Source organism: Myotis myotis, unplaced genomic scaffold (assembly GCF_014108235.1).
Source record: "Myotis myotis isolate mMyoMyo1 unplaced genomic scaffold, mMyoMyo1.p scaffold_m19_p_2, whole genome shotgun sequence".
In the NCBI taxonomy this organism is placed as follows: domain Eukaryota; kingdom Metazoa; phylum Chordata; class Mammalia; order Chiroptera; family Vespertilionidae; genus Myotis; species Myotis myotis.
This window is the reverse complement of record NW_023416324.1, coordinates 150,450,530-150,522,235: the sequence shown is the minus strand read 5'-3', so window position 1 is coordinate 150,522,235 and position 71,706 is coordinate 150,450,530. Positions and strand designations below refer to the sequence as shown.

At 41.8% G+C, this 71,706-nt stretch overlaps 2 protein-coding genes across 5 annotated transcripts; one reads left to right on the top strand and one right to left on the bottom strand.

Moving 5' to 3' along the window:
* Positions 1 to 22,884: 22,884 nt before the first annotated feature.
* On the top strand, positions 22,885 to 38,379 carry NEPRO (nucleolus and neural progenitor protein). 3 transcript variants are annotated; one of them, XM_036349817.1, is made up of 9 exons: positions 22,885 to 23,033; positions 24,899 to 25,053; positions 28,240 to 28,319; positions 28,757 to 28,888; positions 29,334 to 29,411; positions 31,425 to 31,786; positions 32,091 to 32,152; positions 34,576 to 34,835; positions 37,279 to 38,379. In XM_036349817.1, exons 1-9 carry the CDS (start codon positions 22,931 to 22,933, stop codon positions 37,739 to 37,741), a joined length of 1,695 nt encoding a protein of 564 aa, XP_036205710.1. In that variant the 5' UTR covers positions 22,885 to 22,930; the 3' UTR covers positions 37,742 to 38,379. The 3 variants fall into 3 exon arrangements, with proteins under 3 accessions (XP_036205710.1, XP_036205711.1, XP_036205712.1); XM_036349818.1 differs by lacking the exon at positions 22,885 to 23,033 and adding an exon at positions 25,204 to 25,302 and having other exon boundaries at positions 24,916 to 25,053; XM_036349819.1 differs by lacking the exons at positions 22,885 to 23,033; positions 24,899 to 25,053; positions 28,240 to 28,319; positions 28,757 to 28,888 and having other exon boundaries at positions 29,355 to 29,415.
* A 3,841-nt stretch (positions 38,380 to 42,220) lies between these two features.
* On the bottom strand, positions 42,221 to 61,984 carry GTPBP8 (GTP binding protein 8 (putative)). Of its 2 annotated transcripts, XM_036349820.1 has the most exons (6): positions 61,610 to 61,983; positions 56,444 to 56,542; positions 53,321 to 53,451; positions 52,360 to 52,459; positions 50,282 to 50,400; positions 42,221 to 42,852 (listed from the first exon to the last, which is right to left on the bottom strand). In XM_036349820.1, the coding sequence occupies exons 1-6, from the start codon at positions 61,946 to 61,948 to the stop codon at positions 42,777 to 42,779; spliced, it is 864 nt and encodes a 287-aa protein (XP_036205713.1). In that variant the 5' UTR covers positions 61,949 to 61,983; the 3' UTR covers positions 42,221 to 42,776. The 2 variants fall into 2 exon arrangements, with proteins under 2 accessions (XP_036205713.1, XP_036205714.1); XM_036349821.1 differs by lacking the exon at positions 56,444 to 56,542 and having other exon boundaries at positions 61,610 to 61,984.
* Positions 61,985 to 71,706: the final 9,722 nt, after the last annotated feature.

The following is a 71,706-nucleotide window of genomic DNA, read 5'->3' as shown; positions in this document are numbered from 1 at the left end:
CTCTCTCTCTCTCTCTCTCTCTCTCTCCATGTTCTCTGGTGCAGATTAAGAAATAAAATAGCCCAGCTAGTGTGGCTCAGTGGTTGAGCATTGACCTATGAACCAAGAGGACATGGTTTGATTCCTGCTCAGGGTACATGCCCAAGTTGTGGGCTCAGTCCCCCTTAGGAGGCATGCAGGAGGCAGCTGGTCAATGATTCTCTCTCATCATTGATGTTTTTATCTCTCCCTCCCTTTCCCTTCATCTCTGAAATCAATTTAAAAATATTTTTAAAACTAAAATACAAAATAAAATTTTAATCCATTTCCCTCCCTCTTCACTATCCTCCAAAGAATCAGGGCAGTGGGAGGAAGGGGTGTTTGGATGGTGGGAGGCAGCCTGATGGCTGAGGAATAAAGTGAGGAAGATGCGGAGGCGATAGATGAAGGAGGCAGGTTTGGGATGGGTTAGGGTTAGGATCCACATTTCTCACCCTCTGAGACAAGATTTTCAAACATAAAAATAGGGAAGCTAGAAAGATCCTGATGTGTTGGATTGAAACTAGAAGTACTGGTATGAATTTATAAGTTTTAAATACATGTACATAGATACAGAGGTAGTTATAGATACATGTAGCAATAAACACAACAAGTGCGCAGATCTTGGCTTTTAAATATCTCCTCCATTAAAAGGAGCCAAGTCTTCTTAGAGGAATGGCTAGTTGTAGGGCTAGGTCAAGGAAAGAATAACATGACCCCGAATCTTGTTGTAACAGAAAATAAATACTCAAAGAATGATAGGGACATGTCAATGGAGCACATAAGTCAGTTCAAAGGAGCTCTTACTGGCCATGTTCAGGAAAACTTAAGAATCAAAATATTAATAAGAAAATTGGCCGAAACCGGTTTGGCTCAGTGGATAGAGCGTCGGCCTGCAGACTGAAAGGTCCCAGGTTCGATTCCGGTCAAGGGCATGTACCTGGGTTGCGGGCACATCCCCAGTGGGGGGTGTGCAGGAGGCAGCTGATCGATGTTTCTCTCTCATCGATGTTTCTAACTTTCTATCTCTCTCCCTTTCTCTCTGTAAAAAATCAATAAAATATATATTTAAAAAAAAAGAAAATTGGATGGAAACTCAATGAATATAAGAATCCATGAGTTCACACTGATATAAATAAATGTATAAATAAACAAATGAAGGCGAAGAGGATGACAACTCTTACAAGAGGATGACACCTGAGTGTGGAGGTTTGATGAAGGATAATACATTGGTTTAATATTAGAATATCTCCCCACAAAATACTAATCAAATACAAGAGGGAAATGGTGACCTCATAGTGGACACCACCAATAGTGAACAGGTTAGTATAATATAGCCTCCTAATATGATGCATTGGGAAGAGAACAGCAACATTTCTACAGATGTTCTGCCAAGAATGCAAGGAAACATGTTTCATCCAAGTCAAGTGTCTTCCTGATGAATGAGAGTCTGTGTTCTTTAAGGCTGGCAAGAACACAGAGTCAGAAAAAGAGAGGGAACTGCTTCAGAATGAAGGCAAACAACAAAGCAATGGGTGTTCCTGGAGAAGAATGAGGAAAAGAACATTGTTGGGACAGTTGGAGAAATTTGAATGTCAGTGGATTGGTGCTGTGTTGAGGTTGACTTTCAGACTGGGAAAGTGGTGTCATAGTACCACAGAATAGTGTTCTTGTTTTGTGGAAGTAGACATGTAGTATTTAGTTGTCATGGGTCAGGATGTCAAAAAAACAATGCTCTCTCTCTCTCTCTCTCTCTCTCTCTCTCTCAAATTAATTCATTTCTACAAATTAATTGATATATACAAAGTAGAGGCCCATTGCAGGAAGATTCCTGCAAGAATAGGGCTTCCTACGGCTGGAGTGAAGCAGAGAAGGGAGTGAAACCCGCTAAGGTGGGCTTCACTCCCGTCTCCGCCGCCCAGCTTGTTTCGCCCCCGCCTCCCTCCACCCCCTGGCCCAGCTTGTTTCACCCCATCCTCCCTCCACCGCCCGGCTTGCTCCCACCTCCGCCACCCGGCTTGTTTTGGGCCACCTGGCTTGCCATATTTGTTGGCGGTTAATTTGCATATCGTGCTGATTAGCCAATGGGAGGCGTAGCAAAGGTATGGTCAATTACCATGTTTGGCTATTATTAGATAGGATATGTGTGCATATATGTGTGCATGTATGTGTGCCAGAGTTACTAGAATTAGGCTAAGTATATAGAGCCCTAGGAGAGTGATCCAAGAAGTAAAATAGTAACTTCTAATATTATCCCCATCTTTACTCATCATTATTTGGATCAAACACACACAGACATCATGGACCCATTCTACTCCCTCAGAGTCCCCTAAATACCCCTCTTTGGTTGTCATGTTAAAATGTAAGTCCATGACCCTACACTATTGTTCATTTATACTGATATATATCTTTTGTTGTTGTTGTTTTGTTTTTTTAAAAAAATATTTTATTGATTTTTACAGAGAGGGAGAGGAATAGAGAATTAGAAACATCGATGAGAGAGAAACATTGATCAGCTGCCTCATGCACACCTCCCACTGGGGATGTGCCCGCAACCAAGGTACATGCCCTTGACCAGAATCAAACCTGAGACCCTTGAGTCCACAGGCTGATGCTCTGTCCACTGAGCCAAACCGGTCAGGGCCTGATATATATCTTAAAGATCCTTCAAAGCCACAAGTAGCATTCATCCACCCAGCAAGTGTTTAATGAGCACCTACTAGGTGCCAGACCCTGCTCAGGTTCTTGGGACACATCAGTGAACAAGAGGTAAGATCCCCTGCCCAGTGGTGCTCTACGTCAAGGTGATGATTTACGTGCATCATCCATGATATTCACCACCTAGTTGTGACCACGTCACAGCAGTGTTGATATATAGTTTTTGTTCTGACTCAAAAAAAGGAAACTCTTCATATTGTGCCTGCAGGCAGAACCTTTCCACAACACCAGGAACCTGGAGAGGCTCTTTAATGACAACCAAGTTTCCTTCATGATCCACATGTACTGTAATTCTTCTCCTTTGGGCTCTGGGGGACACATGTGGCCTTCAAAACGGTCAAACCCGTCTGAATGAACAGAGCTACATACTCTGGGGTATCTGGTCTGGAAGTCATAATGCTACGTCTTCATTATTGCAGCTGCTAAGTATGAGGGCACGGAGGAGGTGCACACAAACCCTTACAAATACTTGGTTACTTCTGTCGTTACCTGAGTGTGACTCTGACAGGCCCTGCTAATGGGGCTTAACATGCTGTCGATTTAGGAGAGGCGGGACTTCGACACCTTGGCAGTGCCGAGATGCTCCCTCTTCTCTGGGTCAGCTTAGGTAGGACCCCCAGCCTTGGCCTTGTGCCTGGCCTAACCCCTGGTTGCCCTGGCATGACCCCAGCCTGACTCTGGCTGAGCCAGCCTCTCCTATGTAAGAAATGCATGTTAAGGTGGTTGGGGCAGGGAAGAGGGGTGTTAGGTGAGAGACTGAGCTACAGGTTTCTCTTACCACAGTGTAGACATTGTGGTTTTGTTGGAATCACATTCAGGTTTATGGGCATTGGTTTTTATGAAAAACCCAGGGCCATTTGCCCAGGAGTGAAATGAGTTGACCCAGCTCAGCCACAAATGATACTTTGGCTAGAGATAAGCTCCTGTAGGGAAGGGGGAACCCCTCCCTCCTCGAACTGGATTTTTGTTTATTTATTTTTTAATTGATTCTTAGAGAGAGAGGAAGGGAGAGGAAGAAGGAGAGACACATCATTGTGAGACATTGATCAGCTGCCTTCTGCACACCTCCTACTGGGGATCGAACCTGGAACCTGGGCATGTGCCCCGACTGGGAATCAAACTGGTGAGCTTCTGAGGCACAAGACGACGCCCAACCAACGGAGCCACACTGGCCAGGGCTCCCTTTTCTAACTCTAAAGATGGTGTGATAAGGGAGGAAGAACACTGGAAACCTGGGTTCTGCTGCTGCTCTGCCAATTAGCTGTGTGACCGAAGCTCTGTGTCTGTTTCCTCATCTCTAAATGGGTGGGGTGGGGCAGCTGACCTCTCAAAGTCCTCCAACATTCCCCAATTCCATGCAGGCCTGTCTACATAATTTGTGGGGTTGGGTAGGAATGAAAATGCAGGGCCCCTTGTTAAAAATTCTTAAGAATTTCAAGACAGCCACAGCCGAACATTGAACCAAACATAGGGTCCTTCTAAGCACAAGCCCTACGCACCTTCCCAGGGAGTGTGCCCATGAAGCCGGCCTCAACTCTATGCATGTCCCATCACCACCCTTTGCTCATTACACCCAGTGGGAATCTGTTAATGCAGTGGGAAGACATGGGCTTGCAGTCAGAAAGCCTTGCCCTTTAATCTTAGTCCTGTGCCCTGGTGTGTGATCTTGGGTCACTCGCTTACTGCTCCTTGCCTCAGTTTCCTTGTGTGTGGGAAGCAGGGACAGTCACACCCACCTGGCTGAGCCCCACAGCGTTACATTAAACCGGGCTCTTTCTGAAAGCGGGTTTCATGGAGCCGTTGCTTTTTAAGGCAATGTTGTGTGCTGCTGGAGAGATGGACTCAAAACAGACTTTCTTTCTGCCAAAAAATGTCACGAGTGGTTTTTTACGGCAACAGCATCTGCGGTGCTCTGCTCTCTGGACCACACACTCTACGATTTAGGAAGTCATTCCGTTCCCAACTGTAATTTATCTCTTGGGCCTGTTACTTTTTTCACTCCATTCCCTATCCTCCCACCCTTCCCCCTGCTATTCAGGACTGCATATGGGTTTTGAGAAAAACCATTTGCGTTTCACATTTATTTCACGGCTATCATTGGTCTTGTTTATTTTTAGTTCACGTGGATCCACATGGGCAGCTTCCCCTGCTCTGGTGCAGCCAGAGAAGACCTGGGTCTCTCTCGACTCTAGTAAATATGTTGGTGGAGGCCAGTCATTCCTATACAGGTTGGGGCAAAGGTAGATGCACAGTTGTTCATGTAATACAGTAATTAATAGATAATAATACAAATAACGTCTTTCGTGTACTCACAACTGTACACCCATTTTTGTCCCACCCTGTATTCCTTCCTTCCTTCACTCACTCATCATTTTTTGAGCACTTACTATGTGCCGGCCATGTTGCAGGCACTGGGAATATAGAGATGAATCATGACCTTTGAGAAGTTCAAGATTAAGTGGGAGAGACAAATGAGTGGACTTAAAAAGCTTAAAATACAACATGGTAAATATTTTTATAAGGACTGTAGGGTGTGGGGTGTGGGAAAAGTGACTCCTGTGAGTTCAGTTTCCACCTGGGTGAGCCAGAGAAGGGAACATTTGAGCTGGGTCTTGAAGAGTGAGTAGGAGTTTTCATGAAAAGACAGGGCCATCTGAAGGGAATCCTGGCACCTCACTGCTGCTGTGTCAGCCTTCATATTGTTTCTTGTCACTTCCCCGAAACGTGTGTCTCGGGACCATCCTCATGTTTTGCCAGCTTCACACACTGGGCAGGCGGCGGCACACCATCTACCCCTTGTTCTAGCAGATGAGAACATCTGCGGGTGAGGTCCTTTCACTCTCCTCTGTGCCTGGGTTAGGTGATTCTTCACTCCTCCCCCTTTCCTTTCTTCTCTCTCAGAGGAGCAGGTCCTTTCTCCTTCCAAAGCCATCCCACCTCCTCTAAGACTTGCTTATATAGTTTTGTCTCTCATAGCTTCAAAATCTCCCACTTTCCAGTTCCTTTCCCTCTGTCAACAAACAAGATCCAGTCTCTCTCAGCCTAAAAAAAACAAAACTTCTGGGAGTCCTGCAATGCCCTTGAGCTGTGGGTGCTGACCACCTTCCCGGGCACTGGCACAGGTGCTGAGGAAATGGGCTTCCAGGCATGCCATGTTCACTGCTCCTTCACTCCTAACATTCCAGCAGTCAACCTCCTCTTTCCTTCCGACACATTAAATCTTATCTCTCAAAAGTCAACAGACCTGCAAATGAAGGAATCCACAGGCCCATCTCCAGCCACTTCCTCATTCTCACCCACTTCCGCATCATTAAAATCCTTGGAGCCGAAACCGGTTTGGCTCAGTGGATAGAGCGTCGGCCTGCGGACTGAAAGGTCCCGGGTTCGATTCCGGTCAAGGGCATGTACCTGGGTTGCGGGCACATCCCCAGTAGGAGATGTGCAGGAGGTAGCTAATCGATGTTTCTCTCTCATCGATATTTCTAACTCTCTATCTCTCTCCCTTCCTCTCTGTAAAAAATCAATAAAATATATTTAAAAAAAAAAATAAATAAAAAAAAAAAATAAAAATAAAATCCTTGGAATGTCATTCTCTCTTGGCATTGTGCTTCCCACACCTTCCCTCATTCCCTGGTTGCCTCCTTGCCTTCCCACCAGCCCTTCTTCTCTTCCCTTGTCCCAGATCCCACCCCTCAGTATCTACACTGCCCCCTGGCATCAGGTATATAACCAACTCCCATACCCCATGTTTGGGTTCTTCTGCTTCTCTAAGCCTCATTCATGAATGTCCAATGGTCTCTGTGAGATATATATATATTTAATTTTGTTTTATTTCTTAAAGTATTACAAAGAGTATTACACATGTCTCCTTCCCACCCCCCCTTGACATTCCCCCAGCCTCCTTTACCCCCCAGTGTCTTGTGTTCATTGGTTATTCTTATATGCATGCATACAAGTCCTTCAGTTGATCTCTTACTCCCCCAACCCTCCCCAAGCTTCCCACTGTAGTTTGACAGTCTGTTCAATGCTGTCTGCCTTTGTATCTATTTTTGTTCATAAGTTTATAATGGTCTTTATTATCCATAAATGAGTGAGATCATGTGGTATTTTTCTTGGCTTCCCAGAGGCCGTCTCAGCCTCACAGGGGCTGTCGCAGCCTCACAGGGGCCGTCTCAGCCTCACAGGGGCCGTCCCAATCTTACAGGGGCCATCCCAACCTCACCAGGGCCGTCCCAACCTCACCAGGGCTGTCTCAACCTCACAGGGGCCGTCTCAACCTCAGAGGGGTTGTCTCAACCTCACTGGGGCCGTCTCAGCCTCACCGGGGCCGTCTCAGCCTCATGGGGGCTGTCCCAGCCTCACGGGGGCCGTTTTAACCTCACAGGGGTCATCTCAACCTCACTGTGGCCGTTTCAACCTCACCAGGGTCTTTTAAACCTCACCAGGGCTGTTTCAACCTCACTGCGGCTGTCACAGCCTCACTGGGGTTGTCTCAGCCTCACAGGGGCTGTCCCAGCCTCGCAGGGGCTGTCCCAACCTCACAGGGGCCATCTCAACCTCACTGTGACCGTCTCAACCTCACCGGGGCCATCTCAGCATCACGGGGGCCGGCTCAGCCTCACAGGGGCCGGCTAAGCCTCACAGGAGCTGTCTCAGCAACACGAAGTTTGGCATTCTGTCTTTTGTTGGGTGGCTTCTTGCTGGACAAAATCTCCAGGCATTCTTGCTGGCTGAATTTCTGGTATGCTTGCTTGGATTTTGTTTTCTACTAAGTGCACAGACTGCTTGTCTGCCGTCTCCCAGCATCCCATGTGAGACTGGATCTGGTGGACCTGTTTGTGTATTTGCTGGTACAGCTGCTCCATGTTGCCGGCCCAGCCAGGTCCGGTTTTGGCTTCCTCCGAACCTGATTCTGCTTCTTGGGTGTGTCCCTTATGGGTGGGAGGAGTTGAAATCTGCAGTTTGTTGGGTTAAGCTGCATGTGGTTCCTTTTGTGCCACTGGCACAGCTTGGGTGGTGATGTAAATTGAGTAGGGTGGGGTCTCAGGGAAGGCCGTCCCACCCCTCCCTGTAGGGGTCTGGGACCTCAGAATGCTGCCTCAAACAAGCTCAGTGGATTTGAGAGTTTGTAACCCCTTCTGATTGAAAAACAACAACCGCTTCTTGAGTGTGTCCCTTATGGATGCGAGGAGTTGAAATCTGCAGTTTGTTGGGTTATGCTGTAAAAGCGCTGGTGGTTCCTTTTGTGCCTCTGGCACAGCTTAGGCAGATATGTAAATCGAGTAGGGCGGGGTCTCAGGGAGTCACCAGGGCGGAGCAAACAGCAATGGCATCTCCGAGACTCCTCACCTCTCCGCGACTCCAAGTCTCCACGTCCCTGAGTGCCGGAGGCGAGCAGCTCCGCGAGAAAGCCACTCTTGCTTTCTGACCCACTGCAAAGCCATCCCGCCTCTCCCCGTAGGGGTCTGGGACCTCAGAATCCCGCCCCAAACAAGCTCATTGGATTCGAGAGTTTGTAACCCCTTTCGATGGAAAAAAACCGCGCATCCAGTTGCAGCCCGCCTGGCGTGTGACTCTGTACCTCTGTTCTTGGAGCCTCTGCATATCCTACTCAGTCTCAATGCTCTTCTTTCTTTCCTTCCAGTTGTAGAATTTCCACTGGGCTAGCTTTCCCACGGTTCTGAATGATAGCTGTTTTGTCTTATAGTTGGTATTTTCAATGTTGTTGTGGGAGGCAGCATGCACAGGTCTGTGACTGATTTATATCTTATGTGGGATCATCTGTGATATTTTTATTGGTGTGGTTTGATGACACCTCACCTGCTGAGCTCATTACCTTCTTCCCCACATCTTGATGGTTTGGGGGGTGATACTGTCATCATCCCAGTTCCCAGAATCAGGATCTGAAAGACATTATTTATTCCTACTCCTCTCTGTCCCTCAGCCCATTTCCAGTCAGGTACCAAGTTCTGTATGATGTCATTTGGAAATGATTCCTGCTATCTTTGCTGTTATCAGAGCAATGGTTTCACCTTGCTGTTGAGCTATTGTGGTTGCCTGATAATGCGCCTCCATTCTTTTCCAACCTGGATAGGTTAATCTTTCTAAAGCTTCACTCTGATGGTGTCACAACCCTCTTCCATCCCGAATATAAATTCCCATTTGTCTCTGGATATTAACTAACTGTTTTTAAATCAACCTCTGATTTTTCTATTCAATTCAACAAATTCTTGTTTGAGGTCTAGTATGTGCCAGCCACTTGATGAGGAGCTGCTGAAGTAAAAAGAGGAGTGTTTGCCTTTAAGGAGTGAAGTCCAACTTGAAGACAAGACCATTGGGATAAGACGGATTATGAGGAGATCTAGAATGCAGAAGAAAAGCAATAACACTCACAGAAGGAAGAAATCACAGCAAGTGTGTGTTGCATGTGTGTGCACGTGTGTGCATGTGTGTGTGTGTGTGTGTGTGGTCTAGGGTTGTGAGTATTAGAGGTGGTGTTTGTGAAAGATTTTGACAGGAAGAAATGAAAATTGAATTTTCCAAGTGAAGACAACAATTTCAGCAACAGTGTAAAGATGGGAAAATCCTATGCACATTTGGGAAATAATGAGTAAGCCAGGTTTGCTAAAGCATAGAAGTCTAGTGGGGCCTAGTCTAGTTTACACTACTTGCTAAGCACAAAAATCCACATCTTCCTTTAGGAGATAGATATTAATTGATATAACCTAGCACTTTGTGGCCTATCCTTCAATAAAAACATTTATTTGAGTGCTGTGTATATTTGTTGGGACACATACACACACACACACACGAGACCATGCTGAGCTGGCGAATGTGGATACACAGACCTTGCTCTTGAGGAACTCAGTCTATTGGGAGTAGGGAATAGCTGCAACTTCGTGTGGTGAACACTATTACTACAAGTGAAGATGTGTGCGGTGCCTCTGGCAGCCGGGGGAGGGAAAGGAAATCGATTTGGCAGGGATTGTAAGGAGAACTACATAGATAGGTAGCATTGGATTTAGGCTTTTAAGAACAAGTATGAGAGAACCAAGATGGCGGCATGGGTTAGCGCTGGAGTTTGCTGCTTTGAACAGCTGCTTCAAGGGTGAAACCAGGAAGCGGAAGGGACATCACCCAGAACCACAGGAGCGCTGGCTGAGTGGAAGTCCTACAACTGGGAGGAGGGAGAAACGCATACGGACACTCAGAGGAGGCGCAGTGCTGAAGTCAAATTCTGAGGTGCAGAGTGCGGGGAGCGGGCTGGCGGCGGAGGGCGCGGTTGGCGTTTTCAATCGGGAGGGAGTCGCAGAATCTGAGCTCCAGATCCGGGTGAGTCTTTGGGGACCCAGACTCAAACGGGAGAGGCCAGACTGTCTGGCTTCGGTCGGAGCGAGTGCAGCTTTCTCTCTGAGCTTTGCAGCGGGTGCTGGGACTCAGAGAGGCAGAGCCCCTGGGGACGGGACTGAGAGCCGCCATAACTGCTTGCTCTCTCCGGCCCACCCTGTTGATCCTGTTCGACCCGCCCCGCCCAAGCCCTGCACAGAGGCATTTGCCGGATAGCCTCAGGCAAAGGCTAGATTAGCACCTCCCTAGAGGACAGAAGTTCTCTCACTGCTGACACAGCTGATTCTCATAGCCACTTGGCCTGGAGGTCAAACCCTCCCTGGAATTAGCTACAACGATCAAGATTTAACTATAAGACTGCGAACAAAGACCACTAGGGGGTGCACCAAGGAAGCATAACAAAATGCGGAGACAAAGAAACAGGACAAAATTGTCAATGGAAGATATAGAGTTCAGAACCACACTTTTAAGGTCTCTCAAGAACTGTTTAGAAGCCGCAGATAAACTTAATGAGATCTACAAGAAAACTAATGAGACCCTCGATCTTATATTGGGGAACCAACTAGAAATTAAGCATACACGGACTGAAATAACGAATATTATACAGACTCCTGACAGCAGACCAGAGGAGCGCAAGAATCAAGTCAATGATTTGAAATGCGAGGAAGCAAAAAACACCCAACCGGAAAAGCAAAATGAAAAAAGAATCCAAAAATGTGAGGATAGTGTAAGGAGCCTCTGGGACAGCTTCAAGCGTACCAACATCAGAATTATAGGGGTGCCAGAAGATGAGAGAGAGCAAGATATTGAAAACCTATTTGAAGAAATAATGACAGAAAACTTCCCCCACCTGGTGAAAGAAATGGACTTACAGGTCCAAGAAGCGCGGAGAACCCCAAACAAAAGGAATCCAAAGAGGACCACACCAAGACACATCATAATTAAAATGCCAAGAGCAAAAGATAAAGAGAGACTCTTAAAAACAGCAAGAGAAAGAAACTCAGTTACCTACAAGGGAATACCCATACAACTGTCAGCTGATTTCTCAACAGAAACTTTGCAGGCCAGAAGGGAGTGGCAAGAAATATTCAAAGTGATGAATACCAAGAACCTACAACCAAGATTACTTTATCCAGCAAAGCTATCATTCAGAATTGAAGGTCAGATAAAGAGCTTCACAGATAAGGAAAAGCTAAAGGAGTTCATCACCACCAAACCAGGATTATATGAAATGCTGAAAGGTATCCTTTAAGAAGAGGAAGAGGAAGAAAAAGGTAAAGATACAAATTATGAACAACAAATATGCATCTATCAACAAGTGAATCTAAGAATCAAGTGAATAAATAATCTGATGAACAGAATGAACTGGTGATTATAATAGAATCAGGGACATAGAAAGGGAATGGACTGACTATTCCTGGGGGGGAAAGGGGTGTGGGAGATGCGGGAAGAGACTGGACAAAAATCGTGCACCTATGGATGAGGACAGTGGGTGGGGAGTGAGGGCGGAGGGTGGGGCGGGAACTGGGAGGAGGGGAGTTATGGGGGGAAAAAAAGAGGAACAAATGTAATAATCTGAACAATAAAGATTTAATTAAAAAAAAAAAAAGAACAAGTATGAGTCTGCCAATGAACAGGGGGAAAGTAGGGTGTTTTAGGTAAAGAAACAGGGAGAAAGGTGTGTGTGTGTGTGTGTGTGTGTGTGTGTGTGTGTGTGTGTGTGTGTAAGAAAATGTGTTCATAGGAAGGCAACTTGTCTCTTGGGCTGGAGCACTGCTTCTCAATTGGAGGTTATACTCTGGTGGTTCTTATTGGGGGTGATTTTGTCTCCCAGGGGACATTTGATAATGTCTCTAGACATTTTTTTATTGTCATGACCTGGGGAGCTCAACTAGTGGGTAGAAGCCAGGTGTGCTGCTAAATATTCTACACAGGACAGCCTCTTACAACAAAGAATTATTCCATTCAAAATGTCAATAGTGCTGAGGTTTAAAAACCCTGGGGTAGGTTATGGCAGTTCTGGAAAGAAGTGGCAGGAGATGAGGTTGGAAAGATTGATTGGTGTTAATTTGTGAGAGGTCTTAAAGGATATGTAATATAATGCATCATTCTAGAAAGGTATGAGTTTTATTTTTATCCATTTAATTGGTTTCCATTTAATAATAGAAATGGTACTCACTTATATTATAGTTTAATATAAAGTGATAATGCTCACAAATGATAAAAAAGCATTTTTTTTTTTTTATAAAACTCTATAACTAAAGCTTTGAGGTTATTTGAACCAAGATTTTCTTATGGAAAGGTATCCATTTGCATCCCCTCCCTGGTTACTAGCTAGATTCCTCTGTCCCCGCCATTCTTCCCATCCGCCCCCTCCCCCCCCCCCCCCCAAGGCACTCAGGGTTAGTCCCTGTGCCCGCTGGCTAAGCTGACCCAGGAAGTGCAAGGGTTGAGCTCTGGGTAGAGATGGACTGGTCCGTCTGAGACTGGAACCAGGAACTGGTCACTTGTCCAGAACTACAGCTAGGCACGGGTTCTCAGGGAAGGCTGGCTCTTGTCTAGGACGAACGTTGCATGTTTGTGAACAGAAGGCAGGGTTCACTTTTATTAGGCTACATTCATGTTGGAAAAGCTGAATTCATGTTATCGTCACCTACACTCCTGCATGATGAATCTCTGGCCTATCCCTAGAACTTGGTGTTAGATCCATGATGCTTAGGAGGTAGATAATTGCTTGGAAGTTACTTACAAACACAGGACCTCCTAAGTCTACTTTCAACCTTCCAAACAAAGGTATCTGCCCAGAAATCATTTCCAACACACAGGGAATGAAGAAGGTTATACAGCAGACCCTTCATTCTGATCAATGAAGACTATTACCAGACTACGAGTGGTTTTCAAAACCTGGAGTTCAGGGAACACTTCCAAATACTGGAACTTTTGATAGCACACCTAAAGGGATTAGTAGAATTCATCACCATACTGTGATGGTATTCATACATTCATTGAAGTTAAAAGAATATAACCTATGGGTCCAAAGAGAAAGGTCACAATTTAATTTGGACAATTTTCTCAGCCTCTTACTGAGAAACGTATATGCTGAAGATTAGGATTGCTAGATAAAATACAGGATGCCTGGTTAATTTCTAATTTCAGAAAAATATTGAATTCTTTAGATAGAAGTATGTCCTATGCTAAATTCATTTATTTGAAATTCAAATTAAACTGAGCACCTGTATTTTTTAATATATTATATTGCTAAATTTATTTCAGAGAGGAAGAGAGAGGGAGAGAGAGATAGAAACATCAATGATGAGAAAGAATCATTGATTGGCTGCCTCCTGCATGTCCCACACTGGGGATTGAGCCCGCAACCTGGGCATGTGCCTCAATGGGAATCGAACAGTGACCTCCTGGTTCATAGGTCTATGCTCAACTACTGAGCCACGCTGGCTGGGTGAGCACCTGTATTTTTCTTTGCTAAATCTGGCAGGCCTACCCCGAGAGAGTGCGAGGTGGGAATCTTCCATTTACTCAGTCATTATCTTTCCCCCTGCTCATCTGGGATGAGCAGCTTGCCTCTCTGGACATGACTGTTGTTAAGGACGCACCCAACATGGCCCTCGGCCCAAGACAACTACTTCAGCTAGTGCTCAGCTGAAGAAGTCGTGATCTGCTTTAGTGCTGGAGGGGGGAAGAGATGGTCTGAAGTGGACTTGCTAATAGATATTGATCTCTGATGTGGTACATTTTTAAAGTATTTTCTCCATTTGATACATATTCAACTGAACCTCTGAACTGTCCTAGGCACTTAGGATAGAATGAGGAACAAAATAGTTTCTTGTTAGGACAAGGAACTAAACACTCCTTTTCTCACGGTGCCTTGGTGCTTATGGGGGAAGCTTATGAATGCTAATGGGATTGACTTGAGTTAGATGTGACTCCATGTGTTGGCTTTGCTGCACTTGAGTACCTCGTAGCTATGTGAATACATCTGCTTACTGCCCTGATCGTGTTTTCTTATACACTCCTGAGGCAAAATTATTGCTATGCCAGCATCTGCCTTAGTAGATTTTACGAGAACAGACAACAATAAATACTGGTGTGAAAAAGAAAGCTTTTAGGAGCCCGATTCTCGGGAGAACGTTTTGCTTTTTTGGCATGTGCCCATGTATGTTTTTGTGAGTGGATCTGGGGGCACAGATGATGGGTCTCTTGAAAATGTTGGATGTACAGAGACCACCTCCTTTCTGAGTGAACCCTAATTTTTTTATAAAGATATATATTTTTTTTCTTGACCAGTTTAGTTGCAAAATCAAACACTTAAAAGATTCTAGTAAAAACTTTTGGGCAGAAAAGATGGCCGCTGCTCGGGGCTTGGTTCAGCAGCAGACACTGAAATGTGGCTTGGCTCCATCCCTTGGCATAGTACTATGGTGTTATGTTCCACTAGAGGCCTTGGTACCTTTCAGGAACTCGCCAAATCAGGCACAGACTTGCTGGCAGCCGCAGTAGAGGGATCTTACTGATCCATGCCCAGCTCTCAGGAGGTAACTGGCAAGAGAAAAGAAAGCAAAACAAGCAACCAAATCCCTATACACCTTATAAATTTGACTTGGAAATTTTGCCTCAAGGCTGTCAAAGAGTAGAAATAACTATTCAATTTTTTCCAAGGCCAGTTTTCTACATTTGGTCTTCAATGTAGAAAAAATACTGTACATCCGATTACCTGAGTATCAACTTTATTTTATTTTATTTTTTAAAGTCTAGCCATTCCCAGGGTCGGGTGACTCTGCTCCCTGAAGATAAACTCGGGTTATGCCACTCCTGGCCCAAATTAGGCCTTCTTAGGTCCTGTGACCTGCTTCCACTTCAGGGCCAAGCCTTGAAATCATGTGCATCCACTGTGCCTGTGAGACATCTGTTTATCTGAATCTCCTCTTCCTGGGATAAGTAGATTGTCTCCATTCTGTCTGAGGCTGTGGAGCTGGGAATCCACCAGCGGGTTGGAATGTAGATTAGGTCCCTCTGGCTGGTTTGTAACTAAAGCCAGAAAGAGCAATTTAGGGAGTAATATGGGTATAGCCTTTTACCGCCCTCTGGTGGAAAAGGCGGGCTTTGAACAAGCCATAATGAAGACTGTATTTCCTGAGCAAATGCTGTTAAGGTGTAGGTACAGGGAATAATTACACGTAGGGTTATTCAGTTACACTAAAATGTGAATCTAAATGTTATAATAGAAAGATGTTAAGTTAATAAAGTTTGAAAGATTTCAAACTGTATGAGAATCGGATTTCTCAGGCACAGGGAGCTTTAATTCCACCCCTTGGTTTGCTGGGAGCTCGCGTCTCATTTCTCTCTCTAAACTCTTCCTTTTCTTTAACCATAATTTTATGTAGCTCAAGATAATTATAATATTCTTTCAAGGGGTTATCTCTAAATATTTCTAAAAAGTGAAAATCAGCCAGAAATTTTTAATTTTAATATCCTTCAGATCTTAAACTGGGATTTATACCTCCACATTCAGATCAAAATCCAAACCAAAATTCACTTCAGGGATTAAAATAATACATGTTAGTCTTATATCTTTTTCTTAAGCCCTAAAAATGTTTAAAGTCTCAAAAAGTATTGTCATGCCAAAGAATGCATTTTTAATTAAAATCTATGACAGAATACTTTTTAGAATCAAGGAAATTTTTGGAGATTGTGCATGGATTATTCCCGCATTATGCGTATAAGTTTAACTGACCTTTCAACTGTGTCCCAGTGACTTCCAGAGCTATCATGTTTTTTGAATTAAGAAATTCTTAATGCCAGCCTAGTACCTGGTTCTTATCAGGCTTTTTCATTCATGAATTAATTCATTTAGCATTTACTCAAGAAACACTAACTGAGCATCTGGGTGCCAGCAGGAGGAAGGAGGACATTCCCTGCATGGAGGACATTCACTGCTTCAGGAACAGGCAGACTGGCCAGTATTGCAAAAGAGCTAGAGATGAAGTGAGATGGGAGTTCAGAGATGGAAGAGGTTAGTTTCAGCTTTGGGGGGATGGGGGGGGAGGGAAATGAGAGGCATCTGAAATGAGAATTAGATGACGAATGTGATTTGGACATCACAATTATTCTACATTGCAGAAATCTAGAAATTTCTTCTAAAGGGATAATTTTTTTCTTAGGAAAATAAGTTGTAGACAGATAGTAAATGTCATAGAAATGACTTTCACCCATTCAGGGGACTTGTGAAAGTGAGAATAAGTGTTCAAATACTGTCAAGTTTTGATTGACATCTGCCTTCATGTGTGGAAAGATTTCTGCTCTTCTCCTTGAAACCCTCTTCTCTCTCCTGACCAAAAGCAATAAACAACAGAGGAGGAATAACCAGGTTATTCCTTCTCTCTGTCCCTAACTTTTCCTTCAGTCCAATGCTATTCATTTGATAAATAGCTATTGTGCCCTTATTATATGCCAGATACTCTGCTAGATATTGGAACACATGTGATAACAAACACATGTGATCCTTTTTCTGAAAAAGCTTTTATTGAATGGAGATAGCCAATTAAACAATAGAATAAAAGCTCTTAATCCTATATAATAAAAGCATAACATGCAAATTGACCAAATGGCGGAATGACCAGTTGGCAGAGGGCAGGGCCAGTGAGCAGGCAGCACCAGGCCAGCCAAGGCACATGCCAGCAGGCAGAGGGAGGGAATGGTGATGGGGGAGAGGGGGTGGCAACCAGCGGTGGCAGAGGGGTGATGGGGGGGGCGGCACTGTCCCCTGATCACCTGCCCAATCGCCTCCCACAGAAGGAGGCCGGACTGCGGCTTAGGCCCACTCCCCCCTGACTGTGAGAGGACGCAGGTCGGGCTGAGGGACCCCCCAACCCAGTGCACAAATTTTCGTGCACCAGGCCTGTAGTAAGATATAAGTAATTATTTTAGAAGCTCTCTGATTCCCTATGCCTTGAGCTAGGTGTTAAAGACCTGAGCTTGTCACTTTTGGGAAGCTCTCCAGTGCACTCAGAAGCATCACTGCTACTTCTGGTAGCATAGTGGTAATCTGGTCTCATTAGGGCTTCAAGAAGCATTTCATCACAGTCAGCTTCAGGTGAAGCATGATGTCACAGCATAGCATGGCTTCTCACATCCCATTTCCCATTAGAAAGGAGATCACTACTGTGTTCAAAGCTAAAGACAGGGCCAATCCCACCTCAGAATCCCATTTTGAGGGGCCGTTTCCTAGGACTACTTCTCGCTCCAAGTATCATATCAGTCAGAGCTAAACACAATCATATTAAGTATCTCACCAGAGGAAAATTAATATAAGGAATTGGTTAAACATATAGATGCTTAAGAACCGAAAAGCACACATGCAACACTGAAGGTAACACAGAGATAACTGCTGGGAGCAGTCCCATACAACCCCTGGTGCTGGGGAAACAAGGGACAGAGTTTGGGGTTATGAGAATTTAGACTTTTGGAGGAAGGGATCTGCAGAATTGGGACCCAGATCTTTGAGGGCGGAACACCATCCAGTTGCTGCTAGTACCTCTGAGGGATCAATTGGGTCTGCGAGTGTGTCAAAGAGTTAGGGACTAGACGCAGGGGTGGGCAAACTTTTTGACTCGAGGGCCACAATGGATTCTTAAACTGGACCGGAGGGCCGGAACAAAAGCATGGATGGAGTGTTTGTGTGAACTAATACATGTTAACACTGCTGCTGGTGAAGGAGCGGAGGGGAGAGCAAGAGAACTCTCCGCTCTTTCGGCTCCGCGGGCCGGATAGAACAGCCGAGCGGGCCAGATCGGGCCTGCGGCCCGTAGTTTGCCCACGGCCGGACCAGAGCCAGCTGCCATTACCTGAGACGAAGAGCTGTGGCATGGCAACACTGTCCTAATAAGGGAGCAAATAAGAAGGAACAAGTCCCCTCTCTCCTCTCCTGCCTTCCAACCTCCCTCTAGTGGCACATGTTGGTATAACTACCAGCTAGCGAAGACCATGTGGTATTACAGCCTGCCAGCCACAAAATCACCCAGTATAGAGGGTGGGATTGAAGCTCAGAAGCCATAGCTGGATGGGCCAGAGGTATTTGTCTCGGAATATATTGGTACACACACACACACACACACACACACACACACACTCCTAAGACTTTGGTACACACTATTTGGCCAAATATTTTTTTCTCCTTACCGTAGCAATATATATTTATTTATTTCCTTTAAATAGAACATACAAATAAGCTCACAGAAGAAAAAAGATTCATCCTACTGCTGGAAAGATAATCGTTGTTAACATTTTCACTTAGATCCTTCGAGATTTTTTTCCTCAATGTACAGATATGTATTTTTTCATTATCCATACAGTTTTCTAAACTGCTTTAAAAAACGTTTTACTATATCACCAAAAATATATATCACATCAATATATATTTACTTATTTACAACGTGTTCAAAACTGATCTTAGAATGTGTCTTATGAGCCTCCTCCGGGGGTCTGGGTAGGGGGCCTTAATGGGAGGGCCCTGTGTTCTACGATACACTCCTATCCACTGCAATTCTGCCTTTACTAGTTTTTTCACGGATTTGATTTCTATGTAAGATTTTGTGAGGAAAAAGGATTCTACTGCCAAAATATCAGAAAACAACGGATTCACTGTGTGAATATATCATTTTCCACTTTGATGGTAACAACAAAGGATCACTTTGTATCTAAAATTGTGTCTAAAGTCTAGTACAGGGGTGGGCAAACTTTTTGACTCGAGGGCCACAATGGGTTCTTAAACTGGACCGGAGGGCTGGAACAAAAGCATGGATGGAGTGTTTGTGCGAACTAATATAAATTCAAAGTAAACATCATTACATAAAAGGGTACGGTCTTTTTTTTTTTTTTAGTTTTATTCATTTCAAAAGGGCCGGATCCGGCCCGCGGGCCGTAGTTTGCCCACGGCTGGCTAGTAACATGGTGCAACATACTTTTCACTGGTTGTCTATTTGACAGTAGCTCAAAATTATTTTAACATATATTTCTTGAATTACTGATGAGATAGACAAGGTTTTGTATATTAATAGCCATTTGTGTCTGTGGCAATCTTTCTTTGCAGACCAGAACATTTTAAAGGGTGGCCCTAAAAACCTTACTTTCTCTTTAATGTATATAGATAGCCCTTGCCTCTTCCACATCCCCAGTTCAAGAAAGCTCTGATTTCAAATATCCACTGCTCAACAGGAACCCCATCTCCCTGCTCTCCACTCTTGGTACTGATCACAAATCCTCCTTCACTGACAACACAGAGACTCCCTCACCTACCCCAACATATCCACATCTAAAGCTATCTTTATTTTTCTTCCTCGCTCAGAGAAGAAAGGCTCTACCTAAGCACTTGGTCCCCTCCCTGCTTATCTCCTCTGGGACCTGAACGGTGCCTGGCAAACAGCTGATGCTCAGTTTGTTGAAGAAATAATGGGTCTTGCTCCACCTATTCCGCCCCTTTATCTCTTTAGTATGTCCATCCCTGCTCACTCTCTTGGCTCTTTTCCCTTAGCCTATATGTGATCAAATAATTTCCTGTCTGTGATGGCTAGGCTCTAGTACCCAGTTATTCGGTTAAATTGGCATCTAGGTGTTACAGTAAAGGTATTCTGCAGATGTGCGTATCAGCTACAATCAGTTGACTTTACGTAAAGCAGATTATCAGGGTAACTTGGGTGAGCCTGATCTATTCAATTTGAAAAGTCTGAAAGAAAGAACCGAGGTGTCCCTGAAGTCAAGGAGGAGGAGGAAAAAATCCCACCTGTGAACAGTAGCTTCAGCTCCTGCCTGAGTTTCCAGCCTGCCCTTCCTCATGGGTTGCCCTATAGATTTCAGACTTGCCTATCCAGCCCCGACAATCATACAAGCCAGTTTCTTTCAATAAGTCCCTTAAAATTGATATACATTATATATATATATCGAGAGAGAGGGAGAGAGAGAGAGATCAGTTCCTACTGGATCTGTTTGGTGGAACCCTGACTGATACACTATCCTTAAAATTAGAACAAAACAATACCCTGATTGATCCTGCATCTCACTGTTACCATATAAACTGTCTTCCCTTCTCACCTAAGCTTTTGCAATCACACTCTGAGCTATAGTCTCATTTATTCATCTGGTGAATTGGACATGTTCTTGTGGAAATCCCATGGGCAATCTTAAACTCAGTATATCAAAAGTTATCTCATTATCACTGCCTAAATCCACTCGTTTGAATGTTATCTCTCAAACTTAAGATAAAAATCTGGAAGTCAAACTAGATACCTAAATATCTAAATACTAGACATCTAAATAAGTCACACTGTCCATCTTCAGTGCCAATGTTTGAATTCAGGCTCTCATGATGTCTTGCCTCAGCTTTTGTAATAGACTACCTCACCTCCAGCCCCATCTTCTCTAAATCTGTTCTCCAGCGCACTCTTCCTCTGGTGCAAGGTGATTGAAATTGCCCTGCCTCAGACTCGGTGACTCCTTTATCACCTACAGCAAGGGTTCCCCAACCCTGACCACCATCACAAGGTGCTTTAAAAAACACAGATTAGAATCCTACTCAGACCTAATGAATTCCAACTTCCAAAGTGGGAGCTGAATTGTAAAAGCTATCCAAGTAATTCTGATCAGCCAGGTTCTGGAGCCACCAGTCTTCAGGGTAAAATCCAAAATCTGCCCATGATCTGACACCCCACTCCCAACTTCACCCCTCAGCACACATCATGATCCAGCAATACTGATAAGAGTCTTCCAACCCATGTTGATGAACCCCTGTCTGCCAGGAATGTCCTTCTTCCCTTATCTGCCTGGGAAAACCCTATTCATCCTTCAAAAACTTTATTCAAACATCATCAAGCCTCTTATTCAACCAGTGACTATTGACAAACTTGTGAAATTATACACATTAAATATGTATGGTTCTTTGTATATCAATTATACTTCCATAAAGCTGCTAAAATTTACTGAGATCCTACTACATGCCAAGCTCTGAACAAAGCATTGAGACATAAAGATCAGTAAGCTATATTGATAGTACTGCCTTCAGCAAACTCTCATGCTATTGGAGGAGGAGACATACAAATATACATATTAATACAATAACATGAGGTAAATTTTGTGAGTGTCTGTGGTAGCTGAATAATGCCCTTCCCAAAATAATGTCCACATCCTAATCCCCAGAATCTCTGTTACTTAAAAAAAATTTTTTTAATTGATTTTTAGAGGGAGGGGAAGAGAGAGGGAGAGAGCAGAATCTATGAATATATTACTTTACATTGCAAAGCAGATTTTGTAGATATTAAATTTAAGATTTGGAGATGGGAGATTATCCCATTATTTTGGTGGCTCAATGTAATCACTGGGGTCCTTTTAAGAGGGAGGTAGGCCTAGCCTCCATAGCGTGAGAGAATGGAGGGAGACTAGCAGATGCTATGCTACTGAGTTTGAAAATGGGGCATGGAGACATGAACCAAGACATGCAGGTGGTCTCTAGAAGTTGGACAAAGCAAGGAAGTGAATGCTCCACTGGAGCCCCCAGAGGGAACCAGCCCTGCCTGCTGATTTTAGTCCCCTGAGATTAATTTTGGACTTCCGACCTTCAGACATGTAATGATTGTATTAGTGTTTTAAGTGACTAGTTTGTAGTAATTTGTTACAGCACCCACAGGAAGCTAATACAGAGGCCAACTGTAGTAGCACATAAAGGGGATATGGAGTGGGGAAGGAATGTTCTGGAAGAATTACTTGGAGGTGATGACACCGGAGCTGAGGAAGGGAGACTGCAGAAGTTAGTGTGTGCAAGGCACACAGGGATCATGGGAAGTGTGTCAACAAGGCAATGCTACGTATATTAAACGTTAGAAGTAATACCAACAATATTAATTCTGATAGTTTATTTGTATGCCAGGCACTGCTCTAACGCATTTATAACTCTGTGAGGTAGAGACTATTATTATCTTCACTTTACTATGGGGACACTAAGGTTTGGCGGAGTTAAGTAATTTTCCTGACATCACAGAGCCAGCAAACCGGCAGAGCTTTAATTAGAACCTTGGCAGTGTGTCTCCAAAACCCACTAACTGCCTCTCTAATACTCAACTGTGGGAGCCTTAACGACATAAGAAAGGCGGCATCAGTGTGGTTGAAGATAAATGAACTATTAGAAAGATAATAATGAGGCGGGAATCAGCAGGGCTTGGAATATTGTCTAGTCTTACACTGAGGATGAAATTGATAGTCAGCCCACGTTCAAGTTCCTTTGATGTGATTCCGGTTTTGCTATCGCTCCAGATAGAGGAGCCTTGACTATCTCAAAGTAAATCACTCCTGTGTTACAACCTCTACTTTGCATAATCCTCTTTATTTCCTTGCTGCCTTTTCCCCTAATGTCTGAGGCGGAGTGCATACGCCAACTCAACTCTGGGCCTCAGTTTCCACATCTGTAAAATGCCTTCAAGTAGTAGTTCCAACCTTGGTTGTGCCTTAAAATCCCCTGTGGGTAAGCTTAAACCAAAGGCAGATTCCTCGCCCCATCTCCGAGATTCTGACTAATTCCGGGCCTGGGCTTTCCCCCAAACTCTCCCAGGTGATGCTGATGAGCGTCCAGGTTTCTACCTGGGTCCTTTCCAGCTCAGGGTTTGGGCCACGATTCCGTGAAGGCCCCGCCCCTCCCTCGCCCCGCCCCAGGCCCCGCCCTCTTCGTCCCCGATTGGTCTCAGCTCCCCGCCGAGATGGCTTTGCGGGTCCCGCCCCGCCCCCTCCACTTGCAGCCCCGCCCCCGCCACTCGCAGTCCTGCCTCTCGCAGCCCCGCTCCCGCCTCGCAAGATGGCTGCGGTGCTGCGCCGCCCGGAGCCTTGGAACCGCGTGACCATCCCAAAGGCGGGGAGCCGCAGCGCGGTGACGGTACAGGACCCCGGCGCGGCCCTGGGTGAGTGAGGCGCCCCGAGTGGAGACCAGTCCGCAGGCAGCGGGCCGGCGGCCACGTGCGCGGGGGCGGGACTTCCTGAGCCAGCCGGTCGCCCGGAAGCGGCGCGGGGCCGGCCCGGGCAAGCCTGGGCTCCGAGTTTCCCAAGGAGGTTGGGGGGGCCTGGGGCTGCACTGCGCCTCTCTGAGCCCACGCGCTGTGCCGAGGAGGCGGAGTGGGCGGAGAGGGCGGACGCGCCTGGGAACTCCGTTTACCTCCCGTCAGTTTCCGGCTTTCGCTGGGAGCAGCTGGGGGAGCCCCGTAGGCACTCGGCTTACCCCGCGCTCTTTCCGGGCCTCTGCTTACTCATTTGTAAAATGGGGTTAGTCCTTCCTCCCTACCCATCACCGGTTGCTGGGATCATCTAATGATGCTGTTCTTTTATTTTGTAATATCCAACAAGTTACGGTGTATAATTAACAGCAGTTAATCTAGATTTCCCGAGGCAGTTTCAACTTTAAATGTTCCGCTCTATTATCACCCTGATTAACTATAGTCATCATTATACACCCAGAAACTAGTACAGTGCCTGGCACACAGTAAGCATCAAGCAATGCATGCAAAAATGAATAACTGCATAATACTGTTCGATTAGGTTTAAAATTATGGTCACTGACTATATTTAGAATAGTACATAAACAAGCTTTTTTTTTACTACACATAAGTTTAAAATTTATCTGTCAAACAGCAGTATTTATACTAGTAGTTAAAAACAAACTTGGAAAAAGTACATGGCAGAATATATAAAGGCGATTAGTTTTAAAATGTCTTTTGTGTGTAAAAAAATGGGGGATTCAGAGAAGTATACAACATGTGCCCCACCTTCAAGGTACTAAAGGTTAAAGGTGTAAGTGTGCACCAAATGACTGCAAAGTACTCCTGTGAAAGATTATTAAAATCCTGGTAAAATGTGATGCAGATATACACACTTGTTTAACAGACATTCTCTTGATTTTTAGACCATATAATGTGTCACTGTTTTCCAACTTACATACTTAATCATTAATTACATCCTTAGAGTTAAGGCTGATTATGTATTTGTTTTTGGTTCCTTTAAAACAGCGATTTTCAATCAGTAGGCCACAAGAATTTTTTGTTGTTGTTAATTCTCACCGAGGATATATTTCCATTGATTTTTAGGGAGAGTGTAAGAGAGGGAAAGACAGAGAGAAACAGAGAAACACATTGATTGGTTGCCTCCTGCATGAGCCCTGACCAGGGCTGGGCAGGAGCCTGTAACCAAGGTACGTGCCCTTGACCGGTCTGCAGGGCAACACTCTGTCCACTGAGCCAAACTGGCTAGGGCCACAAAAATTTTTTAAACATGTAATACTTGACTATTTATGGGCACTTACCTCTTTTCCCCTTAGATTGTCAAATAAAAAAAATGACAACAGGCAACCCAACAATAGCTGTCTGGTGTGAATGAATCAAAATCATACCTATTTATTTGGTCAGTTCAGCAAAAAATATATTTTTTGGTGTGCCACAGTAATTAGTTTATATGTGCCATGAGATGAAAAAGATTGAAAAAAATGCTGCTTTAAAACTGATAAGGAGCCCTGGCCAGGTAGCTCAGTTGGCTAGAGCATCATCCCAATACCCGAAGGTTGCAGTCAGGGCACATACAAGAATCAACCAATGAATGTATGAATGAGTGGAACAACAAATCAGTGTTTCTCTCTCCCTCTCCCCCCTGCCTTTCTCTTTAAAATCAATAATTAAAATATCTTAAAAAAATAAGGAAAGATGCTTCCTTCAGTGATTTTTATATAATACACTTAATGCAGAAATACATATTTAAGTCTTATTAAAATTCTCTGCTTTAGACCTTTGTATTGAAGCTGTACTTAAAGGATGCTGGCTTGTTACACTGTCACTGAAGAGCCAAACCTTAGATGCAGAAACAGATGTGCTATGTGCAGTCCTTTACAGCAATCACAACAGAATGGGCCGCCACAAGCCCCATTTGGCCCTCAAACAGGTAAGGAGGAGGCCTTGTGTTTGAGACTCAACATGTTTGCTTGATGAAGATGGAGCTCACACTACTACTTAATATTTTGTTATTTACAGAAACTGAGTCTAAACTTACAGATTCATGCTCTCTGGTTAATTTTCTATTCCCATTACTTAGGATAAAAAAGATGACGATTTCTTCATCAAAGAACTGGGATCGCCCTCACCGGTTTGGCTCAGTGGATAGAGCGCCGGCCTGCAAACTGAAAGGTCCCAGGTTCGATTCCGGTCAAGGGCATGTACCTTGGTTGCGGGCACATCCCCAGTAGGGGGTGTGCAGGAGGCAGCTGATCGATGTTTCTCTCTCATTGATGTTTATAACTCTCTATCCCTCTCCCTTCCTCTCTGTAAAAAGTCAATAAAATATATTAAAAAAAAAAAAAAAGAACTGGGATCATGGCCTTTCCCTGAGTTTTCATGTCTGGGCAGCTTTATCTCCTTCTGAGTCTTTAATTCCAAAACCAAGTTTATCTCAGATTGAACAAATTTCTCCTCTTGGATTCCAAGTTGTAAATAATTACTCAGTCAGAAAAAGTTGGTGTTCCATTTTCTCTGCTGCTTCCTTTTATGTAGCTGTGCCATCTAATTGAATCAATCAAAACTGCCTCTGCTTCTGGTCCCTTTTAGTTCTGGCTGCATCTTTTTTTAGCCCTGTCAACTTTTAGTTGTCTTGCTATTCTACTAATCTTTTCTCCACCCTGATATATTCTATAAAGCAAAGTAGATAGATCATCTAAAACACAGCTTTGATTTTTAATGTTCCTCCATTGTCTCCTGAATAAAGACCAAACCTCATAGGTTGGCTTACAGGATCCTCCATGGTCTGTCCTATTCAGTTTTTCTAGCTCAGGCTTCTCTCTTGCCTTCATCTGTTTTACATCCCAGGCAAACTGAATTCTTCACGAGTCCTCACCATGTTTGTTCCCTCACCCGAGCCTTTGCTTACCTGCTCCTGTATGTTTGGAAGGCCTAGTCCCCTCCATCTCGGCCTGTTAAAAGCCTTCTCATCCTCTAAGTTCCATTTCAAGTCTTCTCGCAGTAATCACTTCTTCCCAAGGGGTAACATGAGTGTTTATTATGGAAGTTGCATCTTTCTGATTAGTGAAGTTGGACTCCTCCTCTTTTTGTGAGTCTTGGCTATTTGGGCATCTCTTACGGCATTTAGCGTGGTCTGTGTTGCAGTATAGGCATTTGTGTACATGTTTTATGTCCCTACCATCCCTTAGAGTAGGGAGCATGTCTCATCATGCTGCTACAATTAGTATTACTCTTACTACTACTGCCTTATATATCTGCTTCACATAACAGTTTACAAAGAACTTTCATCTACTTTAAGATTTATTTTTTTCTACCTTCAAAAGCTAGATACTGGAATTACCTTCACCCTAATGATCACCAAAGGAGAATAGAAAATAGTCTTGATTCCTCTTCTGTGTGACAGTACTTTGAGTATATAAAGACTGTCTGCCCTGGCCAGTTTGGCTCAGTGGATAGAGCGTCAGCCTGCAGATTGAGGGGTCCCAGGTTTGATTCCGGTCAAGGGCACATGCCTCAGTTGAAGGCTCGATCCCTGTGCCTAGTACGGTGCATGCAGGAGGCAACCAGTTGATGTGTTTCTCTCATTGTTGATGCTTCTCTCTCTCCTCCCTTCCTCTGTGAAATCAATTTTAAAAATATATATAATGTATATATACGTGTGTATAAATATATATATATATATGTATGTAAATATAACTGTTCTTAATGTTTCTCCATGTTCTCTCTTCCTTGCTAACTTCTCAAGCACCCTCCCCGCCTTTGTTTGAACCATAGCTCACTTACTGTGTTCCCCAGATGCTTTATCATCTCGGTTTGCCAGTACTTCTCTCAAAGGATGGTGTCCATAATTAAAAAATGAAAAAGAGCTGACCCCAGAGAATTTAGGGATTGTTGCTGCCATTGTTCTGAAAACCATCCTGTTAAGAGAGAGTCCATAACTTTTTTTTTTTAATTGATTTTTTACAGAGAGGAAGGGAGAGGGATAGAGAGTTAGAAACATCGATGAGAGAGAAACATCGATCAGCTGCCTCCTGCACACTGCCTACTGGGGATGTGCCCGCAACCCAGGTACATGCCCTTGACCGGAATCGAACCTGGGACCCTTGAGTCCGCAGGCTGACGCTCTATCCACTGAGCCAAACCGGTTAGGGCGAGAGTCCATAACTTTGATTGGATTTTTAGGAGCATATACGTAGCTCTAGCAAGATACTATCTTTGCCAATATGAGTGGCCATCCAGATCTTGACATCCTTCAGTCTGGATGCAGTCCCATGCATGCCCTTTGTGTGGTATTTCCTGAGGACCACAGAATTCTTGACACATTTTGTATAATGGATGGCTACTATTTTTCCTTTTTTTGATGAAAAATGCTATTGAATGCCTACTCGATGCTCAATACTGAGTACAGTGGTGGGTAAAATAGACAAAATATATTGTTCTCATAGAACTTATAGTTGAAAGGAGAAAGACAATCAATCAAATGTCAGATGGTGATAAGTGCTATAAAGAAAAAGAAAGTGCTGAGGGGATTGCAATTTTAAATAAGGCATATCTTTTAATTTCAATATTTAATAAATATATATATATATACACACACACTAACTTACTAGATTTTTAGCAACTAGAAATTGGTTAGTGTTTATTTCCCAGCATGCCTTGCACACAGTAGGTATTCAATATACATTTGTAAAATGAATAGACTGATCACTTTCCTCATTTCTGTGGCACTCACAGGCTGCTGAAATTTAGTAGTTAATTACTATTTTGTCTTAATAGTTTTACTATTAGAAATCATGTTGCTACAGAAAAATTATAATCTTGAGAATAATCTTATACTTACTTTGGTCTACTTTATAGCATCATACATAATAAATTCTTAGTTATAATCTGACTTGAGAAATTTGTTTCGCTGGATAAATTTTAGATTTTTAGCCAGAAGCAATTACTTTGAGTTACAGATTTCTTTACCCTTAAAAAAAAAGGGGGCGGGGGGAATTCTGTGGTATTCAGTATATTTCCATACTTTGAAATTTTGGTTTTCTTTGCTTTGCTGGTCCCATCAGTGGCCTTGTCTGTATTATATGCATATGAATTTGAGCTGCTCTTCCCCTTTCAGGTTGAACAGTGTTTAAAACGTTTGAAAAACATGAATTTGGAGAGTTCAATTCAAGATCTGTCTGAGTTGTTTTCTTCCAAGTAAGTGGTCCAATTGCCTTGTGGTGAGAACTCTGTCTTGCTGTGATCTCCCTTTGGATTTTTTTCTGCTTGGTGTTGGAATATAACCAATTATACCTCAGTTATACAAATGTTTTAATTAGGGGTACTGGTATTTGTGGTAATCTCCTTTTGTTAGCTTGTGGGAGGGACTGATGTCACTTGAAATCTGGGACATGATAAGATTATATTGAAACATCAGTGTCCATGAAATTCAGTGAGTCCTATTTGAGCATAACTAGCTCAAATTGAGCTTAAAGGAACCCTGTACTTGATTGAATAATTTCTATTTCCAATCTAGTTCTTTCATAAATGTAACTTACAAAATCCAAATTACTTTGGTTCTCTTTTCCAACTTTGTATATAAAAGTACTTTATATTTAATAATGAACGTAATATACTTTTCTATTTTTGTCAAGTGAAAATCAGCCTGTAGCTACCAAAGCATGTGTCATCCCCAGCCAACCAGTGGTGGAATTTGTGTTGATGAAGATTTTGGGAGCCTGCAAATTGTTACTTCGCTTGTTAGATTGTTGCTGCAAGACATTTCTGTATCCTTGAAGCAACTGAAATACCTATTTCTCAGTTGGAATTGTTTGGATAAATTTAGTAGTATTTCCATTTGAAAGCTAGGGGGTCTGTAGGAGTTATAACCTATGGAATTCTTATAAATTTGCTTCTTGGCCTCCTTTCCCCAGGAATTGCCTCATACAACCATTGCCAGAGACCGCCTCTCTCTCTCATATGTATTATCCTAAGGACACTGACAGAAATTCTTATCTTAGAAACTAAACCTTAGAAACTCAGTTTAACAATGAGAGCTCTAGCAGAGTGTATACTACTATATTTTTAAGTTTCCATGAGTTAAATAGAACATGTTTTAAGGCTTTAATTCATGAAAAAAAATTCTATTTCCAATCTAGTTCCTTCATAAATGTAACTTACAAAATCCAAATTACTTTGATTCTGTTTTCCAACTTTAATTTGAATCTCCAGCTTGACTGTGAAACACCTAGGTTTGCAAGAATTCATTATTTTAAACCTTGTGATGGTTGGGCTGGTGAGCAGGTTATGGTATGTATGTACACATCTTTGAAATCATTCGTTTTCTTTTTCATCTCTTTAACTCAGCCTAGGTTTCTCACTGGTTTTCATATTTATTTTCCCAGGGGATGCTGAATTTGTGGGAGTTCTGTTTCATTTGATCAGAGTTTATGTGGGGTGGATTTGGAAGCTAAGTGTTTTATGTCAAAAGATTAGGCTTTAAATCTGAAGGCAAGAAACCATCTCAACACTAAACAATTAAGCAAATGAAATCCTAGGATTAGCAACTAGAATAATAAAAAAAAAAATCATTGCTGTGATCATATAGCAACTGGCCCATTTAAAGTGAAGGTCTTTCTGGGCAGGCTGTTTCACTCAATTCTTTTTGCCTCTAGGTTTATTATTTTTAATGGCATGACCTTCCTTATGAGCTCCAGATTCTTTTTCTCCATCTGAAACACCACTGCTTTTTGAAATACAGTTAGTTGATATAAGAACACTGGTAGTAGCTGCAAGGTAAAGAGACCTTCTCTTGCATCTCTGTATATTACTAGGGGCCCGGTGCACAAAATTTGTGCACTCGGGAAGGGGGGGTCCCTCAGCCCGGCCTGCGCCCTCTCCCAGTCCGGGTGCCCTCGGGGGGATGTCCAACTGATGGCTTAGCAGGGAGCAGGCCTAGCTGGCAGTCGGACATCCTTAGCGCTGCTGCAGGGAGAGGCTCTGTGAGCCTGGCTTCTGGCTGAGTGGTGCACCCCCTTGTGGGAGTGCACTGACCACCAGGGGGCAGCTTCTGTGTTGAGTGTCTGCCCCCTGGTAGTCAGTGCACGTCATAGCGACTGGTTGTTCTGCCGTTAGGTTGATTTGCATATTAGCCTTTTATTATATAGGATGAAGCTTACTTGATGGATAATTGGACTCGGAATCTGCCCCATATTTGTAAAGAAACCAGATTTGGGCAGCTTTAGACAATTGGGATTGTTATCTCTAATTTAAATTAAAACTAAAAAAACACAAAAATTGTCTTTGGAGATTAAAAAACTTGCTTTGCTGTCTCAACAAGGATATCTTAAATACTATTTTCAGTCATTCTGTTTTTCAACTTATTCTTAGAGGTAATAATGTTAAAATTACTAATCATATTATTTTCTATGTCAAACAATCATTCTTGTCTATAATGAAAATAACTTAAGTTTTTGTGAGTACAACAATAAAACATGCTTATTTCAAGAAATTTTAAAATGTAGGAAAAAATGTAAAGAACCTGAAATTTACCTAAAATCTCACCACCTAGATAAAACCAAACTTAGGATTTTGGTGCATATCCTTTGAGACAGCTTTCTGTCTAGTACTTCATTTAGGTTTTTTTTTTTTTTTTTTTTAATTTTATTGATTTTTTACAGAGAGGACGGGAGAGGGATAGTAAGAAACATCGATGAGAGAGAAACATTGATCAGCTGCCTCCTGCACACCCCCTACTGGGGATGTGCCTGCAACCAAGGTACATGCCCTTGACTGGAATCGAACCTGGGACCCTTGAGTCCGCAGGCCGACGCTCTATCCACTGAGCCAAACCAGTTAGGGCTTCATTTAGTTTTAAGTAACATTTTGTTTTGTGTGTGTGTGTTTTAAATAATTGATTTTTAAAATAAATTTTTATTGATTTCAGAAAGGAAGGGAGAGGGAGAGAGAGATAGAAACATCAATGATGAGAGAGAATCATTGATTGGCTGCCCCCTGCACATCCTCTACTGGGGATCAGGCCCACAACCCAGACATGTGCCCCTGACTGGAATCGAACCTGGGACCCTTCAGTCTTCAGGCCGACTCTCTGTCCACTGAGCCAAACCAGCTAGGGCTTAAGTAACACTTGGGTTTTTCTATTAAGGCTAGACTAATCTGGCTATTTGCAAATATGTGCGATAGTGTTTTTTATCTTTAGTGGTAGGTTGATAGGCATTTATTTTCAGCTTTGAATTGTGGTAATTATGTAATCTGCAAATTGTAATTACTGGTTAATTCATGATCTCCTATTTCTTTCTCTAGGGTTCTCTATAAAGGTGTTTTAAAAAGGCTGATTTCTTTATATGCGTCATTGTTTGGATTGCTTCAGGAGGTCTCAAGGATTCAACCTTTGCCTTACTTCAAAGATTTTACCTTTCCTTCTGATATTGTTGAATTTTTGGGACAGCCCTATTTAGAGGTCTTTAAGAAAAAAATGCCTACAGCTTTTGCAGCTAAGGGAGTAACTAAATTGCTAAATAAACTGTTCTCAACAAAAGAGCAATCACTGAGGTGCAGTGAAGAAACTTCACATAGGATTTCCAAAAAAGCTAATCAAATGAAGATCAATATACAGAATAATGTGGATCTTGGACAGCCAGTAAAGAATAAGGAAATCTTCAAAGGTAATATGCTTTGATATAGCACATACTTAAAAAAAAGTTGAAGTTACAATACATTCATGGGTTGTGTAGAAGATATCCCATTCCTTTTAACACACACTGATTATCTTCAAAGAGGTATGGTAATACCTGTGTTTTCTAAGTTTGAATTTTTAAATTGTTTATTTCTGTCGTTTCATAGTTCTTTGCTTGCTTCCTCTACTTCTTTTGTAGTAGTTTGGCAAGAAATATTGTCATGCACTTAAGAATTTGTTGATTTGAAAATAGTATGCCTAAGTTTTTGTATTTGATCTTTCCATCTCCACAGCAAAGTCATCAGAATTTGATGTGAGGGCGTTCTGCAAACAGCTGAAACACAGAGCTATTCAGGTTTGGCTTAATTTATTATAGCTTGATTTCTGCTAATGTATACAGTAGATTCCACTTACCAACGACAGAAATTAAATCTGTTTTTTATCCCTAGCTCTAAGCTTAGTACCATCTTGGTTCTCAGTCTCCTTATGAATGGAGGCACTCCAAGGGATTTTAGTGCATCGAGTTAATTCAGTTAATAAAGTGCCTTCAGAAACATTTTATTGAGTTTTGCTAGAACTTTAAAGTGACCCTAGGATCCATCGTAGGTGTGGATTATACTGTAGCTTAAGAGAATGGGCCTTGCAGTCATAAATGGTTTGAGTCCTTTAGTTTGTACTAGCTGAGTGACCTTATGTAATTTTCTTGACTTGTTCATATCTCTATTTTCTAATAGTATGTACCTCATGGAGTTATGCCATTTTAATGCAAGTAAAGTGTTCAGCATAGAGTCAGGAGTATGGTAGATACTTAATTGGTTCAGTGTCATTATTCGCCTCCTCACCATGAGGCTTCCATTTCTTCCTGTCCAGGTTCAAACTTTAACACGACTCCTCTTCTTAGTCAGTGTCCGTAAATTCTTTTTGTTCTGGATCTAACTATGTATGTCAGTGTCACCCTCTTTCATCTGATGACTACTTGACTTCTGTTACCCTTTGTCTTCTCAAAATTGTTTTTTTCTGGTTTGCTTCATGGATTATTTCTTACATTCTATTTAAGAATTCTGTCATTTCTAATGTTAGAGTGCTTTCTTGAACATTTATAAGGCTTCCAGTTTGCAGTTACATTATGTCCAATTCATGAGTTCCAGAGGGAGGAATAATAATAATAATAATGGCTAATACATACTTATATTGCATTTGCTCTTTGTCAGGCATTGTCCAAAATATTTTAACTCATACAATCCTCACAGAAGTCCTGTGAGATAGGTGCTATTATTAGTTTCCATAGTTCAGGTGAGAAAACTGAGATACATAGAGATCAAGAAATTTGCTCAGGCCACGTGGCAAATATGGGCAGAGCTGGGATTTGAATGCAGGCAGTTTGGTTTCATAATCTGTTCTTTACCCTTTACACCAGCCTCCAAAATAGTAACAACTGTGGTTCTCTGTGATCCTGAAACTTCTGTAGTCCATCTACCTATTGCTAGGTTTTGAAGTTGGTTGGTCAGCATCCCTCTTATTCATGACTATCACTACCACATTTTTTAGCAATTAGCACTAATATGCTTAGTTTGCTTTCAGATAAAACTTATTTAACAAATCACCAACACAAAGCATTGGTAGGTTTCTACTTTTCTATTTTCTACTGGTTTTTATATTCTTGAGGATAAGAAATTTGGAAGAAGGTAAGCTTTAATTGAAAGATGGAAGCAGACCTAATATGTGGCATAATTTCATAAATAGTATAAGTCAGCTGTGGGCAAACTACGGCCCGTGGGCCGGATCCGGCCCGTTTGAAATGAATAAAACTAAAAAAAAAAAAAAAAACCGTACCCTTTTATGTAATGATGTTTACTTTGAATTTATATTAGTTCACACAAACACTCCATCCATGCTTTTGTTCCGGCCCTCCAGTCCAGTTTAAGAACCCATTGTGGCCCTCGAGTCAAAAAGTTTGCCCACCCCTGGTATAAGTTGATAAAATTCAAACTTGACTTGATACAGAAAGGTGGATTGAAGAGACAAAGGTGCAACATCAAAAGATGGTTGAATTGAAATTGAAAATGGTACTTAGTTAAGCATTTTAACATATGTTCAGCAATCATCCCTGTCTTCATGTGTCTTCAGTAACATTTATAACCCGTCACTGAGGAGGGTGACTCAGGGTACATAAGGAAGTGAAGAACAAGTTGTGAGAGTCCAGTAGTACAGAGGAAAGGGGCTCTTCAGTGATTTTTTCCCCCCCATCAGATAGGCTTTGACCAATATTTAATCATGTGGAGTTTTATTCTTATGTGTGGGTGAAAGATATATGTGTTAGAATATTTATATTGTTTCCTGTGTGCAACTGAATTTAGCTGTGGATGGGATCTATTGTAGCTCAGAGGGGGACAAATTTTGTGTTAGGGACAGTGAATAAAAAATTAAGTTTTTTTAGGACAAAAGGAAGGTACAGTGAACTAACAAAGGTTTCTCTTTTTTTAAAAAGACTGATTTTCAGCCCGGCCAGCATGGCTGTTGGTTTAGCATCACCCTATGAACTAGGAGGTTTGATTCCCAGTCAGGGCACATCTCCGGGTTGCAGCTCAATTCCCGTGTCAGGCATGCAGAAGGCAGCCAATGATTCTCTCTCATCATATTTCTATCTCTCTCCCTTCCTTCCTCTCTGAAATTAATAAAAATATAAAAAGACGGATTTTCAAATTTTGATAGTCTGAGTCAGCTTGTCTCTTTTGTCATGTTTACAATTCAGTAACAAATCACCTTTCCATATTTCAGAAGGCCAGCTTTGAGTTTAAATGTCCTCAATCCCAACTAAAGGCAACGAAACATTCTTCTCAGGAAGTGACAGGAACTCCCTGTGCCACAACTTTTGTGCAAAGATTCCAAGAGGCTGAGACTTTCATACAACTTTCTGAAGAAATCCAAATGGCGATTCTGTGGTGCAGGAGCAAAAAACTCAAGGCTCAGGCTTCCTTTCTGGGCAATAAACTTCTTAAAAGTAACCGCCTTAAACATGTGGAAGCTCAAGGTTATAGGTAGGTATATTACAAAAATTATGTTCCTTTTTTTGTTGTCATTTAGGGCATAAGTATATATATTCAAGTCAGCTTTCTTTAAAATGGCATGTCCAGTAGCCCAAGGGGGGCTAAAAGTGGAATATACTTAATCTGTAATTTTATTTGCTGCTTTTGTTGGGCAAAGTTGGATCACGGGGAGGAGTAAACTTGGTTAATTGAATTTATTCATTTATACTTTTCACCATTCCATCCATTCATTCAGAAGCATTAGGAATGTCTGGGGATACAACTGTATGTGAAACAGACTTAATCCTCACAGATGCTAGCTTTAGTAGAAATGATGGCCAGTCTTCCCACAGCTTCAGAGCAGCAGGATGAGTGACTGAGAGCAGACGCAGAAGGTGCCTGCCTTCCACAAGGGCACACACCACACTCTGAGGTCAGGGTCAGGTAATGTTCGTTCACAGGAGCTAGACTCTCCATGTACTGATTTCTTACTTTCATAGAACTGCCCAAGGATAGCATCTTTGATTGTGAGCCAGTAAGTATTGCTTGAAATAATACATGAAATTAGACACTTTTTAGGGCTTTATTTTTATTGAAAAAAATAATAGATGCTCATGGTAACAATATCAGCCACAAATGGCTATAAAGATCCTTATTCCCCCTTCACAGAGGCAGTCCTTCTGACCAGGTTTTAATGTATCCTTCAAGCAATATTCTGTGCACCCACTATAATTTCTTATCTATAGACATATATCTATTCAGGACTTTATAATGGTTCCCATTTTGTCTAAAATTTGTTAAATTTTTAAATTTATGGAAAAAATATTCCCATTTTAGTAAAAAATTTGATACAGTAAGGGTTTTGTAACGAGTTTTGATTAAAGGATATGGGAGAAATTAAGTGTTCCTCAGGAATAAATTTCTGGAAGGGTTTTCACATTGGGATCCCCACAAGGCCTGTCCATCTAAAAGGGATCTCCTCAGGGTGGAAACAGCCGTAGATGGAGAGAATTGTCCTGCTCAAGACTGGATTTAATGTCAGAGGTAAATGAGGAGAGATGATAATCATTAAAAGTTCATGAAAAGGATAACCAACTGGTGTTTATTTGGTTAAACCATTATTTTGTATTTCACAAATATATAGTGCTGTTTAAAAATGTAGAATATTTTAAATCTCCTTTGTGTCCACAGTAATTGTGGGGTAGGCAGTATTATCCCTATTGTATAGGTGAGGAAATGAAGGGTTTTGCTCAGGGTGTTGGAGATCTACAAATCAATTCAAATCCTCTGATTCTTCTGTTTTCATTCTTTCTATTTCCATTTTTTAAAAATATATTTTTATTGATTTCAGAGAGGAGAGGGAGAGAGAGATAGAAATATTAATGATGAGAGAGAATTATTGATTGCTTACCTCCTGCACACCCCCTACTGGGGATTGAGCTCACAACTCGGGCATGTGCCCTGACCAGGAATCGAACTCTGACCTGGTTCATGGGTCGATGCTCAACCACTGAGCAACACCGGCTGGGCTGTATTTCTATTTCAACTGGGAAGTATATCTAGCCTCTCCCCACTTAAAAATCTCTGCTTATATTAAGACAAGAAAAGTAGTTTGGAGACAGAGATCATGAATTACTAACATAATGGGCTCCCACAAAGTTCTATATGTTTAAAAAGGAAGAGGGGAGGATGGTTGGGCAGGAAGTACAGACCCATGCTAATCTTTTTGAAATCTGACTACGGCAAACAGTGAAGCAGTTAGCAAGGTACCAGTGCACCTTGTGGCAGTGCATCCTATTCAGAAGCAAAACACCTAAATCGGCTATTTGAGTTCTGAATTCCCTAACTTGAAGACAATATAGATGAATCACAAATTGGGTAGCTCAAGGCTGTTAGTTCTGTGTGCCAGAAGCCCTGTCTTCTCATTCTTTATATAAACCCTTTACTTTTATTCCTTTTTCTTGTTCAATTCCTGCTACAACAGGAAGTTGTTTATCCAGAAATGGATGAATGCACCCTCACAGACTTTTTTCTATTTGAGATAATCCTTTCCCCAGTTCCACTTATGTATTTTCAATGTATTTTGCGTATTAATTACATTATGAACAGATTAGCAATTATCAGGAAAAAGCTCTGGCACTAAGTATGGAGGTATCTCACCACTAAGCTACCTTGCTAGGCAGTTGTAGGAGCTACTTTACTTTGGGACTATAATGCGGACACATTTGCCTACACCCTGAATAAGGGAAGTTGTGCTCTGAAAACAGATTTGAGTTGAAGCTCCTATTTCCTTATTTTTCATCATGATTCTGGGGTTGTACACAAGAATGGGACTTAGATAAATTGTGTATTTTTCTGTTGCAAGTTGGTGAAAAGGAGACAAATTAAAAGTTTTTGAGAGTGTTTTCTCTGCCACTTAACAATCTCAAATTTTTCCTTTCTCTGTCCTTTAAAGTTTGCCCAAGAAACTAGAGTGCATAAAAACATCGATTTGCAACTGCCTTCTTCGTGGCTCAGATAGCAAAACTTCAAAGCATCATCCGAGACTAAGAAGATCACAGAATAAGATTTTACTGAGACAGAGAAAACCACAGAGAAAGTTGCAGCCGGTGCTTTTAAAGGAAACTCAGCAATCCCCTCAAGGGACTCAGAGTTCTACAGATATCAGTAAACGGAGACTCTCATACCGTGCAGTTCATAAAACTAATGTCTACGCTAACAGTAAGCAACTCTTGAGTAGCAGAGCTTCAAATCCTGTCATACAAACTAAGGAGAAACAAAATCATGAAAATCTTACAGGAAGCAATGAAAATGAAAGGGATTCATGGACAATGATGCAAATAACTAAACATAGTACATCAGGAAACATTAAGGAGACAGATGACATTGATGATATTTTTGCTTTAATGGGAGTTTAGATACTCATCTGTGAGACTTTTAAGTGATTAGCAAGCTAGTCCAGTGTTCTGCTGTTTTAAGTGGAACTCCTGAAATCTGGAAAGATCTGAAAGCACCACTTGGGACTCAAGAGATTTACTGCAACATGGATTAGCAGTTCATTTCAGTTCAGTAAACATTTATAGCTTTGTGTCATTTCATTGTCAGATGTTAGACTATTAAATAGTCCAATTTGCTAGGTGTTAGGATGAAAAATCTATATCCTGCCCTTGAAAAGCAGCTATCCTGACTGAATCTGGTAGGTCCCTGAAAAATAGTAATTTTATAACTTACCTGGGAATAAAGACCCGAATACTTAGGTTTGCAAAAACCTACTCTGAGCCTTATGAAAAATGGGGAGTGGAGGTGGGGAGTAGCAAGGAAGCACCTGAAAGACCACTTTGGCTTACTGGCCCCATTACAGATAAGTCCACTTCTGAACATCAAGGTTTGTAGCTTCTATGGTAGTGCTGTCTTGTTGATACATTAAAATTGATCATTAAAGTAACTCAAAAGTTTTGCCAACAATTGTATTACTAGGGACAGGCACAACCATTATTTCACTTTATTTGTTCACCTTTTCTCATAGAAGAGGATATTAAAATGCTTTTGGAATTTTCAAGTTTGTGGGATTATTTTGTTTTATTTATGGGGTGTGTGTGTGTCTGATTCTGGAAAGGATATACTGTAACGTGACCCAGGGTTATACATGAAATACAACAGGATAAAACCAAGTAAAAGTAGGTGAGAAAGGTAAATGAGAAGATAGAATTAGGAGACACAAAATAGACCCGGATATGAGGCTAACCATGTATTTATAATTTGGGACTGTTGCTGTCACCGACATTTGTATGTTGCTTGTTCAATTGTTCCAAAAGGGTAAATCTTACGTATTTTCAAGCAATGGTGTGAAGTTTGAGGTAATTTTTCAAATGTTCTAGCTTATTAGAAAGGTTAATAAGCTTCTCTTTGTTAAGTAGGTTGTTGCTTTAAGTTTTATGTTATACAGACATAAAAATGAAACAGTGCTTTCGTATATACTGCATCCTTTTCCTCAGCCATCCTGTCATTTTCTTCTCTTTCCTTTCCTTTCTTTATCTGGCCTTCCTCGTTCTCTTTGTGCTTCTGCCCATTTCCCCTTATCTGTACTAATGGTTTTCAAACTTTAGGCTGTTTGAGAATCACCTAGTGGGTGGTTTAAAAGCGCTGATTCCTAGTCCTTTCTGAAGAGATAAACACAGCCACAAAATAAAGCCAGAAGTTTGCAATTTTAACAAGGAGCCCGAAATGCAGTCAGATGAATATTGGTTTAGATTCCTTTCCCAAAAGTTGAACACCCTGATTTAATGCACAGTTCTTAATCAATCTTGAGTGACTTTTCAGTTTCTATTTCTCCTAGCTTCCTACCAAGTGTTAGTAGCTACTCATGGCCTTAAAACATGGACAATAGCAAGATCTCATTCATGACAAGTCTAGAAATAGCCATCAGTTTCTAAGATTCGAAGACTTATGGGCCAGTCTTGCTTCTGCTTTTATTTGCTCATGACCACTGAGCTCATGACCAGTTTCCTTGGGCTTAGGTTTCTTCATCTGAAGTAGCATTATTGTTCAAGAATCATTTACAGTTGAAAGAGACTGATTATCCCTCATTGGAAAAACCAGAGTCAGTGAGTTGTCTAAGAAGGTAAAACTATAAAGACCTGAATAGACTATGAACCTAGCACTCTTTTTCCATATTACTAATGTTCCTTGGAGCAAGTTTCATCTCCTCCTTTTCTTATCTTGTGCCCCTTACAATTCTGAGAAAAATAGTAAAAGGCTTCATATGATAAAAGGTTCAAGTCTACAAAATGATAATTTATATATATTTATAAGGAATGTAGTATTCTATATCAGTTAATTTTCCAAACAAATTCAAATGTTTAACATTTTTAAAAGTAAAATCTAAAATAAAACCATAACTTACCTAGTAAATTACATTAGAAACTACTGTAGTGCCATAGTGAATACCAATTTAACCACTTCTGGTGGCATTAGAACAGTCAAGTCATTTATAAGGATGGTGAGACTTCAAATCCTCTTGACCTTCTTCAGCTGCTGCCATGATAAACAATGTGGAGTAGGACTAGACAACTGTACCTTGCCTCCTACTCCAGGGACCTCTCCCTTCCTCTTGACTTCTGACAAGCTGCAGAAACTGCTTGGCCTTTGTTATATAACTCAGAAGAGGTGTGGGTCACCCTCCCTCCTTCAAAAACAATTCAGAGGCATCTACACTAATAAAAGACAAAGATGCTAATTGACTGTACCTTTGCTACACCCACCAGCCAATCAGAGCGACTATATGCAAATTAACCCAACCAAGATGGCGGTTAATTTACATATACCAGCTGGGAGTGAAGACTGAAGACAACGTGGAAGCAAAGCGCTACAGAAGGGAGCAAAGTAGAGGCAGTGGAGACAGGAACAGAGCCAAGGTGGCAGAGGCGGGAGGGAAACCAGCCGGGCGGCGGAGCGGGAGGGAAAACAAACAGCCGGGCGGCGGAGTGGAGCGGGAGCGAAGCCCGCCTCAGCAGGTTTTGCTCCCTTCTCTGCTTCACTCCAGCTGCAGGAAGCCCTGTTCTTGCAGGAATCTTCCTGCAACAGGCCTCTAGTATTTCATAAGGCTCCTCAGAAAGTCAAGATCAAGCACTAGTGCTTATGTGGTATCCAACTCAATCCATCCTTGATTAGCTTTCCTTCCTTCTGTTTCATTTCTCCATTACCCCTGTTCCCTGGGATCCCTTCCTAAATAAACTGCATGCAAATCTGGGGCTATGCTTTGAGGAGAACCAAAGCTAAGACAAGCAGTAAAGTAACATGCAGATAGAAAGATGGTTCTATTGTCACCATATAATTTACTTTGCAAATGCCTATATAATAAAGTCCCGCTCTCCCTCCCCATTTAAAAAAAAACTCTGCTGGTTAGGACAGACCAGAGCTATCAACTATAAAACCTACAATCAGAATTGAACTTTCTAAAAAAGCCACAAAATTGTTTTACAGCCTTTTTTATCCCACGCTATTGCTATAACCTCCTAATATTCACCCTCACTTTGAAAAGCTAAGCCACTTACATGAATAGGTGAGTAGCATCTTAATAAAAATCTTTTCCATTAACTTTAGTTCAAAGTAAGGCTTTATCTTTCCATTCTGAATCTTAATATGTTTCTAAAAAGTCCTATTGACTTTGTTCTCACTCTTTGCAATCAGTTTTCTCAGTTAAACATGTGTTTTTTTGTCTTTCACTAGAGAAAGTGTTACTTACTCCATGAGAAGATATTATCTGTGATGAATAGAACTGTATATTTTGCTGTATTCTTGGGTTGGTTTCCCTTTACAAACATGCAGAATATGCAGATGTCCTTTTCCTATATAATAAATGCCACTTTAATCTTCATAGCTTGTGAGGTTCAAGTTATAAATGAAGATCAGAGAAATGAAGTAATTAGCTCAAGGTCCAATGTGTAAAAAATAACAGAACTAGAACTTGAATTCTAGTCTTCTGATTCTGAATCCCATGTTCACCTGAAGGTGACTGATCCCAGCCTCAGTTTATTGGTTGTTTCTACCTTGGACCCACTGAAATTTTATCAATAATTTTTTGTTTTTTTAAATATTCAAATAAGGACTCAGAAAAACATAAATTATAGGCATACATAGGATCATTTATCTTTACCCTACCTATCAGGGTTTAATAGAAAAGAACTCCTTTTTTACCTATTCCATTTTAATATTTAAAAAATATATATCTTATATAATAAAAGGCTAATATGCAAATCGACCGAATACCGGAACAACTGGTCGCCATGACATGCACTGACCACCAAGGGGGCAGACGCTCAATGCAGGAGCTCCCCTCTGGTGGTCAGTGCGCTCCCACGGGGGGAGCGCCACTCACCCAGAAGCTGGACTCATGGCTGGTGAGCGCAGTGGTGGTGGCGGGAGCCTCTCCAGCCTCTGCGGCAGCGCTAAGGATGTCTGACTGCCGGCTGAGGCCTGCTTCCTGTGGGACATCCCCCGAGGGTTCTCGGACTGCAAGAGGGAGCATGCCAGGCTGAGGAACCCCCCCGCCCCAAGTGAACAAATTTTGTGCACTGGGCCTCTAGTGTGTGTGTATTACATCCTAATATGTTATATATACATAACCCTAATATGCAAATAGACCGAATGGTGGAACAACTGGTCACTATGATGTGCTCTGGCCACCAGGGGTTGTGCGTGGAACAGGGCAAGCATCAGCCATGGCAGGATGGTGAGGCAGGTGAGCAGGGGTGCCAGACCAAAGTGGGGTGCCGGTTGCTGTCATCGGGGCGAGCCTCTGGTGGTTACTGAAAATTCTTTGTTCCCGTGCACCACGGTCCTGCCCAGCACTCACACCTGCTGCTGGTGCCGGCCCCAATCTCTCCACACTGTCAGCGGTGCGAGTGGGGCCAGCGCCGTCAGTGCGTGGGAGTGGTGGCAGCAGGAGCAGGGCTGCCGACAGGGGACCAGGGGCCATGGCGGGAGGGGCCGAGCTGAGGCGCAAAGGATGGGCTGAGACTTGCCCCTGTGCCTATCGCAGCCTCAGCCCACAGTTCCTCTCAAGGTTCATGAATTTGTGCACTGGGCCCCTAGTATATACATAATAGACATTTTTAAAAAGATGAACCCAATAAATAACATGGCAAACCTTTTTCTACACAGTAGTAAATAGATTTTCATCTTATGGACTTCTATATGTTGCTCTTGTTTGTCAGTTTGTTAAAATAGGAAAAACTGCTAGTATCTGTTCTAATGAACTGCATAATTCAATCATCTATAAACCCTTCTTCCCCCAGGCACAAAGTCATTCTTGCTTTGAGAAGATGTAGGTTTTAAAGCTGAACTGAACCTCTGCAAATTGTAGATATGCAACATTTAAAACAATGTTGAAATGCTTGTGTTTAACTCCAGTTGGCATAAAAAACGTTGAGTCTTCAGCAAAGTTAGATGCCATTAATTAGTCTTAAGATTTCCTGTTATAGTTGCTATAAAGCATCTCAACAGATGGATTCCAGAATAGGTCATAGCACTGTGAAAAGAAAAGAAAAACCATTTTCTTCCTTACTTCACAAGTAGTAACAGATCTGAATTCATCTAACTTAAAAAAACTGTTTACAAACTGAGTTTCATGTATGAAAGAGAACATCTTAAATTGGCCTTTCCTCTTCCTGAGTCTCTAAATCTAGTGCTCCATACTATCTGCTCTATTACCTTCATGATTCTAAAAATTTCACCATTATCTACTATTTTGTTTTTTATTTGTCAGACTAAAAGTTGTTTCTGTTTTTCTATATGGAGAACAATTGACATATACCATTATATTAGTTTCAGATGTATAACATAAAGATTTAATATTTGTATATACTACAAAATGATCACAGTAAGTCTAGTTAACATCCGTCACTATACATAATTACAAAATTTATTTTCTTGTGATGAGGACTTTTAAGATCTGCTCTCAGTAACTTTGAAATATGCAATACAGTATTATTTATAGTCACCATGCTGTATATTACATCCAGGATTTATTTTACAACTGGAAGCTTGTACCTTTTGACCCCCTTCATTCATTTCCCCCACCAGCCATCCCCCTCCTCTGGCAACCACTAATCTCTTCACTTTATCTAGGAGCTTGGTTTTTGTTTTTTAAATTCCATATATAAAGGACATCATATGGTGTTTGTCTCGCTATTTCACTTAGCATGCCTTCAAGGTCCATCCATGTTGTCACAAACGGGCAAGATTTCATTCTTTTTTATGGCCAAAAAGTATCCCACTGTGTATTTAACCACTTTATCTTTATTCATCCACTGACTGACACTTAGGTTGCTTCCATATCCTGGCTATTGAAAAAATGTTGCAGTGAACATGGGGGTACATATATCTTTTCAAATATGTTTTCATGTTCACTGGATAAATATCCAGAAGTGGAATTGCTAGAACAAATGGTGGTTCTATTTTTAAGTTTTTGAGGAACCTCCACACTATTTTACATAATGGCAGTAAAAATTTACAATCGCACTAACAGTGCACAAGAGTTCCTTTTTCCACATCCTTGCCAACACTTACTTCAAGTCTATTTGATAACAGTCATTTTAACAGGCAGGAGGTGATATCTCACTGTGGTTTTGATTTTCATTTCCCTGAAGAATAGTGATGTTCAGCATCTTTTCATGTATTTGTTAGCCGTCTGTATGTCTTCTTCGGAAAAATGTCTCTTCAGATCCTCTGCCCATTTTTAAATTGTATTATTATCTTTTTTGCTATTGAGTTGTATGAGTTCTTTGTGCATTTTGGGATATTAATCCCTTATCAGATATATGATTTATAAATATTTTCTCCCAGTTAGGTAGCCTTTTCATTTTGTTGATGATCTCCTTTGCTTTGTAGCTTTTTAGTTTGATGTAGTCCTATAGTTTATTTTTTTAAAAATATATTTTATTGATTTTTTACAGAGAGGAAGGGAGAAGGAGAGGGATAGAGAGTTAGAAACATCGATGAGAGAGAAACATCGATTCAGCTGCTTCCTGCACACTCCCTACTGGGGATGTGCCCGCAACCAAGGTACATGCCCTTAACCGGAATCAAACCTGGGACCCTTCAGTCTGCAGGCCGATGCTCTATCCACTGAGCCAAACTGGTCAGGGCCTGTAGTTTATTTTTGTTTTTGGAATCAGATCCAACAAATTATCACCAAATCCAATGTCAAGGAACTTACTGCCTATGTTTTCTCCTAAGAGTTTATGGTTTCAGGTATTACATTCAAGTCTTTAATCTATTTTGAGTTAATTTTTGTGTATAGTATATAGTAGTTTAATTTCATTCTTTTGCATGTGGTTGTTCAGTTTTTCCAACACCATTTGTTGAAGAGATTGTCATTTCCCCATTGTATATTCCTGGTTCTTTTGTTGTAAATTAATTGACCATTATGCATGGGCTTATTTCTAGACTCCCTATTCTGTTCTGTTGATCTTTGTGTCTGTTTTTATGCCAATACCATACTGTTTTAATTACTACAGCTTTGTAATATAGTATGAAGTCAGGGAGCATGATGCCTCTAGTTTTGTTTTTCTTTCTCAAGATTGCTTTGGCTATTCAGGGTCTTTTGTGATTCTGTACAAATTTTAGAGTTGTTTGTTCTATTTCACTGAAAAATTCCACTGGAATATCTACCATTTTGCTTTTTATTTCCCAGACTAAACTGTTTGGTCTTTTAGTTTATTCTTTTTATGACAAGATGTAATCACCTTGATAATTTAGACCTTTTCTCATGATTTTTAAACAACTATCATAACCATTATTGTATCTGTTATTTACCTGTTTAGTATATCCATCCATATCCATTCATCTATGTGTCAGCATTAAAGTGACTAGTTGGTTCCTCAGGATATATGGACTTTTATGGAATACATTATGACTTTTATGGATATAGGTATGGTGTATACTTGTATATAAAATAGGTAAATTCTTTTCTCTTGCATTGCTAATTCCCTTCTTGATAAAGTACAGCATTTTGGACTTTTTGACCAAACCTGCCTGGTTCAGAATAGTCCATAATGATTCTTGGATTATAATTGGAGTTATACATATATAGTTTAAAGGACAAATACAAGTTAGATAGTCCACACACTAACTATGACACCTTGAAATCGTTTGAAACATTTGTCAACTCATGATTTTCTTTGTCATTACAATCAGTTCTCATTTGCTTGGAATTTAACTACATAGAAAACCACAGAAGTGATCATACTGTGCCTATTTACATAGTTCTTCTACACCATTTATAACAATAGACTGATCCCAGTATCAATCTTTAGGAGCCTTTCACCATTTATACTTCTCCACTCAGCCGGGGCAGAGTTCAGACATGAAGGTTAGCTTTTGACTTTAGGCTTAAAGGCCAAACCTCTCTGGATTACATGTCTACTCACATTTCCACCTTTCTCCTAACTTATTTTATAATAATTATTCTGTGACGAGTCCAATATCCATCTGGAGGGATGAACTGGGATTTGGTCATGCTAGTAAAAGCAAGGATTATATTTAACTCTACTTTCTAAATTGGGTTTAGAAAACTATAGAGTACAGCCTGCCAATTTCCTTTATGTGGTCACCGTGGTATAGTGAACACTGACGTTCTTGAAAGTCAGTGGGCTCCCGTGTCTCAATTCTTGGACTTTAAGTGCTGTGTGGCTTCTATAGTGTCTTGGTCACCTACAGTGAGTAGTTCAGGGGCAGCAGTCATTCCAGGGTTATGCAGCAGTGAATGCTGGCATATCTAAAGAAGAGAACTTCTGCCCTGGCTGGTATGGCTCAGTTGGTTGGAATGTCATCCCGTACACCAAGAGATGGCAGGTTTGATTCCCGGTCAGGGCACATTACGAGGTGTGGGTTCAATCCCAGGTCGGTGCACATGTGGGAGCCAACTGATCCATGTTTCTGTTTCACATCAATGTTTCTCTCTCCTTCCCTTCCTCTCTCTAAAATCAAATTTTTTAAAAAGTTAAAAAAAGAAAAAAAGAAGGGAATTCCCCTAAAAAGTACTAGGGAATCTGATATTCTGGGTTGTTGGCCTGACCCTACCATTTGCTGACTGACCTTTGACAAGGAAGGAAACTAACATATATTACATTTTGTGTACTAGGTCACAATGCATTTTATTTGATACTTTAAACCACATTTTTACTAGTGAGAAAAGACTCAAAATGAAATAAATTGCTTTAAAATCTATAGCACAGAAATAGAGGAACCATGCAAAACTATGGCCTCACTCTAAGGCTTAGGCTCTTTCTATTATAGCCAATACCTCTTTGAACTCACTTCACTTCTCCGACTTGTAACTGTGAAATAGGAATGTTTACTGTGAGGATCAATTAAGTGTTTTGAATGATCTAGTGTTATAACCTCCCCCACAACCATCAGTTTTCAGATAGTGCTAATTGTTCTTAAGTAGAGCCACAATCTTACTTAGTCTGGTGGCATAGAGCTTATAGCAGTGTGGGACTACTGCTTGATCATTCCCTTGTTTTAAACACTATAATTCTGTTAATGTAGCTCAAAAAAACTGTCAGTTTTTCCCTAGCCCCATTATGTTAATTCAAACTCAGCTTCCGATCAACTGAATTCTTTTTTAAAAAAATGCTATTAGGCATAATTTGCTCATCTTATGTTTATGTTGCCTTTTTAGCTGAATAATCACTTCCTTATTATTAAACTAGAGGCCCAATGCACTAAATTTGTGCAAGAGTAGGCCTTCTTCCCCCGCCCCCCGTGACCCCCCTTCCCCCGGCCCTGCCCAGCTGCCTGCACTGGCTTTCCTCTGGCACCCAGGACCCAGGCTTCCCTCTGGCCACCAGCAAGCACCCTGGACCCGGGCTTCCCTTTGGCCGCTGGCAGGCACCCTGGACCCAGGTTTACCTCGCAGCCCCGGCTTCATCTGGAAGGTCATCCGGTCTAATTGGCATATTTTATTATTATAGACTAGAGGCCCGGTGCACAAAAATTTGTGCACTCGGGGGGGAGGGGGGTCCCTCAGCCCGGCCTGTGCCCTCTCGCAGTCTGGGACCCCTCGGGAGATAACGACCTGCTGGCTTAGGCCCGCTCCCGGGTGGCAGAGGGCAGGCCCAATCCCTAGGTGCAGCCCCTGGTCGGGCTCAGAGCAGGGCTGATTGGGGAGTTGGGGCGCCGCCCCCTGTCATGCACAGAGCAGGGCGGATTGGGAGGTTGTGATGCCACCCTCAGTCACGCTCAGGGTAGGGCCAATTGGGGGGTTGGGGCACCGCCCCATCACACTCAAGGCAGGGTCGATGGGGAGGTTGCGGCGCCACACCATCACACACAGAGCAGGGCCCACCACGGGGGTTGGGGCTCCGTACCCTGTCATGCACAGAGCAGGGCCAATCAGGGGGTTGGGGCGCTGCCCCCTGTCACGCACAGAGCAGGGCCCATCAGGGGGGTTGGGGCTCCGTACCCTGTCACGCACAGAGCAGGGTCAATCAGGGGGTTGGGGAGCTCCCCCCTGTCATGCACAGAGCAGGGCCGATCAGGGGGTTGAGGAGCTCCCCCCATCACTCACAGAGTAGGGCCGATAAGGGAGTTGGGGTACTGCCCCCTGTCACACTCAGGGCAGGGCGGATCAGGGGGTTGGGGCGCCGCCCTCTATCACCCACAGAGCAGGGCCGATCAGGGGGTTGGGGCGCCACCACTCTCACACTCAGGGCAGGGCCGATGGGGAGGTTATGGCTCTACCCTGTCACACACAGAGCAGGGCCCGTGGGGGATGCGGGGGGGGGGGGGGCGCTGCTGCACCTTGTCACACACAGAGCAGGGCCGATCGGGGGTTAGGGCACCGCACCCTGTCACACACAGAGCCGCAGTGCGATCAGGGATTTGGGGAACTCCCCCCTATCAGGCACAGAGCAGGGCTAATCAGGGGGTTGGGGCGCCTTCCCCTGTCACAAACAGAGCAGGGCGGATAGGGAGGTTGTGGGCCCGCCCCCTGTCACACACAGAGCCGCAGGGCGATCAGGGGGTTTTGGCGCTGCCCCCTGTTACACTGATCCCAGTGCCAGGAGGCCTCTCGGCTCTGCTGATCCCAGTGCTGGGAGGCATATTACCCTTTTACTATATAGGATAAAGGCCTGGTGCATGGGTGGGGCTGGCTGGTTTGCCCTGATGGGTATCCTGGATCAGGGTGGGGGTCCCCACTGGGGTGCCTGGCCAGCCTGGGTGAGGGGATGATGGCTGTTTGCAGCTGGTCACACACCCTTCAGGGTGGGGGTCCCCACTGGGGTGCCTGGCCAGTCTGGGTGAGGGGCTGAGGGCTGTTTTCAGGCTGACTGAAGCTCCCAACTGCTCCTTTTTTTCTTTTTTATTCTGGGCCAGCTTTAGCTCTGGCTCCAGCTCTGAGGCCTCTGCTGCTGAAAGAAGGTATCTGGTTTGTTTCGGTCCTATAATCGAAACTCTGAATCAAGTCCAGCTCTGAGATCCTGGTGGGCTGAAAGCAGGTTTCTGGGGTTTTGTTTAGCTTCTATATTTGTTACAATGTTTCTTAAACGACCGGCTCAGAGGCCGGCAAGGCAGGCGGGGAATGTTGGAGTCCTCCGTCACTGAAGCAAGCAAGCCTCATGTTAGTTTCAAGCTGCCTGGCTGCCGGCCATCTTGGCTGGCAGTTAATTTGCATATCTCGCTGATTAGCCAATGGGAAGGGTAGTGGTCGTACGCCAATTACCATGTTTCTCTTTTATTAGATAGGATAGTTATAAAAACAGCTATTTTTCTATGATAATGCTCAGGGCTCTAAGAAGAATTAGGATTTCATTCCTGCCCCGAGGAGTTTCATTGTATATATGGAACATAGACAAATGAACTGGATAAATACTCAAAATTAAGTAAAGGGAGAAGAACATTTTGTTGGAATGAATGAAGAAGGATTTTGACAGGCATGCTCATAATTACAAACAATTTAAATGTGATTTGCATTGGTAGGTAGTAGAATGACCGCTTAATGGACAGTTCCACATATAACTGTTACTTGGTTTCATTCTTTTCTTAAAGCAACTCCCAGTGTCTTTCACAAAGAAGTTAAGAGTATGATTTTCTTACTCAGAGGCGAGGAGGCTGTGTCTCTACAACAGGACAGGTCAGTTACCGTGCCCACGGTACACACTGAAAGTACAAACTCATGCTTCATCGCTAAACCACATCTACTATCTCAAAAACTGCCAGCTCAGGAAATAACCACTCCTTCTGCTACCAATACTTAATTCTAACTTATATGAAGCATTTCTTCTTTACATATGGTCCTTTTAAAGGAATATTTTTATGCCTCATAGCCTAAGTGAGTTTTCTACCATAAAGATAAGTTGTTTTTCTTTGGAACTAAGAAAGGGATGGTAGTATCTTTATTATAATGGTTGTTTAGCTGATTCTAAAAAGGAAAAAGTTTTGCTCAAGCTAGTTTGGCTCAGTGGATACAGCATCGGCCCGTGGACTGAAGGGTCCCAGGTTCAATTCCAGTCAAGAACACATGCCTGTGTTGCAGGCTCAGTCCCCTGTAGGGGGTGTGCAGGAGGCAGCCAATCAATGATTCCCTTCCATCACTGATGTTTCTATTTCTCCCTTCCTCTCTGAAATCAATAAAAATATATTAAAAATAATAATTAAAAAAAAAAGAAGTAAAAAGTTTTTACTTCTGCTGTGGTACAGGGTTGAGCTAGGCTGAGGAAGAAAGAGAATGAAAATGCCTTACCAGGAAGATACAGCAAAATTTGCAGAAGGAAGAAATAAAGGGAAGGAAAAAATAAAAGCACTGATGGGCTGTACAATAAATCTTAGCTAAGTGCATAGTCTTCCAAACTTTCCTAATTTTAGTCAAAAGGCTGAGAAATGACAAGAAACATTGATTTAATACTAAAAGTTGATAGTATATAAAGCTATAAAAACAATGCAACTCTTACCTTACAGGAAACAACTGAGGAAAACATCCTTGTGTTTTAGTGTCAACAAATTTCTGGATCTCGAGCACCTGTTTTAAAAGAAGTCCCTTGGAAGGTTTGTCAATTTTTGTTAACACCATCTGCAAAAATACAAATGACTAAATGAGTTAATGTATGCAATTTATAAAGCATACACTACGTGCTTGCTGTTTAATTAATGGTGCTTTAACTACACAGGACTATACTATCTTTAATTCAAAATCAGTGAAAAGGACCCTGAAGCCATATTTGCAACTACCATAAACCAAATGTTTCATATCATCACTCTGTATCTGTGATCAAAGATATATGTTAGTATTATTGGGTTGGGTTGATTTATATAAAAATCGGCAATTTATAATCATTTTTGACATACAAAATGGTTCCATCTCACATGTAACCTAAAGAAAAAATTAGAAATCCAGCTATTTGTAGGTTGTATCCACTACTCCAAGTTTTATATAATTACATTCCAAGTAAGCCTAGAACTTACTAGGCTTACTAGTAAATAATAACACTGAATAATTTACTTATTCAAAGACAATTACATACTAGAGGTAAGGCCAAGGCATGGCTGATTATAAAATCAATTAAAAAGTAAAACTTTGATCTATCAGATTTCCTTGGGGAGTTTCTATAAAATTAAATTTCCTGACTCATCATTCATACTTTTCAATTATAAAAATGTAAATTGGCAGAGGGAATGAGAAGCAAAAAGTGTGTGGTTTCTAATGACCTGTGAAACTCGCCAAATGGGAGTCTTTCCTTATAAAGGCAAATGCTGATATTTAAAAGGAAACATAATTCCTCTAATACAAACTCTTTTTCAAAAAGGAAAGTTATATTTCTTTAAAGTTAAAACTGAAGAAAATATATGATTTCATAAACTGATACCTATGATACCAAATCAGGAATATTATCACTTAAAAAAAACCAAGTCTGGCATTACTTAGGCATTTTTACTTTGTAGATTAAGTTCATCAACCCTTCGGCTCCTCAAAACTGTAGGTTATCACTAATGTTTCAAAGGCTTTGCAAACCTGAAGAATTCCATAATTATAACAATACAAAAAAGTTTCTGACTACTAATGGTTTGACTTGCATTACACTCCAGTATTACATTTTAGTAGGTGTCTCACTTTTTTTTTTATTTTTATTTTTTTGTAATATATTTTATTGATTTTTTACAGAGAGGAAGGGAGAGAGATAGAGAGTTAGAAACATCGATGAGAGAGAAACATCGATCAGCTGCCTCCTGCACATCTCCTACTGGGGATATGCCCGCAACCCAGGTACATGCCCTTGACCGGAATCGAACCTGGGACCTTTCAGTCCGCAGGCCGACGCTCTATCCACTGAGCCAAACCGGTTTTGGCTGTCTCACTTTTTTTTAAGACCAAATTTTAGCCAATGGGTTCTTCACTTTTCCTTAGGAACTTTAAGAGTGCTACTTTATTTGTAAAACTCACAAAGCAAAATGAATATGTATACCAACCTACTAATCAGTATTCCAGTATAAAGCAAATAATAGAACACTGGTAAGATTTTCCCAGAAGAAATCCTGTGTTCTTTAAGAATACAGTATAAAAATCCTACTGTGTGTGCTGGAGCCTGTTATGTTCTTGTAATGGTTCTTAAATTCCAAATTAGTTTAACAAATTTTCAGTTGCAGTTTTATTTACATACTGTTAAGTACTATCTGCCAAACTGCTGTTAAAAGAGCTGCTAACATTTTGGACAAATATTCACATTGCCATTAAAATACAAAACAAAAACAACATCATAAAGAAAAGCACCTAGGAGCACTAAATAAAAGCTTTAAAAAACTACTTTGACTATACTTTTGAAAACTTAAAAAGCTGAGAAAAGGAAAAGAGAATAAAAGTAGTACAGTATTTATTTTATTAATGGCTAACAATGGTAAAGATTATACAAAAGGTACTCCTTTATCTCTTGAAGAGGTAAAACTTACTTATTCATTAAAAAGACACACACACACACACACACACACAACCAGTATGTATTTCTAATTGTAACCAGGATTCAAAAGAAATACTTACTACATAAGGTAATGCAAACTCTTCACACATTTCTATAGCAATATTGTCTGCTTTCTGAATTCCGACAACACTATCCACTAACAAAAATGTTCTCAGCAAACTGTAAGAATGCAGAAATAAAGATTAATGGCAATATAAAATTCATTCCTTCCTCCCTCCCCGCCCCTCAAGCTATAATAATAAATTTTCCTTTGATTGATTTTCAATCCAAATTTAAAAACATTTTTAGGCAAAAGGAATTCTCAGTTCACCAGGTCCATCCTACAGTACAATAGTTAACTAAATATTAATTTATTTCAGTAGGATGTATTGCACATGACTCTATACTTGGAATTGGATACAAAGGTGAGTAAGCCCCTTCCTCTAAAAGCCTGAACTCTAGTGAAAGAAAGAGACAAGTATAAATACCTTGTATAAATATCTCATATTAATTTCTATGTAAAACCACAAGAAAGATACTTAACACTTCTTTATACTTCAAAAGTTTAACATAAATTTTCCTATATATGTGCAAAGCTTGAAATACTTGCCCACCTAGGAAGACCATAAAAGGTAACATTTGCAAAGGATGTGATGTCAGGAGTACTTTAAGAACAATTAGAATTTACAAAATCTGTTTATATTTAGTAAATACCACATTAACCAACAATTTTCATTTTCAAAATTAGCCGTCTAAGAGTTTGGTATAAAAACATTAGTAAACTCTGCTGAAGTACCCTTTGTAGTCTCAATTTAGAAAAACACTTGAACTTCAGATTAAGCTAACCTACAGGAAATAAACAAAGCATGCAGTAAATACCTTGATTGTAAATGCTGTGTTGCAGAATATTATGAGAATAAAATGGACTTTCTAAAAGTCATTTGATAAAACTGAAGTGGTCATCACGTGTAGAATGCTCTATTACCAAAAATATGCTTTTGGTTTAAATGTATAGCTATTATAAAGCATTTTTCCCCTTACTTCTTTCGTTCTTTTAGATAGGTCTCTACCATATCAACAAAATCTTCAGGTGCTCGATAGCCATAACCTGGCATGTCCACCAATGTAAAATATTTTCCAACTTTGAAAAAATCCATTTTCTTTGTGTGCCCCTGATAAAATAAATAGAAAAAAGTGAAAACTTTCTTCAACTATGTTCAGTATATATTTTATACCTCAAAATATTTTCTATTCAATCATATTTATTAACATGTATAAATATTCTGTAAATAATCCCAGCTATGCTGATAAACAGGAAAAGAAGGTAAAGCTCTGGCTGGTGTGGCTAGAGCACCAGCCTACCCACTGGAGGGTCACAGGTTCAATTCCAAGGTCAAGGGTGCATACATTTGTTGTAGGTCTGATCCCTGTGCAACCAATTGATGTTTCTCTCTCTCTCTTACTCCCCTTTCCCTTCCACACTCTCTAGGATTGATGGAAAAAATATCCTCACTTCTTGGGTAAGGATTAAAAAAAATAAAACTAAAAAGATAGAAGTGGCTGGAGATATGCTTAGATACTACTTCCCTCCAATTCATAATTTTAAGATAATAATTATGACTTAAGAAGAACTTTAGATTCCATATTAGAAATATGTAGGCAAAATATTTTGGAGTCTTTCCTATTTCATTAGTTCTCAGTAAAAAAGTTAACCTGGTGTGAGTGTACTAGTCAATATTCTCTGATGAGTAATATATCTCAAATAAATGAATTTGGCACAGGTTAAATTAAATACTGTTAGTCATACAACCATAAAACCTAGATGTAAACCTGATAGTTTATTATGCCTAGACTAGAGGCCCAGTACAGGAAATTCGTGCACTCAGAGGGGGGGTCCCTCAGCCCAGCCTACACCCTCTCGCAGTCTGGGAGCCCTCGGAGGATGTTCAACTGACGGCTTAGGCCCGCTCCATCAGTCGGACATCCTTAGCACTGCCGCGGAGGTGGGAGGGGCTCCTGCCACTGCAGCTGAGCTCGCCAGCTGTGAGCCAAGCTTCTGGCTGAGTGGCGCTCACCCTGTGGGAGCGCAATGACCACCAGGGTGCAGCTCCTGCAATTTAGTGTCTGCCCCCTGGTGGTCAGTGCACGTCATAGCGACCTGTCATTCTGCTGTTTGGTCAATTTGCATGTTAGCCTTTTAATATATAGGATGGTCTTTGATTACCTCCCACCCACCCACCCACCATCAGGGCCAGGGAGGGACTGCGGGAGGGTTCCAGGGCATGTCCGGCCCGTCTCGCTCGGTCCCGATCGGCCGGACCCCAGCAGCAAGCTAACCTACTGGTCGGAGCATCTGCCCCCTGGTGGTCAGTGCACGTCATAGTGAGTGGTTGAGCGGCCTTAGCATATCATTAGCATATTACACTCTGATTGGTTGAATGGCTGACCAGCCGGCTGGATACTTAGCATATTAGGCTTTTATTATATAGGATTACCGCTTCCTTAAAATCAACATGTTTTGCATGTTTCATTGGATGGGTTTAAGTGCTTTCACTAAACCATTTTTTAAAAAGCATGTACAACACTATTAAACATCTGTGAAACTAATATTTATGTCAGGATAAGTGGATTATTCAAGATTTTATCTCTATGGGCATTTATTAATCAGAAAAGGAAAGATTAAGATAAATAAGCAGTCAACTGTTTGGAACTTAGAACAAATATTTTCAGAAGAAAGGTGTTATAAATGGTGCTTAGGTTCCCAGTCACTATGTATCAGTAAGAAAATGATTTTAGAATTATAGATGAGGAATGTCAAAAATACATTTCTTGCATTGTCCTCTCATAGCAGGAACCAAACACCCTGCCTATAAGAGAGAGTTTAGCTGTGTTATCTGGTGAGGCAGGGCAGGAGAATTAACGAATGACAACAATCATCAGTGACAGAGCCAGGGAATCAGCTTTATGAAGAAATTAGAAGCAAGAGAGGACTAGTGAAGTCTCTTGGAAGAGTTCCAATGCAAAGAAAGAGGGCAGTGAGCACTGGGTTGGTGGGAATGTTTTGCCATGGATAGATAGTAAGGTGAGAGGAACTGGGGGAAGTACTGAAGTGCTTAGATATTGGTAGTCTGCATCATGGAGAAGGAAATAGAGGAAATTAGAAAATGACAGAAAGCATGTAGGACATGCAGACTGGCTGGGATAATAAGCACATAATTTGGCCCGGAGTAGACTGGGATTTGCCTGATTGGTGTATATGTGTGAGTTAGCAAAGTATAAAAGATTACAGGGAGAAAAAAACATAAAAAAAACATACAACTGTTTCCTCTGAAATCAATGTAGAACTAAGATGATCATTCTTGAAAGCAAATCTCTCTATATATACTAGTAAAAGCCTAAACAACCGTTTGACCGGTCGCTATGTGCACTGACCAGCAGGAGCGCTGCTCAGCTGACCAACAGGTGACAGACACCAGGCGCATGGCTGGCAAGCACAGCTGTGGTGGCACAAGCCTCTCCCATGGACACTCCCCCTGCACGCCCCTCCCCCATCTGGACCGGGACTATGGTCGGGACCAGCATTGGGACTGACTGGGCGCTAGCCCGTGGACGCTTTTCAGTCATGGGCACACCAGTATCGCCCTAGAATGGGCATGCAGAGACTGCAGTAGAGTGGCAGTGAGCCCACTGAGTGGTGGCGGCAGGTGCAGCGGGCGTGGGATGAGCGGGAGCCGTGCGGCACCTGGCCCAGGCTTGGGCTCTTCCCCAGCTGCCTGCCCCTTCACACACTACTACATCCCTCGGGGGATGTTGGACTGCTGGCTTTGGCCCGATTCCTGCAGGCCACGCCAAGGACCTCACCAGTGCACGAATCCGTGCACTGGGCCTCTAGTATAGAATAACAAAAGAACAACTCTTTGGAAAAGATTTTGACCAAGGAAGATTTCCTCAAGATACTGGCAAGACTACTAAAATAAATCCAGACACATTTCCTTTCCTTTAAAGAAATACAAAGGCATTGATGTAATCTCTTACTTTACTACTTGTTTGAAAGAAATCACTTTTCTAGAAACTTGGCTATTATCATTTCTTGTATTCCCCCAACACTTTATTCATCTTCGTCAATTGAGAGGTAGTTCCAACAGATTTGAAATTTCAACATACCGGGGTTTTGGAGACTCTGACTTCAACCTCTGGAGCCAATGAAAACAAAGCCTTTATTAGAGAGGATTTTCCAACATTGCTTCTGCCTATAAAACACACCTTATACACAAAAAAGAGAAGGGAAGCTGGGTGAAAAGGGTGAAGGAATTAAGCAAAAGAAAAAACCCAAAACAACAAACTCATAGACACAGACAATAGTATGGTGATTACCAGAGGGAAAGGGAAATGGGGGGAGTTGGAAGAGGGTAAAGGAGGGATAAACGGTGATGGAAGGAGACTGGACTTTGGGTAGTGAACAGATAATACAATATACAGATGATATTTATATATCTCTATATATAAAAGCCTAAGCGACCATTACAACCAAATGACGGGTCGACCAGTTGCTATGATGCGCACTCAGACGCTCAACGCAGGAGCTACCCCCTGGTGGTCAGTGCGCTCCCACAGCCAACCCCCCGTGGCTGGCCAACCTTCCCTGGTCCCTCCCTGTGGCTGGCTAACCTCTCGTGGTCCCTCCCCCTGGCAGGCAGGTCCTGATTGGGACTTCGGGACTGGGTGAGATGGCCCCAATTGGCCCTGATCACCAGCCAGGCCTAGGGACCCTGCCTGTGCACAAGTTCATGCACTGGGCCTCTGATATTATAGAATTGTACACCTGAAACCTATATAATTTTATTAACCAACTGGAGGCCTGGTGCATGAAAATTCATGCACTCAGGGGGAGTCCCTCAGCCTGACCTGCGCCTTCTCGCAGAGCAGGAGCACTCGGGGGATGTCCGATTGATTGGCTCTGTGGGAGGCGACCTGCGGGCCCATCAGGGGACAGCGCTGGCTGGCGAGCAGATGACCCCGTCCCCCATCGCCCTGCCGCCACAAGTGGCCTTCCTCTGTGGGAGGCGACTGGCGGGGCAATCGGGGGACGGCACCAGCTGGTCAGTGGCCAGCCCGCCCCCTGATCACCCCTGCCACCACCTGTCACTGCTGCCCCCCCCATTGCCGTCCCCTCCCTCTGCCCACTGGCACCTCCTTGGCTGGCCTGGCACTGCCCACTCGCTGGTTCCACCCCCCGCCAACCAGTCATTCTGCTGTTCGGTCGATTTGCATATTAAGCTTTTATAATATAGGATGTCATCCCAATAAATTAAAAAAAAACTTTAAAGAAGAAAATTTTTTAAAGAAGAAAGAGAAAACTCAATTTTTTAATTGAGTACTAGCTTAATATATAAATTTATTATGATGTATTAGCTGCAAAAACCTGTCAAGCTATTCACTCCTGCCCCGCCATAATACAGATGATAAAATGAGGTAGAAAGAGGTTAAATAACTGGCCCAAAATTATACAGTTAGAAAGTAAGAGTTGAAATTTGAACTCAGACATCTATATCCAGAAGCTGTGCTTTTAATTACACTATGCTACTCAAGAATATTTGCAACATTTATTAAGCATCCTACATTTACAAAGTTTTTTGAAAATAGAACCACATTTCCCCACAAACTTTCAGAGTACAATGTAATTAAGAGGTTATTCCTTTCTCTTGAAATCTCTTCTTCCAATTAAGCTTTTCTCCTTTAGTGCTCTATACTATAGTCAGCTCAGGGCACACATAAAGTAATTACTAAAATTCTGTAACACACCAAAAAATACATATTACTTTTTGCTAATTGGACCAAAAAAAAAAGTATAATTTTGATTCATTCACTCCAGATAGCTATTGTGTTGGCTGTTGTCATTTTTTAATTTGAGAATCTAAGGGAAAAGAGGTCAGTGCCCCTGACTAGTCAGGTATTATATGTTTTAAAAATTCTTGTAGCTCACTGGTTGAAAATCACTGCTCTATAGTGTAGAAAGGAACAAAATATTCCTGATAGTAACCATTAATATACATGGCTCTGCTTTCTAACATGGTATTAAAGAGGGTACAATACCAATCAGTGGTTCTAAATGAGGGCGTGTTTTGGAAATTTGTGAGAAAGTTTTTGATTATCAATATGATCAGATGGCATTTAGTAGACAGGGGTCAGGGATGCTATATATTGTGCAAAACTGTGGTCAGTCCTTCAAAATGAATTGATCTGAATCCTGCTTAAATTTCAAATGCTCTGCCAGATCAAATCCAAAGATAATCTACAGATAATAAAATTGAATTTTAATAAAACTGAATTTTAAAAAACAAATACTCAAAAAGTCCAATAATTTAAAAGCAATGCTATCTCAAAATTATTAAATGATATATATGCTCTTAAATTATAGTAGTTCTAAATATATTCGAAGAACATTTTCAATGCAGTGGTACAGTTACTACAAATACAGCGGATCCCTGAATAACATCCTTTCCTTCATGGTCGTTTTGTTATAAAGTTGATAAGAGAGAGAAAAAATCAATTCATGGGCAGGGTCACTGACTGTGTGGAGTTTGCATGCTCTCCCCATGTTTGTGTGGGATTCCTCCGGGTACTCCCACGTCCGTAAGATGTGCACATTAGGCGATCCTGCGAGTGAGTCTACAGTGTACCACTCTGAGTGAGTGTGGGTGTGTGTGAGCGAGCCCGGCATGGCTTCCTGTCCAGGGCTGGTTCCTGCCTGGCATCCTGAGCTGCCAGCAGAAGCTCTGGCAGTTACCCTGAACTGGAATAAATAGGTTGGAAAACAATTACCTTACTTGTTTTTAGTACTCATTCTTAAATGTATGTATAGTTCACTTTTATTTCAATGTTTAATATTATAAATGTTTTGGGTCTTTATTTAGATGTTAGGTAATGTCTTGGGGACCAGAAATATGCCATAGGAACTTAGCACTCGTTTGTATCAATTAGCCTTTGGTAAAACTGATTTCGTTATAGTTATGTTGCTTAAAGTCTGTTTCCAAGACACTGTCACAATCACGGAATGTCACTAAAGTTGTTTTAAAAAATCTGCATTATTGCTGCCAGCTGGCGTGGCTCAGTGGTTGAACATTGACCTATGAACCAGAAGGTCACCGTTCGAGTCCCAGTCGGGCCTGTGTGTCCCCAGTTACAGGTTCGATCCCCAGTGTGGAGAGTGCAGGAGGCAGCTTTAGTGACATTCAGTGATTTTTCTCTCATCATTGATGTTTCTATCTCTCTCTCCCTTCCTCTCTGAAATCAATAAAAAAATAGTATTTTTTTAAGTCGACATTATTACAATCTATGTATCATTTTTCTACACATGACAGGAAATTTAGATTGGGTGAAAATTAGATATTGACAATGATCACAACATTTCATATTCTTTTCATTTTCTTCACTTTGTTTTCCTAACTTCACTGTGTGGCCCTAGCTGGTTTGGCTCAGTGGATAGAGTGTTGGTCTTGGGACTGAAGGGTCCTGGGTTCGATTCTGGTGAAGGGCGCATGACCAGGTTGTGGGCTTGATCCCCAGAAGGGGGCGTGCAGGAGGTGGCCAATCAATGATTCTCTGTCATCATTGATGTTTCTATCTCTCTCTCCCTCTCCTTTCCTCTCTGAAATCAAAATTTAAAAAAAATTATTAAAAAAACTAGTGGCCTGGTACACGGATTCATGCACATTGAAAGGAAATTAATTAGAAGAAATATTTTAATATCGCTATTCGCCATTTCTCTGTAATAGGTGTCAACCAAATTCACGATTGACAATAACAGATAGAAGCATATGCATGCAATTGGCGCCAGTGAGAGCTTTATATGTATCACACATATGCGAGTCAACATTTATTTTTATATTTATTTATTTATTTAAACGTTTATTTTTTTATTTTTCTAGATATATTTTATTGATTTTTTTTGCAGAGAGGAAGGGAGAGGGATAGAGAGTTAGAAACATCAATGAGAGAGAAACATCGATCAGCTGCCTCCTGCACATATCATACTGGGGATGTGCCCGCAACCATGGTACATGCCCTTGACTGGAATCGAACCTGGGACCCTTCAGTCTGCAGGCTGACACTCTATCCACTGAGCCAAACCAGTTAGGGCAAGTTTAACGTTTATTTTTAAATTGCCAGTGTGTGTCATATGTACCGACTGGCCGGTAGGATGGATGTATGGTTGGTCATTAGCCTTTTATATATACAGAATATGTACAGATAATAGTAAATAACTTCAATTTGCGGATGAAAAAGGGCCACATACTAAGCTGATTAGCTCAGAGAAGGCCTGCCTGGCCGTCTTGCAAACTCAGGGACCTAAGTCACAGAGGATGGTCTGAAATTAAACTTTAAGTTGACAGCAGTTTTTGGTGGATAGTCATGTCCTAACCCGGTGTCATCCCTGACAAAGATCAACTCTGACCTTAACTGAGCCTATGTCTTTCTGCACCTAAGACAGTGGTTCTCAACCTGTGGGTCCCGACCCCTTTGGCAGTCGAACGACCCTTTCACAGGGGTCGCCTAAGACCATCCTGCATATCAGATATTTACATTACGATTCATAACAGTAGCAACATGACAGTTATGAACTAGCAACGAGAATAATTTTATGGTTGGGTCACAACATGAGGAACTGTATTTAAAGGGCCAGAAGGTTGGGAACCACTGACTAAGAAACCATACCTCTGGAACGTCAGGGTAACTTGTAACTTGCCTTTTTTCCTGCCTCCTCAGGGCACAGCCAGTGTGCCTTGGCTGTTATTATGTGTTAACTGTTGGCTGTCAGCTATCCTGTGCCCACCCGAGTAAAAGCAGCACGTGTCTCTCACTTCACTTTCCTCCAGTCCCAGGGGTCTCTGCTCTGCCTTCTCCCACCGCCCCCATCTACCACCGGTGGACTCAGGTAGCCCACTGAGGGCTCCTCCTTAGGCTGCAATGTATAAAACAAGGTGAAAAACTGCCTTTCTCAGGAGCGTTACCTCAACACATTGCTATTCTGCTTCTTCCCGGCAACTGTTCACAGTTTGGCTGAAACTCTCAGAAACTCTTCACAGGCTTGAATGTTTCGTACGTTAACAAATTAAATAGGAAAACATTACAAGGATAATTTTTTGAACACTTAAATTTTGTCTTTGAAACCTGTTAAAGTCTCCTATATTCATTACCGAAGTAATTAAAACTAGGCTTGCTTATTTAGTTAAAACAGTTGAATGCGTCCACAAAGTTAGAAAGCCTCTCCCGCTCGGTGACCACAAAACCCCTTCCCCAGCCTCCAGCCCGGGCGGGCAGCGCGCTCACCTCCGGGCGGGGGAGGTCGGGGGCGTGGTCCAGGCGCACCGCCGAGCTGACGTACTCGATGCGGTGCCGCGGAGTGGCCTTGAAGAAGCTCTCCGCCCTCGCGATGGCCTCCAGGCTCGGGTCAAAGATCCTCAGTTGCAGAAGGTCGGGCTTGGCGTCAGGGAGGAGATGCCGCTGAAGTTCCTGTAATGGGAACACGAGCTTCGTCAGTTCCATTTTGGGCAGCTGCAGAACCTCCGTGAAGGCGTGAGACTTGCTGTAAGCTCGGCTCAAGCGCCCCAGCGCGGCGGGCATCTCAATGAGCCTTCCCATGCCGGGCAGTAGCCCGGGCGCCGCCATGTTTCTCTCCCAGAAGCCCCCGCAGCAGGACCTCCTGCCTAGCGTGTGAGCTGCGCGTGCGTGACCCCGTCCCTCTACGCCTGCTGGGAATTGTAGTCTCCTGTGGCCTCTCCTTCTGGTCCTGAGGTCTGCCTGGAGTGAGCTGGAGGCAGGCCGTGTGTGGGAGGGGAGCAATACCCCAGGCGCAGTTCACACCTTGATGACGTGCCTTTGACTTGTTTGCCGCTGTGGGAAGACTGTTGACTGATTTCCAGTAGTCAAAAGACACATCTGGCTGTGTGCCCTTAAGACTCAAGGGAAGAAGAGAACGTGTGAAGTTGTGGTAGATTTCAGGCCCGTTTACTCTTCACAGTTTCGGATTGTCTCACAGATCTTTGACGACGTACACATCGCTGGGAAAAACAGTTTTGCACACAAAAGGGCTGATGACAAAGTGGTTGAAACGCCATCTGGTTTACAGGGAAGAGACAGTTTATATTTGCGCCCTCTCTTTAGCTGCAGGAAGTGCTACTACATTTTCGAGATGCCTTACAGAATAAAAGCAAAAACAGTTTTGCACAGGTGTCACAGAGTAGTTTCATGGAAGTTACATAGGGACAACTTATTTAAAAAGTTTATTCTCAAAGCAATTCAAACTCATCAGCGCGGGAATGGGAGATACATGCATCACGATGAAATGAATACCTAAAAAGTATTCCTGCTTAAAAAAACTATATAAGTCTTCAGAAACATCAGCACCAAACAGCAGAGCAATCTTAATGCAAGCCTCTGGAGCGATTCTCTAGGGCAGTGGTCAGCAAACTCATTAGTCAACAGAGCCAAATATCAACAGTACAACGATTGAAATTTCTTTTGAGAGTCAAGTTTTTTAAACTTAAACTATATATTAGGTACATTGTTATTAACTTAATTGGGGTACTCCTATGGCTTAGGAAGAGCCACACTCAAGGGGCCAAAGAGCAGCATGTGGCTCGCGAGCCGCAGTTTGCCGACCACGGCTCTAGGTTGTTAGGGGACTAATCAGGGCAATTCTTGAGTGAATGTCATACAAAAATTAGTGAACAAGACCAATGACTTCTACAGTAGTCTGACCTGCTGCTGGCCGCCTTATTTTTAATCTTTGCATTAGGCTTTTAGGCTTCCTTCCTTCCCCTTGCATCCCCATGATAAAACACTATATTGTAAACACCCAGATATTTTGGATACATTTATTATTGTGTGTGTATGTGTATTTAACTCAAAATACTGTTCCAAATCCTCCTGCCTTTCAACAGTATATTTAGAAGTCTTTCTATATCAGCATATCCTGACCTACATGATTGTTTTTAATGGAGGCATATCATTTTATTTATTTCCCCATAGTCCGATTGATCACTGATTAGATTTTGTTATTAAACACAGTGCTTCAGTGAACACTCATAAATAAATTACCTTTGCACAATTGTGAGTGTGGAATAAATTTCTTGAAGAGGATTTGAGGGTATTGGATATGTGCACTTATACTTTAATAATTCTATTGAAAAATATCCTCTGAAGGAATTGTTCCAAATTACTCCCTAATAATAAATGACCGGTGTGGCTCAGTTGGTTGGACATCTTCCCATACACCAAAAAGTTGCCGGTTCAATTCCTGGCATATAGCTGGGTTTCGGTCTCAATCCAAAGTTTGAGGAGTCAAATAATACATTGGAAATAAATATAACAAGGAAAACCACGTAATTTATTTAATCATCCCCTTTTCCTCCTTCACTCTATTTTTTCAAGTATCCATGTAAATAGGCATTGGGAGTCAGGATGTTGCCTTCTGGGTTTTAGGGCTGAGACTCAGAATAGGATTTAAGTCCTAGTGGGGGAAGGGAGTGTGGATTGGACATCCAAGCAGCTATTCAGTCATGCAGACTGTGTAAACATAATGAGGATGTGAGATGGGGTTTGACTTAAGAAGGGCATTTGAGCACTCCTCCCAAAGCACTGCAGAAAACCCACCCTTGGTCTAGTGCAGTGGTCGGCAAACTGTGGCTCGCGAGCCACATGCGGCTCTTTGGCCCTTTGAGTGTGGCTCTTCCACAAAATACCACATGCGGGCGCGCATGTACAGTGCGATTGAAACTTTGTGGCCCATGCGCAGAAGTCAATATTTTGTGGAAGAGCCACACTCAAGGGGCCAAAGAGTCGCATGTGGCTCGCGAGCCGCAGTTTGCCAACCACTGGTCTAGTGCCTCAGCAGGGAGGTCAGGATGTACTTTGATAAACTGGTAACCAGGGGAGGTCAATACATTCAATATATAACTTGAGAAGTTACTTTACACACATTCTTCAGAATCAGAATCAACTTTTAATGCTGAAATCTGACCTAAATGCCATAGTTACACTCTGTCATGTTCATCTAATGAGAATGGGAGGAACAAAGGTAGAACAGTGGTGGGGTCTTACCATTAGGACATGATCATTTCAGTTCCTTGAGTAATGTCTGCCTCCATAATGAATGGTCACTGGGTCAAGAGTGATCTCAATATACATCCAGGTCCTATAAGTATCAAGTTTATGGAATCCATGTACGACATGAAAGCAAATGTAGACCTGGATAGGTAAGCAGAATCAGGGACATCAGAGAGTCAGCAAGCATAGCATGCACAGATTAACTCTCATCCTATTCTAGAAATGCTCTGACAGAAACAAGATTCTGGGAAAAGTTACTTCTAGATGCAGAGAAGTAATGGATTAGATCTCAGTAATTTACAGAAGACCCTCTCCTATCATAAATTTCTGCTTCTTTTAACAACATTTATTAACATTTATTGAGTACGGGCTATGCCAGAATTAATCTGGGTGCCAGGAATAAAATACAAGAAAATCATGGTCACAATCTAATTGGACCTCAAACTCTTGTATTGGGAAGAAAATATTGGGAGAAAGAAAGGAGGGAGAGGCATTTTATGAATGAGAGTAACATGGGAAAACTTTCCACATATAACTTAAATTGCTTTAATCTTAATAACTACTGTCAGGATGAATGCTTTAAATTTAAAATACATTTAATTCTATTTTTTTTCTTTTAAAAGATTTATGTTAGATATCACCTAACATGTTGACACAAATTTATGGAACACACATGCAACATGATATATTACTTGCCCATGTAATTTCTAGTTAGGCTATAAATTGTTATTCTGAAAATTTATTTTACCATCGTTCAAGAAACAACAGAGATATATGTTCTTTTTTAATTTTTATTTATTGACTTTTAAATTTATTTTTAATCCTCACCTGAGGATAGGTTTTTATTGATTTAGAGAGAGAGAGAAGAGAGAGAGAGAGAGAGAGAGAGAGAGAGAGAGAGAAATGTCTATTGGTTGCCTCCCATATGCCGCCCCTCCACTATCAGGGATCAAATCCACAACCTGGATATGTGCCCTCACCAGGATTCGAACCCTCAACCCTTAGGTGCATAGGACAATGCTCAACCAACTGATCTACACTTGCCAAGGCTATTTATTGATTTTTGAGAGAGAGAGAACCATCTATTTGTTGTTCCACTTATTCATTCATTTGGTTGATTGTTGTATGTGCCCTGCTAGGGGATCAAACCCACAATGTTGGTGTATTGGGACAATGCTCTAACCAACTGAACTATCCAGCCAGGGCCAGAGATATGTTTTCTGTGATCCTCTTCTTTGAGAGCTTATTAAGTAATTTAGTTTTACTGTATATTATATTAATGAACCTTTAGAAAATATTTCTAGCCCTGGCAAGATGGCTCACTTGGTTGGAGTGTCGTCTCATACACCAAAAGATTGCAAGTTTGATTCCCCGTCAGAGCACATAACTAGGTTTTGAGTTAAATTCCTGGTTGTGGTGCGTAGGGGAGGCAACCAACTGATGTTTCTCTCTCTTCCTTCCTTTCTCTCTAAAATAAATAAAAAAATATCCCCAGGTGAGGATTAAAAAAAGAAAAAGAAAAATCGTTAACTTCAGAGAGGGTTTTTTAAGCTTTCTTTTAAGGTTGAGCCTGATGTACTAACAAATTTCTCTAAAGAGATCTGGAGATTAAATATCAGACAGTGCTCATGTGTAGGAGGTGAGTTCTTAGAATGATTTGGGTTTGGAGGAGGAGGAGTGTAGTGCTTCACTTCCCTGAAGGTTATTTTTCTCACTAGAGAGAAAAACAATTGTTTTATGTAGCCATGTTTTATCATTTGTAATTGTGTATTTGATCTTTCTGCCATATTAATCTATTAAAATATGTTAGAACACTTTTCAACTTGTATTTTTAGTCAGTTTTTTTTTTTGTAGGAAAAAGGTATGGACTTTGCTGTTCTCACTGATAACATTTTTTAACATTTTAATTATTATTACCCTTAGGCAAGGTTATTATTTTTTTTGTTAATCCTCACCTGAGGATATTTTTCCATTGATTTTTTAGAAAGAGTCGAAGGGAGGGGGAGAGATGGAGATAGGGAAACATTGATGTGAGAGGGGACAAATCTGTTGGTTGCCTCCCACATGCGCCTGCAACTGAGGTACATGCCCTTGACCAGAATCGAACCCACTGCCCTTCAGTCTGCAGGCCAATGCTCTATCCACTGGGTTAAACTGGCGAGGGTTAGGCCAAGTTATTTTAATGGACAAGTTTACTTTGTAGTATGCCTGTAATGCATATCTTTACTAGAGGTCCAGTGTACGATTTTGTGCATGGTTGGGGTCTCTCGGCTTGGTGGGTGATTGGGGCTGATTGGAGCCATGGGAAGTGGGCAGGCTGTGGAAGGTTGGTTGTGGGAGTGCACTGACCAACCAGGGGCAGCTCCTGCATTGAGTGTTTGCCCCCTGGTGGTCAGTATGGGGCATAGTGACTGGTCGACCAGTTGTTTGGTCGTTTGGTTGCTTAGGCTTTTATATATACTGAGTGGACAGATTATTATGACCACCCCATCAGTACTTCATTAACACTTCCAAAAATACTGAATATTGAAAACTTCCTAAGCAAATACTCTCAAGGTTTTTATTATTATTATTATTATTTGCATAACTAATTCACTTCATTGTACTGATGGGGTGGTCATAATAATCTGGCCACTCAGTGCATATAGATTGCCTTATTGGCAGTGAATGGTGTGCTTTCTGGGCATACTGAGTAGATGAGATGGCATTCCAGAGGCAGAGGTGTTGAGACTGTTTAATTTGCTCACAGGCAGACTGTGTCAGGGGTTCCCAAGACAACTCCCCAAATTTGGTAATTCATTAGAAGAACTCACAGGTCTCGGCATGTGATCATACTCATGGCCATTTATCACAGTGAAAGGATATGTACAAAGCAAAATTGGTAAAGGGAAAGGCATTCAAAGTGAAGTCTGGAGAAAACCAGCCCCAACCTCCCAGTGGAGGTGCACAGGATGCACTTAATTCTACCAGCAACGAGCTATAACAGGTGAGAAATGTCTTCCAGGAACTTTGGCCTGAGCCTAGGACTCTAGAGTTTTGACCGTGAGCTGGCCATGTAAGCACATAGTGCCTGTGTGATGGGCTCTAGTCACTGAAATTCCAGACTCTCAGAAGGAGAGCAGGTGTTCAGCATAAACCACATTGCTTGTGCAAATGGAATAGATATGGTGAGCTGCTGTTGTCATTTAGGGCAAGTTTTCTAATCAAAGTCTCAGATGCCAGCCAGTGGTCACTCTTATAAGCAAGCTTTTCTAAGTACAGCAGTTGCAGGCCTGCTAGGTTAACTCTTTTCTGCATGTAAGTAAGATAATTTTTAAATGAAATGTTCTCATCTGTATTTCTTATGAGATTGTATACTTGTAGGAAAGTTATATTCCAGGCTCTGCTCTAATTACAAATGATTTCTGTGGAGATTTTTGAGAAAAGTGGAATAAACCTGCTTTAGTCATGTTAATGGAAAATGGCAAAACTAGAATTCTTTATAAATTAAAATTTTGGCGGCTAATAAAACTATTTAGTTTCCCGGTGTACAATTTTATGACACGTCATCTGTATATTGCATTATGTGTTTACCACCCAAAGTCAAATCTCCTTCTGTCACCCTATATTTGAACCCTTTACCCTATGTTATCCCTTTATACCATATCCCTCTAGTAACCACCATATTGTTGTCTGTGTCTATGAATTTCAGTTTTACATCTTACCTATGAGTGAAATCATATGATTCTTAGCTTTTTCTGACTTATTTAGTTTGGCATAATATTCTCAAGGTCCACCCTGTTGTCCCAAAAGGCAGTAGTTCATCTTCTTATGGCTGAGTAGTATTCCATTGCCTGTATGTACCACATCTTCTTTATCCAGCCCTCTATCACAGGACATGTCGGTTTATGTTCAAGAAGGTTATAATCAAAGCTGCGGCATCAGCTCCCTGTAATGAAGTGCAGGGTCTCTAGAGGGCAATTCAATGAATGTTAGTGATTCAATGGGTATGAGCAGCAGATCCTCAGTTGACTAGGTGAGCCCTGGCATATTTAGCTCGAGTTGAGTGGAGCTAAGTACTGGAGTATTCCCACCAACCTCTTTACTCACCCTTCTCCATAGTCTGGACAACAAATTAGAAAATATATTTTTTGTGGTTACTTTTAGAAAGGAGTAATGCCTGGGGTAGAGCACTCAGCAGTTTACCTGATAGGCAGGATCTCATGGGTTCAGGGCATAGAAGGTGTGGTTGAGCCTGGAGTGTAACGCCAGGTGGTCTTCATGCTGTGATGTACCCCTCTACTTCCTCAACCACCGTAAGCTAGGGCCTACACTTACACTCTTCTCCCTGCTATCCGTTATTTGCCAAGGTAACTAACTGATTTTACCCTGATAATAGGAGCTCACAAGCACACATTATAAATACAGAAGCAATTAAAAAAAAGATAAAAACAAAAAAGTCATGAGTAATCAGAATGAACGGATGTAGTGGACAAAGAATTGAAAATAAAAACAGTAAATATCCTCAGAAACATAAGGGAGAATATGGGAAATATGAAACAAGAAACTTCAAAGAAGATTTGGAGATATTAAATAGCAATATAATATTGTTGAACTAAATATTGCAATGAACAGATTTAATAATTGAATAGCAGAATAAATATATATGTTGCCAAAGAGCAAAATAGTGAGCTGGATAATCAGGTCAGGAATCTTCTAGAAAAGCATTAGGCAAAGGTAATAAAATAAAAAAAAAAGTTAAGAGCTATGGGGGATAGAAGAGGGAATGTTAATATCATATTATTGGAATAACCAAAACAGATAAAGGAAAGTTAGATTTCAAAAAATAATTATTGAAAATTTCCAGAATGAAGGATGTGAGACCTTAGTTTGGAAGGAATCATACAACAGAGTAGATGAGAGAAACTATACCTAGACATATTAAATTAACATTTTAGAGCACTAAGTTCAAAAAACAAATGCTAAAACTTTCCAGAGGGTAAATGTAAGTCAACTACCAAGCAATAAAAGTCAGACTAAATTTTCTGAGTAACAGCACTGGATGAATGAAAGGAATAAAGTAGCATTTTTAAAGCGTTGAAGAAAATAAACATTAAGCTTAGTAAATTTTACTGTTGACTAAATAAGCCATGGCATACAAAAGCATATTCTAACAATCTAGAACTAAAACTCTAGACCACTGCTAGTCGAAGTGCTAGTCCAAGAATAGTTTATCTGTCTAGATGAGATAAAGAGCTTGTGCAAGAATATAAATCAATACACTGCTTCTTTTATTGAGAAAACCTTGCTAAGAAAAAAGAGTCAGCTGGACTAAACTGTGCTTACTGATTCAGTAGATTCACACTAGGACAAGCTCTCAACTCTCTCTCTCTCTCTCTCTCTCTCTCTCTCTCTCTCTCTCTCTCTCACCAGTTTGTACACCACATTTTGAGTAGCACTGCTCCAGATGATATCATTATGGGGTGGGTGTGGGGTGGAGGTGCACAAGACCATAGGGACATGGCAGTGAATGTAGGTATTTGTCTCAGTTTTGTGGTGGAGAGAAGACTTGGATATAATAAATTTTAAAACTTTATGGTGAAAAATAAGCATCAATGTGAATCTTATTAAACTGGGCTATCCACCGTAGGAATAAAAATAGTATGTATATCTTTTTAAATAGAATAAGAAAATTGAATTCTTGGATAGCCAGGTTGATGGAGACTCAATATGGTGCCCACCGGCCAGCTCTGTGCGGGGAGAGCTCAGAAAAGGAACAGCGGCCTCTGCCAGCACTTCTGTCCCGGAGAAAGCTGCCCCTCCAGCTCTCACCCTGATGACAGACAGTGCCATTCCTCCCTGTGTGTCTGTGGTGCCGTTCGAGCTGCTGTGCCAGTGCTGTAGCTCAGAGAAAGTCAGCCCAAGTCATGGGAACATTTGCTCCAATACTCAGGACCGGTGAGAGTCCCGCTTTGAGACTGACGCCTCCCTCAGGGGAGGTAAAGGACCCATCGTTCAGATTGAGCAGTAAGAGGACCACGACTAGGGTTTTCCTAGAGTGAGGGGACAGGAGACGCTTTACTATGTATGCTTACCAGCATCTAAGAAGTACCTGTGAGTCCCACCAGAATCAAAGGACAGAGCAGGCCGGCCACGGCCCAGATGGAATCCAGTAAAATGTGGGAAAGAGGAACAGGATCCTGGGACAGGTGTGGACCTGGCTGCAGGGCAGGGAGCTTGATGCCCAGATCCAACACAGGCCCTGGGACCACCCCAGCTTTATTAAGGACACTTTTCACAAACAATCATGGTATTTCAGGCAGGACATGGACAGACAATCATTAACAGTACTCAACTTTCAAACTTCTTTCTTCAATAAACTACCAAAATCAGAAAACCACCATCAAATCCAATGAAGTCTTCATCTGATGCTCTGAAGAGGGACAGTTTAGCAGTGGTTCTCAACCTTCCTAATGCCCCGACCCTTTAATACAGTTCCTTATGTTGTGGTGACACCCAATTTCATTGTTACAAATTGAACATAATTAAAGCATAGCGATTAATCACAAAACAATATGTAATTATATATGTGTTTTCCGATGGTCTTAGGCGACCGCTGTGAAAGGGTTGTTCAACCCCCAAAGGGGTCGCGACCCACAGGTTGAGAACTGCTGGTTTAGAGTGAGGGCGGGCATTTCACATTAAGCATCCTGACTTTCAGGAAATGAGATGAGGATGGCAGAATTATCAATCTGTAGATCCACACTCTAAAAAGAAACGGCTGCTCTTTTGAGGGGTGCCATTGCCGTGGTGACATTGGGAAGTCCAGATTGCACATCATACTAGTAACCAATTTTTTTTGTGGGGGTTGGGGTTGTCAGTCCCAACAGGTCTCTGGGCTTAAAGGAGTCAAGTCTATTCTTAAAGTGGAGAGGGAGAAAAGGATATAGTTTTTTCCACACCACAAAGTGTTTGTGCCAAGGTGGCTGCCATGTGTCAACATCATCAAGAGATCCCTCCTCCCAGGAACCAAGAGGAAGTCTCTCAAAACTAGAAGGGAAAGGTGTTTTTTCCCATGTCAATTCAGCTTTGGAGACATTCTATTAGTAATAAAACAACAGTAAAGTGTTCTGTATGCTAACAACATAGCTTACAAAAAGTAAAACAAAATTCTGCATTTTTATAAAACTTGATAAAAATGTATTTCAAACTGTACAGTCCCCAGAAATACACAGTTATCACAAATGCCCACACTTCACTTGGCATCTGCAGCTTTCTGTGCCCAGTCTGTTTGGGCATCTCCGTTTTCTGCAGGGTTATTCCCATCCTTGCCGGCATCA

What these genes read in the sequence shown, in the direction of transcription:
- GTPBP8 (XM_036349820.1), bottom strand. Translation starts at nt 61,948, where the DNA reads ATGGCGGCGCCCGGGCTACTGCCCGGCATGGGAAGGCTCATTGAGATG. An exon ending in TCAGAGTCTCCAAAACCCCG is followed by an intron (nt 53,452 to 56,443) that starts GTATGTTGAAAT and finishes TTATTTTATCAG; the next exon opens with GGGCACACAAAGAAAATGGA. An exon ending in CCTCAGTTGTTTCCTGTAAG is followed by an intron (nt 42,853 to 50,281) that starts GTAAGAGTTGCA and finishes TTCTTTTCACAG; the next exon opens with TGCTATGACCTATTCTGGAA.
- NEPRO (XM_036349817.1), top strand. Translation starts at nt 22,931, where the DNA reads ATGGCTGCGGTGCTGCGCCGCCCGGAGCCTTGGAACCGCGTGACCATC. An exon ending in TGTTGCTGCAAGACATTTCT is followed by an intron (nt 28,889 to 29,333) that starts GTATCCTTGAAG and finishes TTGAATCTCCAG; the next exon opens with CTTGACTGTGAAACACCTAG. An exon ending in TGAAACACAGAGCTATTCAG is followed by an intron (nt 32,153 to 34,575) that starts GTTTGGCTTAAT and finishes TCCATATTTCAG; the next exon opens with AAGGCCAGCTTTGAGTTTAA.